The sequence below is a fragment of the Phaseolus vulgaris genome, chromosome 4 (assembly GCF_051622355.1).
Source record: "Phaseolus vulgaris cultivar YP4 chromosome 4, ASM5162235v1, whole genome shotgun sequence".
Lineage (NCBI taxonomy): Eukaryota > Viridiplantae > Streptophyta > Magnoliopsida > Fabales > Fabaceae > Phaseolus > Phaseolus vulgaris.
In genome coordinates, this window is record NC_143501.1 from 2771292 (window position 1) to 2843380 (window position 72089).

Consider the following 72089-nt stretch of genomic DNA (forward strand, 5'->3'; position numbering starts at 1 on the left):
ATGCGTCTCACCTAGCCACTTGTCTTTCCAAAAACTTTTTTTTTATTTCTCATTGTTTAAATTGTGTCTTCATCAAACCACTCATTGTCATTAGTAAGCCTACATACCTCTTTTATATGCTTCCACCATCTAAATTTTTTCCTATTAATCATATCACTCATGTTTCTCCAGTTGTCATATTTGGATTCAATCACCTCTTTCCATAACCCCTTTGTTTCTTAACTTAATCTTGATTTCCACTTAGATAACAATGTCATATTGAATAATTTTAAGTTTTTTACCCTAAGGCCTCCCACTTCTTTATTTTTATAGATATCATCCCACTTGACTCACACTGTGTTTCTTGTATCACTCTCCCAACCTCACATAAAATTTTTGGTTTGTTCTTAATTGTTTTCCCACATTTGTTGGGATCTTAAAGAATTATAGGTAGAAGAGAGATAAAATAGTTAATATAAATTTGAGCACACATACCTTTTCCAAAAAAGATAGATGTTTCTCTTTCCATGTTGACATTTTCTCCCTAAACTTATCCACAACATGTTGCAAAAATCACACCCTTTTTGGATCCCCCCTCCCATTCATCTGCTCCAATGCCACCAATTTTTGGTTTTGTAGAGGTTAATCCTTAGTGCAATCAATTCAAAACATCTAAGAATACTTTTAATGGTTATAACATTTTTTATATATGCTTCACATAAGAATAATATATCATTCACGATTTGTAAGAAGTTATTATTTACCCCTTTGCTTTTCACTTTAATCCCTAAAAAAAATTCCTTGAACATCGTCTCTCTTACTACTCCAACTAGTCTTTCTATCACTATTAAAAAAAAGCAGGGTGTCAATGGATTTCCAGTCTTAGTCCTTCGAAGGATTTCAACTCCTTTGTAGAACTACCATTTACCAAAATAATTAATAATAAAATTTATAATTATACCAGAAAATTAGATTAAACTAATCTTATTCTTAATATTTATGGGATGTTATTCTAATTTGTAAATTTTACCAATTAAAAGTTTAGATCAAATAAAAATATAGGTTAATGTGATTTCCCCATCCTCAAATTAGCACTCTTTCTACATATATCAATATCAATGTACATATATTAATCATTAACTTACATTAGTTAATATAACCGATACTTAAATTCTTAATAAAACATTTCCGATTTAACTTAATTAATAATATAAAGAACTGTTTAAGGTATTATTAGTTAAACATCGCCCTTCATAATATATTAAAAATTAAAAGTAGGTTATAAAAATAATTTGCATGTAATTACTTGATTTTTATCAAATACTAACCATATTATATATTAAAAAACAATTTTAATTAAGATATTTTTTATTATTTTCACTACAAGATAATCTATTAAATAGAAATTAATTTTAGATTAAAAATAATAATTAGTTACTATATTAACTAATTAATTAGATTTTAAAGTTGGTAGCTAAAGTCTTGATAGCAGTGAATACAGTGACTAACTATTTTTAGTTTCTAAAATTTGTTTCTATTTAATAATTTTGTGTGTAAAAAAATTAAAAATTAGGTAATACTTATAAAATGTTACTTAGTAATTTGAAAATAACAATTATTTTAAAGAATGTAATAAAACAAAAGATATTTATAGAACTTCAACACATATTTAACCTCCTATCATACTTACTTTTTTCTTGCACTTGGTCTCTCTCTATATTTCAAATAGGTCTATAAATAATTTTTCATACTTTAAAGGAGGTGAAGGTTACCTTCTTCCATTATCCAAGAAGACTTGTGATACTTGAAGTACATGTTTCAATTCCTTTCCTCTTTTGAAAAAATGTACAACACACACACACCACATGCTTTCTATGCATATGCTTTTGTATCTAATTACTCTCTAATAACTTACACTTTAATCATCTCACAAAAAAAAATTAAAAAAATAGCCATGCTTTCAAAATAAAACATTAATTTTCTTATCAGATAATATATATATTAATTAACTTATTATATTGTGATATTCATGCATGCATGGTGATGTGATGAACATAGTTAGGCCGTGAAAACCTAGTGTTATTACAAACGACAATGCATTATATTGTAATAAATAATCTTATATTTAATTATCCTCTATTTAAACCCTCCAACACTCATTATGATTTCCACGTCTTCTTCTTCTTCTTCTTCTTTTTCTTCTTCTTCTTTCTCTCTCTCTCTTATGTTCATATGTACAAAATAATGGACAAAAAACCATGCAACTCATCATCATCTCATGATCCTGAAGTGAGAAAGGGACCATGGACCATGGAAGAAGACTTGATCTTGATCAACTATATTGCCAACCATGGTGAAGGTGTTTGGAACTCTCTAGCAAAAGCTTCTGGTAATAAAAACATGTTAATTAATTAATTATTATTATTATTTTTTGCATAAACCCTAGCTATAGTGTGATACTCATTGGTTATTGTATTCATCATCTTGATGTGTAAAAAATATTTGTTTAGGTCTTAAACGAACTGGGAAAAGTTGTCGACTTCGTTGGCTAAACTATCTTCGTCCTGATGTTAGAAGAGGGAACATTACAACTGAAGAACAGCTTTTGATCTTTGAGCTTCATGCAAAGTGGGGCAATAGGTGAATATATATATACACATATACAATAAAGTGCTTATTCTCAAGCTTTCTATATATAAATCTTAAGAAAGGTATGCTATTTTGATTCCAAAAATTAAATTTTATTCTCCACCTTTCAACTCCTACAATTAAAAGATAGAAGAATTTGTTGACGATTATATTCAAAATGTTATAAAAACTTTCAGGTTAAATATTATTATACAACTTGAAATATCGGTTATACTAATATATAAGGATTGTTCTATAAATAAAAAGTAAAACCTAGATGATTTTCAAGCACTTGAAAGTGTTCTTAGCATTTTTTTTTCTATAATATGAAAATAATATATAGTTTTTAAAAGCATGTAAGAGGAAGAAGCCAAGAAAAAATGGCAACACATGGGGAGTTTTGTGAAACTTAGGGTAAAAAATATTGTAAATGGGTTCTCATAAAGTTTTTCGAATCCTCAAAATGAGATTTTAGTCATATGTGAAAGAAAATAGTTTTTTTTTTCTTTAAAGATGCATTTTTTTTATATATATACACCATGACCCACATGCATGCATATGTTTGGGAGGTGAGGGGATTTTTGAGATCTTGAAGAAGAAGAGAATGAAGTTTTTACTTCAAAAAGTAATTTAAGTAAAAGTTATTGTTTATCATTATTTTTTTACTTCTTAATTTAACTTTCAAAGATATATTACTCATTACAATTATTAAAGTTCCTCTTCCTTTTTACCTTTGATTTTCATTTCATCTTTAGTATAACTTATAAAAAATTTAAGAATAAGAAGTATAAGGAATTTGATGTTAAGACTGCAATAGTTAAGATATATGTAGGAATGAATAAAAATGACGAACTCCTAAATAAATTTATTATATGCAATTTTAAAAATAAAACAAAAAAGTGAAACAACTTTAGAAGGAGAAGAAGTATAAGGAATAAATGACACAGTACGCTAAAAAAACCTGTTACTGTTCTTAAACAAAAATATACAAACAGGGATAGATGGGGTGCCTCAATAAAATATAATTTAGGTTTAATTATTCATGTAATTTATGAAAAAACTTTACCTTTTAGGTATAATAAAAGTATATATTTTAATTCTTTACACTTTTTTTTTCCATTTCTACGAATCTATACCATAAAGACTAAAAAGATATTAAAAATATATTGGTGAAAAAAAGTAAAAGTTAAAAGTGTTTGATTGAAAAAAAAATGAAGAAAAATTAATAAAAATATATAGAAAACCATTAGAGTAAACACTATCATTTTTACTTTGTTTTTCTTCTTCACATCAAATCATTTTCAAGGATCCTTCTTCCTATATATATATATATATATTACACAGGGTGAGTTCATGGAAGTTGGGCACATGCAATAGTACTGTAGAGGACATAAGACAAAAAAAATTAAATGAATTTTGTACCTTATAAAATTTTTGTAGGTTTCTCTTTATTCTAAAACAATAAACATTTGCATAAAAAATATATTTTAAAATATTTATTGTAAAATAAAAGAGTGAGTGAAAATTTTTAGAAAATATAGAGAAAAAATAACCTAAAAAACTTGGATAATGCACAACTAAACCCATCCAAGAAATAAAAAAACCTAAACTATTTGAGAAAGAAAAGACATAAATGTTATCCCTTGTAGCTGGGATAACAAAGAAGCCACAGATTTTGGACACGTGGCTTTTCTTGAGCAAAGAAATATGAAGAAATATAAGTTTTTAGATAAAAATACGAAAAGGTTTACACCAAATCTTAGGTAGCAGTACTTTTTGTTTGGTAGGAAAAGACAACTAGAATTGATTAATAACTGGTTAATGAAAATATAGGAGAAATACAGAAAAATTTTCAAAAGTTTTTTTATTGAAAAAAAATAAAAATTAATGAAAAAGTGGTAATTAAATCTACCCTTTTTTATTTTATTTTTCATTTAACCATACTGCCACCATGATTTATATTTTCTTTCTACTGAAGAGGGTATTAGAGGGAAAAAATAAAAAAATGAAAGTGTCACAAATGATATATATAATATAATAGAAAGAAATAATGGAGTTTTTTTATTATACATGAATGAATATCATGAATAGGCAAAACAGAAGAAAAGAAGGAAATTTATGAGGTGAATGTGGGAAAAAAAATACGTAGAAAATTAGTATTGGCATAAAACACAGTAGAAAAAGCTTTTTATACTATACTAGAAACTATATACAAAAAAAATATGAGAAATTTTGAAATGTTTGAATGAAAGCACAGTTTTTTACCTGGGACTTGCACTGAGAAATTTGATTTTGGTGTTCTTTGATCCCATGATGTTTCAAAGCAAATGCATGATTCCAAAGAGTGATTGAGGAACTTATAGCCAAACTCTTTTATAAGTGAGACTCAAAGTTCTTCATCACTTTTATTCTCAACCAAGGAACATGGTCTCAAATTTAGACATGTGATAATTGCAAAACAAAATAGACATGTGGCATTTATTTTATATTGGTGCATTTTTGTTTTCTTATTCATCACACATTAAATGTGGCAACCATTAACAACTTTTCATTAGTGTAAGTGTAGCTTAAATGAATATGAGTTGGATAATTTTATTATAATATTTTTTTTATTATAAATTTTAGTTTTTTTCTCACTCTCTCAAATTTTAATTAATTGATTTGAATTTTTTAAGGTGGTCCAAAATTGCAAAGCATCTTCCTGGAAGAACTGACAATGAGATTAAGAACTTTTGGAGAACCAGGATTCAGAAACACATGAAGCAAGCTGAGAATTCACAACAACAGGGTAATAATAGTAATATATCAGAGACAAATGATCATCATCATCATCATCATCAAGCAAGCTCTAGCACAAGCCTAGTATCCAACATGGCACTGCAAATTGAGACTTACTCTGCACCCTCATATCAAGAAAATTTGGAGTCATTTCCAACACAGTTTCCTACAATCACTGATCAATCAAGTTCATGTACCAATCACAACATCAACAGCAACCATAACTATTGGAACATAGAGGATTTCTGGCCCATGCAATTGCTCAATGGGGATTGAACCTACATGCATGCATACATAAATAATACATATATATAATAATGATATATATACACCTAAGTTGTCATTGTGTTATCAGGCTTAACTAATAACATCATTAGGCACATTTATATGAATAGTTAAGTTTGGTGTTACCATGCCTTTGATGTGATGAGTCCAGGATTGAGTTACTTATATATGGATTAATATATTTATATGTAGGAAATTATATATATAATATGTCCATTATTGTATGATTATCGTAACTAATATGGTAGGTGTACCATATAAGATATGTTTTTTTTATCAGCAATATAAAATATGTTTGAGAATTACACATTTTAAATAATATAGCATGCTCGTGTTGTAGTAAATCCTAGTATGAATTATTTTATTTGTCTCGAATTTATGTAGTGTCTCGATTTGTCTCAAGCTCAACCTAATCAATAGTCATATATTTGACATTGACTGGTATTAGAAGTAGTCTCTAGTTTTGATCATTCATATAAATGGAAAGACAATGAGGCTAACATGGACATGAACTTGCATTTCCATTTTAGAAAAATAAATTGTTATTATAACATTGCCTAATTGAAACTAAAAGATATCTAACACCTTGTCAAATCACAACCACTAACTCATTACGATCGATTTTATGGTGACAATTTTCGATGATGTAGATGAAGTTTTCAATTCTAGTTTCAAGTTTGTTATATATATACACGTGTATGTATATCACGACTATCCAACACATTGGACTTCGACGTAAACCTAATTCTCGACAAGGAGTGCATGGTTGAAAAGTCTTCACATGTCCCTCTTAAATCATCCACTTCTTCAAATAATATTGATGACAACTAATTATTGAATTAATCTACATCTTTTATAAAAAAAAATGTAGAAATAAGGGAAGACAAACATTGGATATCACTTTAAAAAAGTAAAACAAATTTTTAATATAACTTATTTAAGTATTTTTTTAAGGTGTGCTTTCTTTATTAAAGATTATACATTAACTAGATATAAAACCAATTTACAATATATAAGTAGAGACAATCATCACCTTACAAGTCATTTGTATGAAGATGAGTTAGACTTAAACCCACTTTTTAATATAATACTATCATAGCAAGGTTTGTTGCACCTATCGCATCACATGTTATCATACTGCTATCAAATCATCAACAAATATTTAGTTTCACACATGAAATATTTATGCCTCAATGCGAGAGAGATGCGTTAGAGATCCCACATCAATTAGAAATAAAACCAATTTATAGTACATAAGTGGAGGCAATCTTCATCTCACAACTCGATTTTATGATAATGAATTAGACTTAAATTCATTTCTTAACATTCTTCTCCCTAAAAATATAATTTAACCATTTTTAAAAATACTTTTTATGGTAAGACTTTTGAAAAGTGATATTTTTTATTTATCTAACATTCTTAAATGAGGTACAAATTTATCTTTTTAATAATCTCATAAGTTGTATCCTTTTGTGTAGATCAATATCCTTAATAATTAAGAAAGATAAACCAAATATATGATTGTAATATATTTTTATAGATTTAATTTAATATTATACTAATGTTATTAGAAATTAATATTTAAATGATTAGTTGTCATACACATCTAACACTATTCCTCATAGATCTTGAAATTGGATAAAAAGGGATGTAGTTTACTTGTCATTTGTGAGGACCAAGTTAGGCAAATGACAACATTAGAATAAGGTATTTAGAATTGATGTAATGGCATACTTTAATTTTGCTTAGCTTCCAACGTATATATTGAGACAAAGGGAAAAAGAAGGTCACTAGAAACTATCTTTTAAAGGAAACAATTAGGACAAGTTACTTGTGGGTTTGGCTTGTGTTTTTTGTGCAAAAAACCCTTTTTCTCCATATTCAAGGGAAAACTCACATGTCAAAGATAAAGATCATTCACATTGGGGTCGGCCACTTCAAAACAAAAGTCATCACCAATTTAATATGAGATAAATGCAATATTAAATTCTATAATTAAGATATATTTGGTAGATATTAGTGAAAATATTAGAGAAAAGCTTAAAAAAATATTGATTTTGGAGTATTTATTGATTTTTCCTATGACTAAATTTTTGTTGAGAACTTTTATTGGTTAATTAATTACTTTTAGTGGAGTTTCTTCTCTTGAATGCAATTTTTTTTTCATCTACAAAATTGAAACTCAACGTGGGGAAAATTGAATCTAGTATCCCTCAAATCAATAATTTCTAGGTCTTTTTAATTATATTATAGATATTAAGTTAATTTTTAGATTTTTTTTACTTATTGAAAAACATTTTTTTAATAGTTTGTAGTTTTTTAGACGACCCTTTAAGTAATGTTTTGTGAAATGCTAGTTTGTAACTTTTAACCTTTCATATTCATTTTTTTTTTGTTTATCAAACTAGTGTTTCACCTTTTTCGAAGAAATTCTTGTTTTAACTTAATGTACTAATATTCAACATAATGAAAATATGACGTTTATATAAGTATGGTGTTTTCATGCTAAACATGACTAAAATAATTTAAGATACTATATATGTAATTAATAATGAAATAACGCCATATAGGAATATTATTTTATTAAAAATAAATAATAGAATTACATATTCAATTTATGAATAAGAATAAAAAATTAAATTAATTTTAAAAATTATAAATACCTTAAATTATCTTTTTCATAAATTAAATTTGATGTTAAGTTAAGTTTTTTTTAGTCTGGGCTCATTCGGCTGGTTCAGTATTTTTATAATTTGCCACCTGTTTTCTCATATCTGCACCATGTTTTCTTATGAAAAAGCCTGGACCTATTCGGCTGGCCCAGCATTTTAACTAGTTCCCACCCTTTTTTATTTATATACCCCTCAACTTTCATTTACTCTCAAAACTTTGGGTCCTTTGGCCCAATTTTTCTACTATTTAGCAAATATTTTGTACATACACAACAACCAACATTTGTTAAATCTAAGGCAACATAAAGATTGAAAAATCATTTAACAAAAAGAGAAATAGAATTCTCTTGTTTTTGTTGAAACCCACAACCTAGATTTAAGCTTATAAGTTTTATGATCTAATAGAAAACTTCAGTTCAAAATATTGTTTTATTTTGTTGAAAATTGTTAAAAATGGAATACAAACACACATGAAGATTTGATTAAGAGAAACATGTAACTTATAATATAACAATTAATGTGTTATTTTTCTCACCTAATCTTAAAATGGGAGTTGCCCTTATATATGTTCTCATGTAACATTTGGATGTCTTGTAATAATTGGTTATGTATGTGCTACACAAGGAGAGTACCATACACTCTCTTCAAGATAGTCATCTTCTCAAAGAAAAAAAAATAGTCAAAGTTGTTTAGTGGTATGGTTTGTTATAATATTATATTCATAGCGACATAGAAATAATGTCACTTTCAAACAACATGATTTAAATTGTCATAGGATAATAAAACTTATTAAGCATAAATCTTGGATGTGGATTTCAACAAAAAATAATGAAATTTTTTCCCTTTTATTAAATGATCTTTCAATCCTTAACTACCTTAGATTTAACTTATCTTTTTTTTTTTTTTATAAAAATACTCTTTGTATTTATGTTATATTCAAGTACTTTTTGTTGGCTAATTGAGAGGAAAAAAAACATATATATATATATATATATATATATCCTCACTTGTTATTTTTTAATTGTAGGCCTATTAAAATAATATGGAGTTGAATTCATGATGTATTCTTATGTTTAATGTTACGCAAAGTCAAACTTTACAATTTTTTTCAGGTCTCTCTACCTTCTTTTAAGGCATACAAAATATTGAAGAAAAAAAAGTTATTTGAAGTCTCCTTAATATAGGATTTGTTAAAGTTAATATGGATGGATTGTTACTGGTACAGGTGTCTTCTGGAGAGATGATGAGTTCATTGGTGAATTGTGACTGTTATTCTTACTACTACAGTATTTCAAATCAAAAGTGTAAAAATCTTATTACAGGTCACCTAATTAGCTTGATGGTTGGATTAATCCTTATCAATTCAAAGTAGTTGGGTTCAAAACCTGTACAAAGAGAAAGTGAGTTCAAAAACACAAAGAGGTATTTCAAAATACCTTACCTTTTTATTAAATAATATTTAAAATATCTTTTTTCATAGTAATTCCAAAAAAATATAATTTGATATTTTAAAATACCTCATTATCTTCTTAACTATCTTTCTTACATCTGTAACGTTGAAACCTATAGTAAGGAGTTTACAATACTTAAAACAATTTTATCTTATATATTATATATCAAATTAATTGAAATATGATTCAATGACTGGATTATATTGGAAAAAATAATTATGTCTAAAAAAATCGATATTCTTTTACACTTTTAAGATTTTTAACTCACTTCTAGAAATCTTGAACTGAAAATGCTTAGATTGATAATGAGTCATCCAAATCATTAAACTACTTAGCTGGCCTTTAATAGAAAAGTCTCTACTGCATTAATGATTTTCTTACTCTTAATTATATATAATATTAAAAAAATTATAATTTTAAGATTACTAAATAAAAAGGTATTTTGAAATACCTTTATGTGGATTTTGGAGCTCTCTTTTATGTGTCTACAGGTTCGAACCTAAGTGTTTAAATTAGTAAGAAGTAATTCATACCATCAAACTACTAAGGTAACCTGTACTAATAATTTTACAATATATCAAATAATTTTATCTTATTTTTAATAATATAAACTCAATAATTTTTAAAATCTATTTAGAAATTAAATTTATACAAAAATCTAATTACTTTTTATAATCTAACATGTTAATTAACCTTCTTAATTATACTACTTTTATTTTATTTTATTTTATATTATTACTTATATTAAAAGATATGTGATTCTAGTATTCAGATCCTACTAGCCAGATATGTTTATTACACAATCTGATTAAAATATTTAAGACTGTAATTTGTTTTTTCTACAAAATTGAAACTCAAAAACGTGGGAAAAAATGAATATAGTATCCCTCAAATAAATAACTTCTCGGAATTTTTAATTATATTATATATATTAAGTTGATTTTTAATTTTTTTTTAAATTGTTGAAAAACATTTTAAGTTGTAAACAATGTTTAATAAACATTTCTTTAATAGTTTGCAGTTTTTTAGACACCTTTAAGTAATGTTTTGTAAAATGCTACTTCGTAACTTTTAAGCTTTCATATTCATTTATTTTTCTTTATCAAACTAGTGTTTCACCTTTTTCAAATAAGTTCTTGTTACAACTTAAAATACTAAATTCAACATAGTGAAAATATGACGTTGATTTAAGTATGGTGTTTTCATTCTAAACATGACTAAAATATTTAAGATACTATATATGTAATTAATGATGAAATAATGCCATATAAAAATGTTATTTTATTAAAATTATAGGATTAAATAATCAATTTATGAATAAAAATAAAAAAATTAAATTAATTTTAAAAATTATAAATAGCTTAAATTATATTTTTTAAAAATTAAATTTGATGTTAAGTTATACTTAAGTGTACTCATTTTTATTATTTTGTATTTATTAGTCACTTCAACACATGATTTTATCAAACTCTTTTATTTAATAAGTTAGCTAACACTTATTAGTTTTTAAGTAGTTGTTTAGCTTGCAACTAGTTTTTTCAAACAATGTTGTCACACTTATGGTCTCCTCTTATTAGGGTGAATAGATGAAGTTGAATTAATTATTTAAATAAAAAAAATACTATTTTGGAGGAGACCATCTTAATTTAGTTGAACCAATTAAAAACTTGATAACTCAATTGATTTAGTATAAGTTAATATTTTATTAATATATATATATATATATATATATAACTTAAATTTATGTTTTTCACTTTTTTAATGGTATTGTTATTAAGAATCTTATTATATATATATATATATATATATATATATATCATTGTGAAAGACAAACATCTTAACAAAATTATTACATTACAAACATAAAAACATTGAAATTTGAAAAAAAAAAATATATTAGAAAATTAGGTAAATACTTATGTAAAAATTATCAAGAAAACTTAAATCCATAAACCACAATATCTCACATTGAATTTGGAATAACATCAAACAAAACAAAAGAAGTTATGTCTACCAACATAACAAAAGTTAAAACATATATTTATATCTTTATATGTATTATCCTTTCTAAAAATACGAGAAATTTATAGAAAAAAATGAAAAATGAAGGTGTTTTTATAGGGCCTATGAAACAACTAGCTTATTCTTACCTTCTCGGTATCTTTGTCTCCAACTGCTATTTTGGGTTTTCGGCTACACGGTCCACTGAATTGGGTTTGGTCTGGTTCTCAGCTACTGGATATGAGCTTTCACTTTTCTGCTAGGTCGATATCAACTCTCAATTTTTGGGCTCAAGATTGCTCTTGGGTGGATGTGTGTACCTCCAATTCAACGATAAAGTTATAATCAATTTATTTAGTTATCAGATAAAAATCACTCTACTTACCTCTTGAACATATCACCTATTTAGTGGGCTTTCAGCTACTGGATATGGACTTTCACTTTTCTGCTAGGTCAATATCAACTCTCAATTTCTGAGCTCAGGATTGCTTGGGTGGATGTGTGTACCTCCAAGGGACTTCGACGATAAAGTCATAATCAATTTGTTTAGTTATCAGATAAAAATCACTCTACTTACCTCTTGAGCATATCACCTATTTATAGTGTTCATTTGTTGGGCTTTTCTTCTTTGCACCTTGCAATTATTAAATATACTCTGAACATTTTGGGCCTATTTATTGGGCTTTAGTACAGTCTTTTCTTATTCTATTTATTTTAGTTTAACATTTGTCATGTTGACGACCTCTCGGTCATTCGGCCACTCAGTCCAGCCAGTACAAAAAGCATTTAATTTATCTATTATAGATATACTAATTGTATTACATACTTCAAAGCAATAAATAACAATATAGAATTACTTTCTAGTTATAATTTGATGTCATCTTCTTTAATACATTTGTTCATTCAAAACAATGATAATAATCATAACTTTGATTTGAAATGTTGTAGTAATACAAATCCACCAATGAATTTATTATATCCTTAAAAGATAATTGTGGTGGTAAAAATTTGTTCATATTATTAAATTTAACAAATCTTATATTAAGAGAATTTTAAATAACTTTTTGTAGTATTTTTTATGTGTTAGAAGAAGGTAGAGGAACATGCAAAAGTTTTCAAGATTTACTTTTCATGAAGTTAAACATAACATCATGAATTCAATTTCTTATTATTCCAATGGTCCCAATAAAAGAATAACAAGTGAAGAGATCTATACTTTTTCAATTAGCCAATAAAATAAAACTTCAATATAACTTAAATAAAATGAGTAGTGTAACTTCCATTTTAAGATTAGGTGACAAAAGGAACACACTGTAAGTTGTATGTTTATCTTGAAATCTTTTTGTATTTGTATTCCATTTTTTAACACTTTCCAACAAAACAAGACATATGTGTAATGGTTTGGATAATATTGTTTTATTTTGTTAGAAATTGTTAAAAAATAGGATACAAACACATGAAGATTTGATGAAGACAAACATACAACTTACAATATAACAATCAATGTATTACTTTTTTCACCTAGTCTTAAAATGGGAGTTACACTTATATATGTTCTCATGTAACATTTGGATGTCTTGTACTAATTGGTTGTGTATTTGTTGTGTTACACCAGAAGAATACAATACACTCCCTTCAAGATAGTTGTCTTCTCAAAGAGAAAAATAGTTAAAGTTGTTCAGTGATATGGTTTGCTATAATATTATATTTATGGCGGCATAGAAATAATGTCACTTTCAAACAACATAATTTAAATTGTCATGGGATTGTAAAACTTATTAAGCATAAGTCTTGGATGTGGATCTCAACAAAAAATAATATGAAGTTGAATTCATGATGTATTCTTATGTTTAATTTTACACAGAGTCAAACTTTACAAGTTTTTAGGTCTCTCTACCTTCTTTTAAGCCATACAAAATAATGCAAAAAAGATATTTGAAATCTCTTTAATATAGGATTTGTTAAAGTTAATATGAATGGATTGTTATTGGTACAGGTGTCTTCTGGGGAGAAGATAAGTTCATTGGTGAATTGTGACTGTTATTCTTATTACTACAGTATTTCAAATTAAACTTGTAAAATTCTTATTACAGGTCACCTAATTAGCTTGATGGTTGGATTACTCCTTATCAATTTAAAGCAGTTGGGTTCAAAACCTGTACAAAGAGAAAGTGAGTTCAAAAACACATAGAGGTATTTCAAAATACCTTTTTATTAAATAATATTTAAAATATCTTTTTTTTATAGTTATAGTAATTCAAAAAATATATAATTTTTTAAAGCACATATTTAATTAATCCAATACACTTGAATTATTTGTTAATATATATTATCAAAATATAATTTGATATTTTAAAATACCTCATTATCTTCTTAACTCTCTTCCTTTCATCTGTACTCTTGAAACCTATAGTAAGGAGTTTACAATACTTAAACCAATTTTATCTTATATATTATATATCAAATTAATAGAATTATTATTCAATGACTGAATTATGTTATATTTAAGTTTTTTGTTAGCTATTAAAAAAACATATATATCCTCCCTTATTATTCTTTAATTAGGGAACTATTAAAGTAATATGGAATTGGATTCATGATGTGTTCTTTATATTTAACTTTATGTTATGTTTAACTTTATGGAGGGTCAAACTTTAAAAAAATTTAATGTCTTTTTACCTTTTTACAAAGCATACAAAATACTGAAAATAAAAATAAAAAAATTCACGTATTAGAAGTTAATACAACATTCCAAGTCAAAATTATAAATTTCTTATTTCAGATCACCTAAATAGCTTCATGGTTTGGATTACTCTTTAAAAAAAATTAAAACACTTAGGTTTAAAATCTATAAAAAGAGAAAGAGAGTTAAAAAAAAAATAATGAGATATTTCAAAATACCGTATATAGAATAATATTAAGAAGATAACTTAAAAGAAGATAATGAGATATTTTAAAGTAATCTAAAAATATAATTCTTTAAAAATACATATTCAATTAATCTAATATACTTGACTCATTTGATAATATAAATTATCAGAATATAATTTGATATTTTAAAATTTCATTATCTTCTTAATTCTTTTTCTCTTATCTATTAAATTAATATAAGTATATTATAAAATTACTGAACTATAATGCACAGATTAATTGTGTTTTAAAAATATATTTTTGACATTATTATAAGATATTTTAAAATACTTTTTTTTAAGATATTTGAATTAATGATATCTTGAATTAAGTGCTTAAATTGATAATGAATAATCTAAATCATTTCAACTTCTTAGGTAACTTTTAATAAGAAGTTTACATTACATAAATTTTTTTCTTACTCTTAATTATCTATATATAATATTAAAAAGTCAATTTTAAGATAAAAAAGTATTTTAAAATGTTTTTTTATGATTTTATGTGTCTTATTTTTGTTTATGGATTTAGATTGAGTGATAAAAAACTTAAAAAAAACTAAAAAAGATATTTGATCTTAAAATAACATGTCGTTAAAAATGTTTGAACAAAGAGATTACACAACAAAGAAAGAAAACTAATATTTAATGTATTTTTTTAACTTTGAATATAAGTTTTGAACTTTTAAGTGTTTAAATATTTTTTGGAGAGATGAGTTGATTGGTGAATTGTGATTCTTATTCATATTACTACAATATTCTAAGTTAAAATTGTAAACTTCTTATTACAGGTTACCTAAGTAGCTTGATGGTTTGGATTACTCCTTATCCGTTTAAAACACATAGGTTCGAAACATGTAGAAAGAGAAAGTGAGTCCAAAAAGCATAATGAGGTATTTCAAAATATCTTATATTAAATAATTATGTTAAAAAAATTATAATTTTAAGATTACTAAAAAAAGGTATTTTGAAACCTCTTTATGGTTTTTTAAGCTCTCATAATTTTGTATACGGGTTTCGAACCTAAGTGTTTAAATTGGTTAATAGTAATTTAAACCATCAAACTACCAAGGTGACCCGTACTAATAAGTTTACAATATATAAAATCCTTTTATCTTATTCTTAATAATAAAAAATCAACTATTTATAATACATGAACCATTACATTACATGTCAAAATTATAATTGTTGATTTTTTTTTTGTTATAATAGATTTTGTAATAGTCCATAAATATATCTAACTATTACAAGTCTATAGTTTTTCAAAAATATATCTAATAGATTAATAGAACTTATATAAATACAAATAATTACATTGCAAAACTCAAAATAGTTTCTCTTTCCACCTTCATAGTTTCTCTTTCTATCTCCATACTTTTTTCTAATCTCAATAATACTCTTTTAAATATGGTGAAAAGTGTGGTGTTTTCTACTTTCATTTTCAAGGGGTGGTTAATAGTAAACATTTGTGATTAAGATAAGTTTTGTGGTGTCTTTATTAGTGGTAGTTGTGTTTTTGAAAGTCACAAAATAAAAAAAAGCACAGTGAGATACAAAAATGAAGTACAAAACTCTAAGAAAATTATCTTTGCACTAGTGAATGTTGAATATAATGAATCTTCTCGTCAATCCTCTCACACATACTCAAATGATAACACTACTCCCTCAAACACGGTGTCCAGAGAAAAATGAAAGTGTTGCGTCCGGAAGGAAGGTGTGGGATACATGATGCAACAAGTTATTTTAAAAAGTGAGATCATACTTCATTTAATGTTATTTAAATTTTTTTTAAAAATTAAAATCAACTTTTCATGAGAAGGGAAAAATATAGAGGTGAATGTGGAAATTGTTATTTATAGAGAATTTGATATTATTGAAATATAAATAATATTTTTCTCAATAGAATAAATCTCTCTCCAGCATATTCACACGCATCAATAAATATAAATAATTTATTTAATTTTAAATTTTTGACCAATATATCAAATTAACCTTAATTATCAGCAATTTAAAAATATAATTTAAATAATATAACAATTTTAAACATATATATAATTTAATTGATTAAATCACATGAATATTAAATCTCACTATTAAATGTGTATAGTATAAATAATGTATACATTTAAAAATACATATATATATAATGTATAATATAATATGAAATCATATAAATATTAAACTGGGCATTTGGTCTAGTGGTATGATTCTCGCTTTGGGTGCGAGAGGTCCCGAGTTCGATTCTCGGAATGCCCCAAATTTTTTAATTTTTTTATTTAATTTTTTCAATTTGCATTTATTTTGTTTTTTGTAATTTTCAATTTGCATTTACTTTGCAATTTTCATTTTTTTTGTAATTTTCAATTTGCATTTATTTTGCAAGTTTCATTTTTTGTTGCATTGAGTTGTTTTTCTTTGAAAGTTTAAGAGTTGGTAGGACTTTGAGGAGCATTCTAGGGTTGAATTCAGTGTTCAATTTAATGTGATTTAATTGAGTATCAACAACTTCATCACTCTTTCTTCTTTTACCACATAATAAGGGGAATTCAAACTACTCAATAAACAATATAAATTAAAAGAATTATAATAAAAAAACACAAACTTTGCTAATCCAAGTTTTTTGCCCTAATGATTTTCTATTTTTTGTTCTCATAACTTTTTTGTTTATATATTGATCCTATTAATTTGAGGTGGAGATGTGTTGTTTATTTAAAATTTCAAAATTAATTTTAAAAAATCTCTTTAACTAAAGGGTCAAGCTTTAATGTTTTAAGAAAGTTTGTTTAATATTGAAGGCACTTGTTTATCTATAAATTTTTTAAATAAAGCATATTAATAATAAATTTATTCAAAATCCAAAAATTTATTAATAAAGCATACTAATAAAATAAATCAATGATATTTTTGTCTTGTAATTAAATTTCACTCATTTTCAAATTGGAAAGAAAATTTGTTTTCATGGGATCCATTAAAACTTTTTTTTTCTTCCTTATTTATCACTTTAATTGGTAACGGATAAATAAGATGAAAATGGAGAAAAAAACATATTTAAATAAATATTGTTGACTAATGATGAAATTGGAAAGAATAAAATTTTAATAAATAATAAATAAATTGACAAAATATATAAAGAGTGAAATTAGGGTATTAAGTTACTACCAAATTAATCTTTTCTTCACACTTTTTGTTTTTCTTTCTGCCGCTGAGTTCCTCTCATTTTTTCTCACGCTATTTGCTGCGGAAACAGGTAAATACGAATTATTTGCTAATCTTATCTCTAATTATTGATTAGTGTCATAATATTTTATATGTATCTTCTTTTTTATTTTTTCTTAATTGATTTTCATGAACCCTAAATCGATTCTCTTCATTTGCTAATTGGTTATTGGTTTCAATTCTACATATGATAATTGATTGTTTTTCTCAAATAGTTTGTTCTCTTTCCAACAATTTTATATAATCATTTGCTTAAATTTTGGATGTTTGAGGAATCAATTTTCATGGGGTAATGTAGTATTGTTAACCCTTGTCCTTTTTTTACTATGTTTTTTCTTAATGAATTAAACAATCTTAGAATAATTTTTAATATTTTTATCTTAATTTCTCCTTGATAATTAAGCAACTTACAAAATTATTTTATATTTTTTCTTTATTTCTCTCTTGGGTTTGTTAAAATTGAATTAGTTGAGAAATTAAAATGAGAGCATGCAAATCGAGTATATATATGAAAAAGAAAATTTGTTTGCTTAAGATGAAATCATGACTAGGGAAAAAAAAATATTTTTTCAATTATATAATGTGTGATGTTGTGGAAATTTTATTGTGATTTGGTTTTGATCCCATTAGTCAATAGTTGTGGTACATCGGTGACTAGATATAAAATAGATATAAAATGTGATAAACTTTTTACACAAAGATAAAATAATATTTTTTATTTATAATAGATTTCTTCTTCTATCTTTCTATCAAAATAAACAACAACATAATAATAATAATAATAATAATATTATTATTATTATTTAATTTTCTTTTCTTTCAAACAAAACATTCCAACATTTTAACTTTTTTTTTTTTATTCTCTTGTGTTTTATTTCTTTATTCAATATCAAATTGAATAATTGTTCACAAGTCTATTTCATTTATTCTTTCCAAATAAATAAAAGAAAACACAAAAAAAATCAAATAGAGTGGAACACTTTATTTCCTTCTTATTTTATTTTTTATTTTGAGGTTGCAACCTAACATAACATCAATTCTTTAAGTAATTATGTACTAAATTTGAATAATTGTTATTGAAACAATTATCACTTCCAATTTTGTGATATAATTGTTTTTGGTAAATTTTATAAGAATGGACAAAAACTAAAGTAGTCATCTCTTAAAGTTAGGTTATAATTTGACTAAAAAATCAGTAACACATTATCTTCCATAAAGTATGAATAAGTTGTTCTATTTAATTCTCCTTCGACAAACCTTGTATTTATGTAGTAGTAGTACCATAATGGTGTCAATCCTTTAGAAGTTATGACATTATATATATAATGTTAAAAAAGTGAAATATATATTTCATATTGCAACTTCTACAAAATCTTTCAAAAGACCTTTCTTTTGAATCATTTTATGTTGTAAATACAACCTCAAGTAGTTTGTAAAGTCGATTTTTGTGATATTACTAATCTTATAAGAGTTATTATATCAGTTATGCATAGTAAGTCGTATAAGTTATGATAAACATAATCCGATGTTTGTATTGATTATTGAATGACATGTTTATCATAACTTATATGATTTACTATCTTCAAAATACATAAGTCATCTTATCAAGATTGTATTAAATATATATAAACAATTCTAACTAGGTTTTTTAGATTTACTAACATCTTCTCTGTAATAAAACGCTTACTTATTTATCTAATAATTAAACAATAATTATATCTATAGATAGTATTTTTAATGTTTCCATCTAGTAATGACAAAAATATTTATAGATAAAATCTACAACAAATACTAAATAAATATCTTTAATAAAATATTGACGGATAATGTGTATGAATATTTTAATTACATACTTGTCATAATATCTTCTAATTATTATTTAAGTATTTTTTTTAAAAACTTAAGTGACAAAAGAGAAATTTATTATTGAAAGAAATATTAATAATTGAATTATTTATAATTTAATTTTATATATTAATATTTTTTATTTAGATTTATGAAATTGAAGTTGTTTGTATTTTTTAAAAAACTTATAGTACAACTCATTTAAATTTAGTTTTAAAAAAGACTAAATTTATTTCTATTAATATTTATTTATATAGTTTTATTTTAAATATACATTAAAATGATCTGTTTTCCGAATTTATATTTTAAAGTTCTACATATATCTATGAATAGTATAAAAAATCTCACAAACACTTTTTCAGACAACACAGGTAAAGGGTAAATACTCATGCTTGCACCACCTTATTTTCATCAATAAAACAACTTAATAAGAATATGATCCATATTCTTCATTAATTTATCTTTAAACGATCTTGAATAGAATGACAAAATAATTAGTACCTTTAATATATATGTAGTTAATTAGTACTAGCATTTTAATATTGAAAGATACACATAATTACTTATTAGTAGTGATTTTAATTACTAGTGATTTTCATCTGAATGTTTCTATTTTTTTTCAAGAGAAACAATAATAATTGTAAATTGTTTAGAATATAACCTTATAACTTTAAATTTATGAAATCAAAATTATTTTTAAGAAGGTTAATTTTTTATTTAAATTTATATTTCACAGTAAAATTTATTTAAATTTACTTTTTAAGAAAAAACTATTTACCTTAATAATTTAAATGCAAATTTATTTATACTTTAAAATCATTTGCTTCTTAAACTGATAAAAAAGATCTCTGTTTAGTGAGGAAAACACTGAGATTAAAAATAATAAAAACACAAAATAAATCTTTTAAAAAGACAAAACATGAAACAAGTTTTAGTAAAGTAAAAACCAGAAAACAAATTTCATCTTACAAAATAACTATTTTTTCACATTCCCTTTGTGTGAGGACAAAGATGGCGTGAAAATAAAGCGTGTAGTGTTTGGTTATGTACTCTCTCTCTCTCTTTCTCTCTTTCTATCTTTCTCTTTCTCTCTCAACACAACATGAAAAATGTTAAAATATCATTCTGGTTCTGTGAGAAATACAATTTGATCCCTCACTCATGCTGTAATATTTCGTTGAGTCTTGTGCAGCAATAATGAAAATCAACAGTACCAAGAAAGAAAGAAGAAAAAATGCCAATGAACTTAGCCTGTCACCATCTCGAGAATCCTCGATATTTTCAAACACATTCCATAACTAGAAAATTTCCCTCTCTACACTTTCTCTCTCACTCTACTTAATAATGTAGCTTTCATTGCAGTACCAGTACTTTTTTCAATTACTTTGGTTATTTCTATTTGTTAAAAGGATAAAGTTTCAATATTTATATATGTATTTTTTCAATTTATAATACCCCACAATTTCATTCTTCTTTCTCAGGTCAATACGGGGTATTGAGGATTCTTTCTGGTTGAGGGCAGAGGTAAAAAGCATGCTACACTAACTAAACTACCCTTTTCATTCTTCAGGTATTCTCGTCTCTTTATATTTATTATCCCTTCTTTTGATCATATAAAAAAAATACTATACTAAAGGTTTTACTGTTTTTTTTGTTTGTCTTTTCCTTTTGTTGTTTGGTAATAATTTATTGTTGTTTTCCTTTAGTGGGTGTTGTTCTTGCTTCTATGTTCTGAATCCCCATTTTGAGTTATTTTCATTCTTTCATTTCGTGTAACCTAAAGCCCTAGAAATGTGAGTGTGTAGAAATGTGGACAGTGATGATTGTGTTTGTTTTTTTAACATGTCTTTTGGTGTTCTTTTTATCAGAGTAGGTTGATTTTTGTCGAGAAAAATTTGATCTTTTTCAAATGGGCGCCGATGAAAGCGACAGCATGGCACAAGGATCATCTCCTATGCCAGAAAGCGAGAGCGTGGTTCGAGGTTCGGAGCAGGGGAAGGAGCTTAGGGAAGTTGTTGGGGGTTTGGGAAGTGAGGAGGGGTGTGGTGGGGTTGCTGTTAATGAGGATGGGTTTTCTGGCATTGAAAACCGAGGTTTGGGTGATGACGGTGTTGTTAATAACAGTAATGTCTTGGAGGCCAAGGTTTCAGTTGTGAGTGGAAATGATTGTCAAGTTTTGACTGATTCTGAGGTGAATGGGATGTCCTCTTGGTTAGGAATGCAAGAAAGTGATATGAGCACGGTGTTTTCTAGTGATGGAGCTGAAAAGCTAGACTATGATTATGCATCTGAGAAGATGGACTATATGTTTGCTTCTGAGATGGAAGAGGCTGCTGTTTTGAGTTTGGATGGATCGGTAGGGGATGGTGGAGAACATGGTAGTGATGGAGGCAGGAGCAGCGAGGAAGAAAAATATGAAGATTGTGTTGCCGATAATGTCACTGTTGCTTCGGAGAGTAAAGTAGCAGAAGTTGCTGTTTTGAGTTTGGATGGATCGGTAGGGGATGGTGGAGAACATGGAAGTGATGGAGACAGGAGCAGCGAGGAAGAAAAATATGAAGATTGTGATGCCGATAATGTCACTATTGCTTCGGAGAGTAAAGTAGCAGAAGTTTCTGTTTTGAATGGGGATAGTTTGGTAGGGGTTGGTTCTGAACACACAATAGATGGGAAGGAAAGAGAAGACTGTGATGGTTATGACAGAAGAGAAGAGGATATGAGGGAAGAGGAAGATAAAGATCCTGATGGGCACATTGTGGTTGGGGTTGATGGGCAAGGCAGAAGTGAAGAGGGAGGTAAAGATGAAGACTGTGATGGAAATGATGTGACTATTACTTCTGACAGTAGGCCAGCTGAAGCTTCTGTTTTGATTGCGGATAGGTCGGTAGGAGTTGGCAAGGAAGATGGAAGAGAAGAAGATATCAATGAAGAGGAAGTTGGAGATGAAAACTGTGATGGGAATGTTGTGACCATTACTTCTGCGAGTAGGATAGCAGAAGCTGCTGTTTCGAGCGTGGATACTCTTGGCAGGGAAGAAAGAAGAGAAGAGGATATCAGTGAGGAGGAAGGTGGAGGGGAAGACCGTGATGGGAATGTTGTGACTATTACTTCTGACAGTAGAGTAGCAGAAACTGCTGTTTTGAGTCTGGATAGTTTTGCAGGAATTGGAGGGCAAGACAGAAAAGAAGAGGGTATACACCAAGAGGAAGGCAAGGATGAAGAGTGTGATGCAGACATTGTTGCTGTTGCTTCTGAGAGTAAAGTTGCAGAAGCCGCTGCTTTGGGTGTGGATAGTTTGATAAATGTTGGTGGGGAAGATACAGCAGGTGAAGACTGTGATGAGAACATTGTGACTCTTGCTTCTCAGAGTAAAGTTGCGGAAGCTACTGATTTTGGTGTGGATAGTTTAGTAGGTCCTGGTGCGTATGACAAAATAGCGGAGGAGGAATGTGAATACAGAGGAAAGAACGAAGAATGTGGTGGGAACATTGTGACTATTACTTCTGAGAATAGACTAGCAGATGCGTCTGTTTTGAGTGTGGATGGTTCAGAAGTGGTTGGTGTTGAGGAAACAAAAGATGGGGGAGGAAGTGAAGAGGTAGAAAAAGACAAAGATTGTTCTGGCAACATTGTGACTATAGAAGTTCCAAGTGCAGAGACAAGTGAGAAGATGGATGTGGAAGTGGAGGACTTGAGTGATGAAGGGTATGGTTTCTCTGTTGGTGATTTTGTTTGGGGTCAAGGCGAGAGTCAACTTTGGTGGCCCGGCCGGATTTATGACCCATCTGATGCATCTGACGTTGCATTGAAGCTGAAACAAAAGAACAGACTTCTGGTTGCCTACTTTGGGCATGGAGCCTTTGCGTGGTGTCATCCATCGCAGTTAAAGTCTTTTGAGGATAACTTTGATGATATGCTTAAACAGAGTAGCTGCATTGATTTTGTCAATGCTGTGCAAGAAGCTGCAAGAGAGGTCGGAAGGCTTCTGTCTATGAAGCTGAGTCGTTTAGTTCTTGACAAGAAAACAGGTTCTGAATCTACTCTCCTGTTGGGGAAAAATTCTGGAATCAAGGAAGGAGTTCTTGTGCCAGAAACTGGCATAGAGAGACTTTTATACAGTCAATTTGAGCCAGTAGAATTACTTTCTCATATGAATCAAATTGCGCGAATTGTTGATAGTGGTAGTAGTATTATGGAGCTGGAGATCTTAAAGGCTCGACTTGCGGCATATTATCTGTCAAAAGGGCATAAATTACCTAATTTTATGGATACCCAGTTGGCTCCTGGAGGTGAAGATAGTCTAACGGATGAAACAGTTGCTGTAGAGAACAGTAGAAGTACTGTGGAAGCCCCGACCCAAGGACCATTTGATGAACTGGGTCATTCTCCAGGGCTCCCAGGGAACATATCAAACCATGTTAGAAAGCAGAAAAGCATTGCTGAAATTATGAGGGAGGACAAAGATGTTCATACAGCAAGTAGGGAGGTGGAGGCAACTGGCTCAAATGGTAGAAGGAAGAGAAAAGGTAGTGAGGCTGGTGTGAGATCTAAACCTGTTCAAAAGAAAAAAGAGTTGCTTCTGGACACTGATGAAGATGTGTCAAGTGCTGAACATTGTGCCGAGGAAAACAGTGGCAGCATTGGCTCATGGCTGCAGTCAAAGGAGAAGAAAGAAGTTTTGGATGAAGGGAGGAAGGGTAGTTTGTCTAGAGAAAGGAAGAAAAGTAAGTACTTGTCCCCTCCTTTCACTACTCCAATCAGGGGACAAAGGGAGGAAAGTATTGAAGCAGAATCCCTTGAAGTATCCAGAAAAGTTAAAGCATCACATACAAGCTCAGTGGCTGCTGTTCTGCAATATCCTCCAGTTTATATGGGGAGGCTTTTTGACAGCTCAAATTACCAAACCGAGGAAGATGATGGGAAAAAGGTTATTGATCCAAAGAAAATCCAGGCTCCTGTGGAGGAAGTTCTGTTCCAAGTCCTTAATGCAGCTATTAGTCCACAAATTCGCAGGGAAGGCACTTCCCTTGATCAATTTGTTGACTTCACTTTTGCCTTTAGAAGTTCATTATATTCTGAAGGATCGTTACGCGATCTATACGAGAAGAATCAGCCTGGAAGGAAAAGAAAGAGGCCAGAATCTGAGGAAGAAGATGGAATGTTGAAAGATGCTCAAATATCATCACAGAAACAAAATTCTGGGTCAAAGAAGAAAAGAAAGGAAACTGCTTCAGGTAAGAAGGGGGGTGATGAAAATGCTCAAGGTGCGGTTCTTGTTGTTTCATTTTGGCAAGGAACATCCACGCCTTCAAGATCTGAGCTTATCTCAGTGTATAGTAAGTTTGGAGCTCTGAATGAAGCAGAAACAGATGTGTTCAACAATAACTACACAGCTAGAGTGTCCTTCCTGAGAACTTCTGATGCTGAAAATGCATTGAACCATTCTAAAAACAATAACCCTTTTGGATCTGCTGATGCCACTTTTCAGCTCCAGTATCACTCTGAGGGATCAAAGTCTGAAGAGCATGGTGAAAGATCAAAGAACAAACCTTTGGTAGCAGCTACATCACCATCGGTTTCAGTCTCACAGGGTGGTGAAGCATCAAGATTGATCTTTATCCAGAAGAAGCTTCAAGGTCTGACTTTGATACTTGAAGCATCAGGTGACAAATCTCCCGATTTGATGGCTGAACTGCAGAGGGAGGTGAAGGCTCTTCTGGAGGATGTCAACCAAATGGTTGAAGCTTCTCTGTTTTAGTCATTATTTAGCAATGATTAGGGTAGGTTTTGTGACAATATGCCCTTCTTTTTGGTTTTGTCGTTGTCTGATGCCCTTTTTGGTTGACCTTGGCCTGGCATTATTTGACATAAAGTTAGTTGGTATCGTTTGATGCGGGTCATGGCATTTGGTATTAATTTTATGGACATCGACATCATTAGACTTTTCATTGTCATGGTAGTAATATTCAAACAGCTTTTTCCCATAAAAATGTTATTCTATTCCATCATTATTTTCGTTTTAAATAATATCTATGGTTCCACACTTTTTATGAAGTGTGTTGCCAATTTACAGAAGCTTGGAATGTTCTGATGCAAAATTTTCATCAGATTGTTAACCTGTTATCATCATATTTAACAATATTAAGAAGTCGAGACACGTGAAGTGCGATATTTACTTTAACACCATCCATTGAAGAAATAGAATATGGCTTTGGTAAAACAATGCCTGCAACACATTGAACAGCAATATAACAGCATCTTACAGAATTACAAACACTTATGAACATATAGAAGGTAAAAGGAACAAAGGCAAAGAAGCACCGAAAGTTGGATTTTCTGCTGTTGTTCCAACATTAAAAATCTCCACTACTAATCTTGATTGATATTCATTTTTTTTTTTAAATTTTTAACCAAATACGCATAGGTAATCTATCTTCAATGTCTGGTGCATCACAAAATATCAGTCATCAACAGGGTCCTGGGGAGTTTCATCAGCTTTGCGTTTGATAGTAATCACAGGGCATTCAGCATGCTTCCAACAAAATTCACTCACAGTGCCAACAAAAACCCTGCAGAAAACGTTAAACACAATTCCTCAACAACACATCTCAAAATAAATTAAATTCTAGGAACTTTAATGCACTTAAAATCTCAATAATTCTAAGAAATTAAGCAATTGGGACATACTTTTGAAAAGGGCCAAGACCTCGGCTACCCACAACCAGAAGATCTGGACTTAGTCGTTTCACTTCATGACATATTACTTCTTTGGGATCACCCTGCATTATCCATGCTTGGCAGACCACCTATAAATACATCAGCATTTAGCTTGCGGAGAAGAGTATTATAAATAGATCTAGTAAATAATCAATTTCATCCCTGAAGTTTGTAATCTCTTTCATAAATTATCCCTAAAGTAAAATAAATTCAAGTCATAATAAAAGTACTAAAAATCATGCTAAGTATTGGTTGTTAAACCCTAAAATACATTGACTAAGGGACTAAAGTGATGAACAACATTCAGTGCTTTAGGGATTACTTAAATAATTTTAATACCATAGCAATTACTGAAGAAAAAGAGTAATAATTCAAAGACAAAATTGATAGTTTATTCTTTATCATACAATACACACAGTCACTGAATAAAATAAATTTGCGTAATATCAAATCAGATTTGATCATTTAGGTCATCGATATTCATTATTGGATGCTTGCCTAAACATATTTTACAGTGATAATTTAAAATCAATTTCACCTAACATTTAATCTTAAGAAAGAAGACAAGGACTAGAGCATGCGGGAGTTCAATAGAAAAACCATTACCCCAATTTCATGACACCTACTGACAAAGTATTCCAGCAGATGAACCCCTCTAATTCTGTCTCTCTGCTTCAAGTTCCTAAAATCTTCAGGTGATGCATAAATACTGTCTGTCTCATCAAAACCTAGCAAAAAAAGAGAACAAAAACAGCACCACCATCAGATTACACGCTCCTTTCACTTCTCCTAGTACAACAAAACATAAATGCCTCACTTCATTAGCTGCAAATTCAAACAAAAAGGATCAAACAAATCACAAAACATCACCACCAATTATCATCACAACGTTCTCAAACTCAATCTATACTCAGTAAATAAGGGCACAATCTTTTTTCTTTTCACATCACACAACAAATTTGAACTAAAAAAGCAAAATTTGATGAATTAACATCTATTTCCCTTTTCTTTTGCATATCACACATACAAAATTTATCAGAACTAAAAATCAACAATTTGATGAATTAACATCTTCCCTCTTAATATATCCCGCACAAGAAATAATCACGCTCAAGTCGGGTAGAACGATTATGCTTTCTTTTTCTGAATAATTAACATGCCTACATCCAACCCTCACATACTCAAGACTCCACTTTGAAACCACTGGTCAAACTAAAACAACCTTGTGCCAACTTGGTGGTAACTAAACATCTACTGAACTAACAAATTTCACCAATCTTGTACTCATTGATATTTGAATTCACATTAGATGGACCCAGAATCACATTAAGGCCATCTTTGGTTTTCTGTTGAGCCAAACTCAATTTGGAGAGTAAATTAAATTTCACAACATCTTTTCAAAACTGGTTCGGAGTTTCCAACGTCTTTGACAATGACTAAATTCCATAACATGTTCGATTTCCCTAAAAAATCCCATTACACATTAATTTTGTTGTTGTTGGAAACTCAGTTTCTTAGAAGACTTGAGTTACTTTTTGGAAACTCAAGTTTCACCCAGACTAACGTTTACAAATCTTTATCCAAACATACACTAAAACTACAACTAGAATGTTTTTAACTAAATTTTCACATGACTGGTTCTAAGTTGAAGAATTGATTTTTAGTTAAAAACACTTTTAAGTAACTTTCACATTCAAACAAGAACTTTATATTGAGTTTTACTACTAACTTAAAATTAAAACAATCAAACACTCAAAAATCAATCACACTCAAAAATCAAATTAGCAAAGGTTCAATTTCACCAATCCTAGGAATCAATTAAAACGAACCACCACTGACATAACAATCTTCACACAATCAGCAAAGAACAATTAAAAAATAGAGAGAGTGAGAGAGAGAACCATCTTCATCAGGAACTTGAACGTGAAGAAAGAAAAGGTTGAAAGCAGAAACGTTGCTCCGAACAATCTTGTTGATGGTCCATTCAAAAGCTCCTCTGCTGCTGATCGAAGGGTGAGGGTAACCCTTCATGTTCGACTCGTTCACCGCCACCATCACCCGAGTCATCTCGTCACCCATCGCTGAGTCAACTCGCTTCGCTCTCTTCTTCTACTTTGACCTCGCGCTTATATTGAACGACCGCTGAGGCTCCAGCGTCATTAACCATCCCTGCGCAGTGTAGTCAATTTCCATCTGAGTTTGCTAAAATGCGCGTGGACCCCTACTTCAAACCCGGTGCGTCGTTTTCTTGTGTGAATGATAGTGGGCCCTGGGCCCTGGGCCACGAGTTCTGCTGTCCTTTCTTTTATTCCTGGGCCGGGGCCCGAAACGTCGAGAACAGAGCAAAACGACAACGTTCACAAAATCACATGCAAGAGTTAAAAGGACAAAACTTAGAGGTAAATAAATTTTACATATTTTTTACTAAAATATCTCCTTTTAATTTTTAAAACTTAAATGAAGTAATATAACTATTTATTAATAGTTATTTTTTTTATAAATTATTTATAGTTTTAATTGATAAATATTTGAAAGAAAAATAACATATTCAACGTAAATATTTAAAATATTTTCTTTGACGAAAAAAAAGTTTAACACGTTTACGTAAACCATCGTTGAGCATATCCACGTAACATAGTTTGATGATGCATGTTGTATTATAATAACAAAATACTTTGCGTATAAGAGTGAAATTAATAATTGTAAGAATTTAATTAAAGCACTATTGTTTATATTATCATATAATCATTGTATTATATACAATAAACTACGAGTTTATAATACTTATTTTGAAAATTGTATCTAAAATAATTTATAGTCATGTAAAATGTAAAGTTTGTATTAATATAGTTAAACTTTATTCTTATTACTTAAACTATTTATACACACATCTAAGAAAAGACTTTTCCTATAAAACTAGCATTTATTGATTAATGACCAAAATTAATATAACCATATATTTTTATGAATTAGATAAAAGGAAAATTTGATGATCATTTGATAATTATAAAATTTTAATAAGTTGATTATCATACTATATAAAGTAAAAATTACAAAAAAATGATTATTTTATTGATAGGTTTGATAAAAGTATATACCTATTGTTCTTACTTTAATTACTAAAATTAGGTATACTTTTAAGAATTAAATAATTAACAACTTTTCTGTGACAAAATGTTGGAGAGATCATTGTACTGCAAACTGTGTTGAAAGGAATCCAATGGACAATAGAGCTGAACTTGAAGTATTTATATTTGAAATTGTACTACAAACTAGGGTTCATGTTCTTTTAATAGGGTTCTTTTAAATATGGTGTCATCATTTTCACTTCAAAGCCGAGTTTGATACCAAACAAATATTAGAGTGCTTTTTTTTAAAAAGGAAAAAAACACTTTTGAAACTATCTATAAGAATTTGATAAAATTAGGATGAGTTGAAGAAAGATTATTGTTGTAAAACTTTGAAAACAAGTGAAAACATTGTTATTATATAAAATTCATCACAAACGCATATGATATATTCGTCGTTTTGAAATTTGCAAGATTTTGTCCTTAAAAGTATTTTGATAGATTAAGAAAAGAAAATATATATAAACTATCCTTACCCTAATTCCTTAGCGATGTGAGATTAGTGGGTATACTGAAGTAATTAACAATCCATTTTTTTTCTCCACTCATCCTACAACTTCTAATACTATTATTTTAATCATTTTCACATTATTTAATGAAAAATGATACATTGACAACTTTACCCCACTATACAATCATCTTTCTTTGTCTAAAATTTTAATTTTTGTTTGAAATGACAAAATTACCGTTTTCTTATATCATAAAATAGAAGTTGTATAATGGAGCAAGTTGTCAATATATCATTCCTCTTATTTAATTACAAATTTACTCTTGAGTGTCGATACATTGACAACCATACACCAGATTACAACTGGAAAGAGAAACAACTTTTTGCTGAAATGAAGCAATTTTGAAATTGTATTGATCAAATCACAATTGTAAACTGGTGTCTTTCAATTTGCAGTTGTCAGGGTAACATTTTCCTTTACACTTTATGATATTTTTTTTGTGTTAAAATTTTGGGTGTTCAAATACAATTTTTCTTGTTCTTGACATTATTGTAGAGTGTGAAAGAACAAGTGGAGGAGAATGGAGGATGTGGCATGGGGCCAATAGAGAACATAAGTTTAGGGTTGTGTTGTTAAGGACCAAACATTGTTCTGACTTGTACATCACTTGTCTTTGACAAGGTGCCTCCTTGACTCAAAATCTGGGACATCCTAATTTCCATTTTGAGTGCTGGACATGCCCTCTTCAAAAAAATGCCAGTACATTACCTTATTTTCTTACTCTTTTTTACTATGTTGCCCCCAATAATTTAATGCATTACTGTGTCATCTTCTCAGTAAGAGACAGCTACAGAATCCCTTTCTCCTTCCAAATTAACTTTCTCAAGACCAAAAATAAATGAATCTCACTTTACTCTTCTCATTTCTTCACTTCTTGTCCCTATATCCTTCTCTCTTCTCATTCCATAATTTAATTTTTTAGTATTAACTTTTCTCAAATCATTGAGAACAAAGTTTCCATAACCACACACCCTCTCTTCCACATCTTCAATCAATACAAATTCATGCTAAAATAATGAGATTTGTTATTGCTTTTGGGGTGTTTCAAACTCTAACTTCAAGTTTCTTCACACCAAGTTTGGTTATTTTGAAAAATTTGTCTACAAAGTTATGTTGAATCAAGATTTGGGTTGCTTTTGCAAATTTACTAGATTATAGGTGTGAGTAGTTGGTTTTTTGGTATGATGACAGATAACATATAATAGAGTTGGAGTATATCATTTATTAATTCTTTACTGGCTGATAAGTGAAAACTAGACACAAAGTTAAGTTTGATAAAAAAAAATTGAAAAGAGAAGCTAAATTAGATTTAACACTAGACTAGATTTATCGTATTGTTAGGGGACTATGTGTTTTTTCTTTTGTTGTGTATAAGAGTTGGATTATCTCTAAAGTGGTTCATATTTATTTAATTTTTCTTCTGATTAAAAAAACACAAAGTTAAGTTTATAAATGTTATCTAAACATGCACTAAAAAGGGTATATTAGAAGGTAAACACTACTACCATTTATAGATAAAGAATAGCATGAGAGAAAAAATATGTCAAATTTTTTGCAATGAGTGAATAGAGAAGGTTAAACTAGCAGAAAGAGTAAATATATAACCTCTAAGTTGTCCTAGCACATGGAACATGCAACAGTTGACTTGACAGTCTAACTCCAAATTTGATTGGATCTCATCTCAAACACAATCTCAATTAGACTGCAAAACAAATGTGTCAAAAAGACCTAATTGTACTACTTACAAAATGTTACATCGCCCTTTTGCTCTAAAGATCCCATGCACAAAACCAAGACAACAATGTATAGACAAAGGTCACGGATCAAAGTTAAAAAGACCTGTCTTCAATACAATCCCTAATAATTCACTCAGTGTGATATTGAATCAAGGAGCTGTGGTGGGAGACATGTACATTATCAAATATTGCAAATCAAAAAATGTAGTAGAAATGGTGTTTGGTTTATCAGGTTACCCATATATTCATCAGTAGATGTAATATGCAGGATTGAAACATTTCTAAAAGGTGTTTCTTTTAATTGTTTTAATTCTTTATGGATAAAAAAAACATTTTTCAACATTTTCAACCTCCCAAGAATTAGGGCAAAAACAACCTTTTAGTTTCCTTTAGAGACATGAAACAACAATATTCACTTTTAGTTCTTCAAAACAAAATCATCTCTTTCAACTCTTGTAGCTCCTTTTCACATGATCTATAAATCCTTATTTTATAAATGATGAACTAAAAAGAGGTACACTTTTTTTGTGAAAAACAAGAAAAAAAAAACACCTAACATGTTTTGAGAGATGACAATATGATATTTTGAGAGACTAAAAACAATTTTTTTGATATTTATATATATAAAAAGATGGAAATTATATGTTTAATCCAAAATCATCCTAAAACTGAAATTTTTACCAGATGAGATATATATCAGCAAGAGCAATCTTTGATGAGTGTGGATTTGAGTCACCCCAGAAAGTGTTTGAGTGAATGCTAATGAATAACTAATCATCATGTGATGAAGAAACCCTCCCAAAATCCAAATGGCCTATCTGATAAAGCTCCCTCCAAACTTTCTCTGCATCAAAGCCATCAACAACATCAGAACCAGAACCAGAAACACCACCAACACCAACTTCAACTTCATCATCATCATCATCATATTCATGATGACCCTTTTTCTTGTTCTTCTTCTGATTCTTGTTCTTCTTCTTTCCCAGCCTCAAACACTTTCTCCCCACAAGAAAAGGGCCTTTGACAAGAGCAAGAACACAGCAATGCAGAACAGCACAGGGACAGCAACACACTGCCACACAGTCAGCTACGTAGCCGCCACAGCATGACCCACAGTGCTTCCCCGAACACTTGATCGTTTCCCCACCACCTTCCTCCTCCACGAACCTGCCACGTGGCTTCTTCTCCACACCATCATTCTTCTTCTTCTTCATTCTTATTCTCCCTGCAATGCAATGCAAGAAACCCCTTTTATGTGTTACTCCAATAACTCACTCACTCACTCAATACTTCATAGTATTATTCTCAGTGTATTACCATCACCATCTTTCTTCTCTCTGTCTCATTATTTATATATATATATATATATATATATATATATGTGTGTGTGTGTGTGTGTACGAATTGCATACATGAGTTAGCTACATTGACCTTCTTCATGCATTTAATATATTATTTGCTTAAATTTCCAAAAAAATGTAAAGTTCTTGGTAGAATTTGTTAGTGAACACTGTGGTTTCATTTAATTTGGGGATTTAAAATAGAATACACTTTGACACTGTGATCCACTCACATATTTACCATTTGTTGACTTATATATATATATATATATATGACTACTTGAAAATTATACCAACAATTTTTAAAGTGTTTGTAAATAGTTATTATTAAACTCTAATAAAAACAGGTAAAAAAATGATAAATGTTAAGAATACATAGTTTTCTTCATTCTTTTTTCATATTGATTATTTTTTATTGGATTATTAGAAAACAATTAAAAAGAATTCGTTCGTGTTCATGTTTAATAAGGCTGTCTCTTGATTTTATTTTTTTATTATTAAAAGTTAAGTAATGGTATAAAGAATATAAAAAAAATGCGTTGCTGCCAAACATATTAAAATTGTTAATATGGGCGTGCTTAGGAAAATGTCTTCATTATCAATTTTAGAAAATAAAATTAAATATCTTTTTTCAGAAACTGTAATTAACTAATTTGTAGAAATCTTCTCATGCTAGTTTTTATAAAAAATTTAGATTTCAACTCTATACAAAAAAAAATATTTCATTTTTTTCTTCATCTAAAAATGCTTATAAAATTATATTCAATTGAATATTACTCTTAGTAACATGTGTCTCTTACTAGAAAATAGAGGAAAATTGACTTTTGAATGATAAAATTATATGAATATATATGTGAATATGAAAATGAGAAGCTGAAATAGGAGAGAAAACATGAAATACACAATAGAAACAATGGTACAAAAGTATATTGAGAAGGTTTATAGGAGAAAAAAGTTTGAAAATTTGGAAAAGTAAAGAGAAATAGAGTAGATGAACAACAACAATAATAAAGAAGAAATAAAATGAAAGTTAAAGGTATATAATAAAAGATAAATAAAAATAAAATCAAACAATTTATCAATAATACAAACTAATTTAGATATTAAAATTTTTTCTAATTTTTAAACTATATTAATTTAGTCTATATAACTACTAATTATGTTTTTATCTTTAAAATTATTTTTTATTTAATAATTTTCTAGTATTATAGGTAACAAATAGATAAAAAAAAAGTAATTTGATTCCATAGAAAGAAATGATAAATGAGAGGGAGAGGTTGGTAGTGCCATATTTAGTCAAACATGCAGAGATGGTGGGAAGTTGAGTAGTGGTCTTGGTTTAAGGTTACACTCACTTGGTACTTGTGTTTCTCTCAATCTCTGTTCCACACTTCCTTTCAACACTTCCCTCATTCACCACTTTTAATATTTAAAAAAAAAACACATTTTATTCTTTTTCATAATAAAATAATTACAATCCCATAAAATTTAAAATAAATATTAAATAAAATAATAAATGCATATATAAATTAATGATAACACCTATATGTATAGTTGATAAAAAAATAGTTAATATGATATTAAATTTTCCTAAAAGGAAAATACACTTTAATACTTTTTTGACAAATTTTATTAATTTGCAATAATTAATGTTAGAGGACCACTCCTAGGAAGATTTTCTAACACAAGATTTTAGTGTCAATGGAGAATTCATCTATATAGAGCATGAGAGTTAGAATACTTTTTAAAAGTTTCTACATGGGTATTTACTTCTTGTGGTGGTGTCAAATAATGTAGAAGAAAAAAAACACTTTACAAAGTTAATTACTTAAAATCACTATCAAAAAGCACTTTTTTTCTTAAACTCTTCATTAGAGTTTGGTATCAATACTAATAAAAAATATTATTGAAGTAAAATTAACTTATATAAGATAATTTTAACTCAAAGAATTTTTTTTATTCTAAGAATACAATAATTTTTATTGTATAAAATGTTAATTACAAAATCTTCTAAACCACTTGATTCAATACACATTTTCCCATTCAGAATATTATAACACCACTCAAGTGCCTTAATTAATGTATCCAATTAAATGGAGTAAAAACTACTACTTCCAAAGTTAACTCAGTTAGACCAACACAATTTTTTTTTTCATACAAAATATTAAAAAATGAGATTTTACTTGAAAATATTAGTCAAACTCAATATTCAATATAAAAAGATTTTATGAAAATCATTTACTGTATAAAAATGTAAAGAATATTCTTTTTAAAACAACTAAAAAAAGTGCATGAAATGAGAACTTTAGCTTTATGGTGGTGAGTGAAACTTTTTGCTCTAGGTTAAAAAAAAAGGAACTTCACCTCTGTTATGCACTTCTTATAGCCATTGCAGGTACAGAAAGAAAATGGAATCAATTCTTTAACTATGAGGGTACAGTGATTATGAGATAAAACAATGGCGGATTACTCTTTTTTCTACACAATAATAAATACACTACTTGTTGAAATAATTTTAATAAAATAATTTCGTTCTCTCAAGGCATAATTATTTTTATTTGCTACAAATATAAATAAATTAGAAAAAAAACTCATTTAAAACTAGAGAATTAGTCAATTTTAAAAAATACCTAAAACTGTAATTATTTAAGAATGTGGGAAATAGTGGAGAAGGGTAAAGTGGGAAAATCACTGTGCTCATAACATGTTTTACCTAAAATAAAAAAGTTAGACTTTATGTGATTGTGATGAAACAGAACAATTAATTCATCCTTTATTCCTATTTTGGTTTGAGTTTGAACTCCTACTCTTGTCTATATGCACTGTGCAGACTCCTTTTTCCTGCACACTTTTTTTTTATAATAAAACATAATAAATTATTCTCAAGTAATGATAGATTCATCGTAATTTTTAGTTGGTGTAAGATCTTCAACACACTATACTATTCTCATGTTGAGACTACTAACTAATTCGTACATATGACTATATGTTATGGATAGTATAATAACAACTCGATAGTAAGTGATCTGGTAAGATTAAGACACACTCGTTAGAATAAATTCTAAAAAATTCTAATATCATATTATGGATGGTCCAATAACAATCTGATAGCAGATAATCTAATAAGACCAACACACACTCATTAGAATAGACTCTAATACTATATTAAGTAGTGAAATTTAAACCTAATTCAACTTTAAGTAGTGAAATGTGTTATATATAAGAAGATCTTCGACAAATAGAATCATTATTTTTTAGTATTAGAGTTTTTTTTTATATTTAAATAAATTATTATAAAAAACTTTATTGTTAGTCATATGATATGAAAGTGAGAAAAAAAATTGAATTATTCATGAGCAATTGCAACTTAGTGTGAATGGAAATGGCAGAGAAAAAGGTAAAATCCCATCAATTGCCTAATTCTTGAAAGGTCACTTCATTTCTTTTTGCTTTGAGATTGAAATCAGAAGGAAAAACAAGAAACCCTAGTCAACACATATGACATATATGTGATACAAAAATTGAATTTGGAAATAAAGTATTTGAAAGAAACAAAGGATCATGTTATGTGAAAAAAAAAATGTATTCAACAAAAGAAGAAGAAAGAGATTTGTACATAAATTAAGACTATGTTTCTCAGAAGACAAAAACACTTTAACTGGCACAAAGATTCTCATTCACGTGGATTCTTGATCTAGAACATTATCATAAACATATAAGAAAGCAAAGTGATGACCCTTACTAATACTATATTTAATAAATTTAATGTAAAAAATAAATATTTGAAATAAGAAAAATGTTCCCTTTTGCATTACTTTTTGGTAGCATTGATGAGTATAAGTTATCAAAGATTTTTCTTTAGATGTTCTAAAGCTAATAATTGTTATTAGGTGTAGGTTGTGTATTTTAATTTTTCTTTTAATTAATTAGATATAAATTTAATTTTTTTTATTAATAATAGAAATTACTTTAAATATTAATTATATTTAATTTATTCATTATAATGATTAATTAAAAATTAAAAAAAATAAACCATAGAGAAAGAGAGAACAGATCTACTATAATTCTAGCCATATTAATTCTAATATTCTACTATAATTAAATTAAAGATTTACATTTTTTATGTATTTAAGAACAACTTTTCTGTTTTTAATTTCTGAAATTCAAAATTAATCCAGTTTTAGTTCCTTAAATTAAAAAATAATTTAATCTTTTAATTTTACAATAGCTCAAAATTCTTATTTAGAAATTGAAAATGGTTTTTGAAAAAATATTAAATCTCTAAATCGCTTATTAAAGATAGAAGTGTATTTTTCAATAAAAAATTGAATTTAGTTCAAATTTTAGAAGTTAAAGCATAATTAAACTTTGACTCTGTCATTTTAAAACAATTGTTAATATAATAGGATTAAATGTATGTTCTATTGTTATCTGACCAACCAGAATAATAGAAATGGCCTTTAATAATTTTAATAATTATTAAATTAAAATTAATAAAAAAATTAAACCTAGAAGAATTAAAAAAAAATATTTATATATAAAAAAATAACATTGGCCCAAATTCTACACTGTATTAAGTAACATATTGGACAATAACAGTAAGTTGAGTGTGACATGCTACCCACTGCTGCTAAACCAACAGTGTTATAATTTTCCCTTTCAGAAAAAGTTATAATTGTTTACACAAGTGGGTGTGTTTATATATATATATATATATATATATATATATATATATATATATATAATAAATATTTTTATTTTTTATCTTTCTTCTTATCATAACATTATTTATTATATTTTTTTTCTCTCTCTATTCTCTCTCTCTTTCTAAATGTTAAACAACACAGCATCTTGAGCACAGTTCTTTTACCATAAATTAAAAGTATTTACAATACATAATTACCTAAATAGATTATTTATCTTAAACTTGTGAGTCTTAATTAAAATTTCATATAAATTTAATATTTTATAACAAAAATTTGGTAGAATGTTGCTTAAACTATTTTCTATTGATTTTTGGATTGTAAATTACCTTTATGTATAAAAAATCAAATATATGTAATTTGTATTAATATAAAAATGCTATATAAAATATTTTAACTGCACTTTTGTTAAACAACACAAATTATTTTTAAACAACTCATATCAAAACCAATCATATTGTAAATACTCTACTTAATTTAATTGAAATGAACAATATCGTGCGAAAAAAATGTTAAATTTGTAAAAGCATATTTAGATCATCATTTTCTTGATAAGAAGTTGTAGAGAGAAAAATGATAAAAGAAAATAAAACTAATTTGTAGAAATTGTTTTATATATATTTTTTCAAATTCTTTTCTTAACTTATGCATGATTTATTTAAATTTATGAAATATATATATATATTATATTTCTTATAATTCTAAAAGCATATTCTATTTGAAATAGTGTGCCATGATGTAAGTTGTGTTTGAAATTTTGAGTGGCCCCATATCTTGACACAACAAATTTATTCAAACAAAACCAAATGATCAAATTTTCCCAAAACCACAAAAAACACAGACTCTATCAGAATGTAGACCATATGTCACCACTTTATTTGTGTATGTTTTCTGAAGATAAAATTTCAGTTTTATAAGATTTAAATAGAAGTTTTATAAATTTATTTAATATTTAAATTAAATAGTAAAATATAATAGAGAGAAAAAAAAGTTTTCAAACAGTTCATAAGTAAACATCATGACAAATCTATGACTTTTAATTAAATTAAATATATAAAAATCAACAAATTATTATACTCTTTTACACTCACATCACATATATTAAATATATATAATAAGTAGTATTAATGTAGTATTTAATCAAACACATGTTGCAATCCATTCTCTCCCAAACCTAAGCCAAAACCAAAACCAGAACTCTTTCTTGAAACTCTAATGATAGATTCATTGTCAAGAAGCAAGATTGATGAACATAGAGGAATTAAATTACACATGCAAAGCAATGCAGTGAAGATCCAAAATGCAGATAAAAGGTATATTGATGCATGTAGATCTACTTTCAAATTTTATCAAGCAGATTTCAACTCAAAACATCACAAACAAGGTTTGCATGTATGTTTTGAGCTCAAGAACTTGAAGCTCTAATCAAAGCAGCAGATAAAACAAAAATGCAGCAGTGAAGAACAGTGAAATTGAACTAAAAAAACACTGATATGATTAACAGAAGGAAGAGGTGAAGAAAGTTGTAGCAGTTACCTCAGAGAAAGAGTTCAATAATGCTTCACTATGAGATTGACCTCTTCAGCATTCAGATGCAGGAAGAACTCCAAGTGAAGCTGCAAAACTGGTTCTGAATCTTGTGATGATAAAATGATGAATCTCTTTGTGGTATTGGAAACAGCAGAAGCTTGATCTGAAGATATATAAGAAAAACCACCCATTTGATGCAGAAAGAAACCAAGTTTATTATCTCAGAGAGGAATCTCCTTCTTTCTCTCTCTCTCTGATGCTATGCTAGTTTATAATTTTTTTTTATTGTAGTCTGAAACACTTTGTTTAATTAAAGGGTAACCCTATTTTATAATCATCAAAGCTCAGATGAACAGTGCATACATATAACTCTGTAGAAAAACTGTCTCAGAGAAACACAGTTTGATGAAGAGTTCCAATGAGAGTGAGTTTGGGAAAATGAATATATATATATATATATATATGTATGTATATATTATATATATATATTGAGTGAGTCTGATACATATCATATAGTTTGATTTTCTTACCACTCATCTGACCAATACTGAGGCACGTGAGAGGCAGAAGGCACGTGCCCCCACATTGTCTGCTTTTGTTTTGCTTCTTTTTTTGGTTTTCTATGTATTCTCTTTTTAAGACAAGTCTATCTGAGGCATTAAATTGGACAATTCTTTGAAGGGAGATTCAAATTTTGTTCACTGTGTTATGATTGAGTTTCTCTGTGGTGACAGATTTTTGTTTGAATTTATGAATTTGGTTTGAATGATGCAAAAACTTTACTTGTTTGCTTAAAGTGATAACTTTATATATATAATATTCAAAGTGTTGAAGGAAAAAGCTTTGCTTAGATCATCACTTTGTAAGAGCTTAATACTTGATTAAACTAAGATTTTGATTCTATGTTTTAGGTTTACTTGATCAAGTAAAAAGTATATATAAATCCATTTTTATCTCATGGTTCTGAATTATGGAATGCACAAATGAATAATATGTCAAATGTCAAATGCATATATAACATCTAGATTTTATATTGTTTGATGTAGTATTTATTATTTGGACCAACTTTTTGAAAACTTTATTACCTAGGTAAAAAAAAATATATATAAAGGAAAAATAAATATCTTTTAAAGTTCTGAAGTTACAAGTGTTTGATATCAATTTATAATTAAAGTTGTTATTTTTATATAAAGAGTTAATTTTTTTAATGTAAATTTAAGTAAAATTGTTTTTTTTATAATCTAAATTTAGACTTGATACTTGTAGTATTAAAAATTATTAGAATGTTATAATATTATAATATAATAATAATAATTCATTTTAATAGTTTTTTTTATTCATTTCAATAGTAATAATGTGTTATATATTTAATTTAATATAAATTAATTTTTTTTAACAAGTTAATGATGATTCAAAAGTTTACTAATTTGGAAATGAAAATGAATTATATTATTTTTTTATATTATCTTTTATAACAACTGTAATAATAATCAGCAAATAATGAAGAATAGTTTTTTTAAATTATTAAAAAAATAATAAAAGAAAATAATGCTGTAATGTGGGAAAAAGAAAAGACATTGGTAGATCTCCACATTCAAATTACTAATATCTTACATAATGTTTTGTAAACTTACTTCACAGACAATGATCGATTTATACTTTGTAATTATTATACTTAAATATTTTATTTACAAAATAAAAAAGTGTTATTATTTATATAATGGAGACTATATAAGAAAATTTTTATATTTATCGAAATAGAAGAAAAGGGTCATCATTATCTTCACAATTTATATTATATAAAAGAAAAATTTGTCATTTAAGCAAATATTTCTAACAATTGTTCTCTCTTTATAATGCAAGGGTCTCCATTTTATTTTTGTTGTAGTAAATGTCAAATAATCAAATATGGATCACAAATATCTTTATTTTTACAAAAAAATTTAGAGTCGAATTTCAAATTGTTATATGTTGTTAAACTCTTTGACCATCTTTCTAATTTGGTCAAACATTAAGAGCATTCAATGCTTAAATTTCTCCTGTGTCTTTATTTTCTACTTCATCATTACATTTATGTAAACCTTGATTAATCATGACAGAAAATACATTATATACACCTTCTAAGGATGAAACTTTTGTACTAACAATGTACATTATATAGAACGTTGATCAATGTACAAACAATGTCATTATGTATCTTATCCGTACAAAGTCCATATCAATTATCATATAAGAAATTTTGTTGTTCATCAATATCTTACCATCATCTAATTCATCAATTTCTTTATGAACTCAAATAAAAGAATTATCCAAATTTTAGCATCCATCTATTAGATACTTGTATTGAAACAAATATCAATGACTATCATCATTATGACTCCTCTTTTTGAATTGTAAGTGTTACCTAGTCATATTTATGCAATTTGAAACAATCTCTCCTCAATTATCTCAACTATTACTTGTAGTAATTGAATTTTTTAGCATCCTTATTTAACTTTTCTACTTATTACGTTCTAGAAATGAATAAAAAATTTATTTCCAACCTTGTGGGACTTATCTGGGGTTCAAATATTAGCCAAAACTCATTAGACTCAGTCACGAACGTATACCCAAGGAGTAAGGCGTAATAAGTCCCAGATCGAGAGTGAACAAAACTGTTTTCCCTAGCTTCTCTTCCTTGTATCTTCTTCTTTTTTGATTTGTTTATGGACGTGCCTCCTTACCTAGGTGCAAACAACATATGAAAGTAGCTGTGTGAATTTTTTCAGCGCAATACACACCCGGAAAAAAATTGCAGAAAGTAGGGCGAAATTTCACAAGTTTTGCTAGAGGATAGCCTTGGTTTGCACAAAATTTCTGAAAAATACACCCGAAATGGTTTTTTCCAGAAATTCCGCGTAAGAATCTCCACTGAATTTGGGACAAAACGCGACAGATTTCGGGTCAAACGGAAGAGTATTCACCCAGGAAAAAAACCAAACAGTTTCACACACAAACGAACCTTCCTTTCAGCCCGGGCGGTGATGAGTAAAAAATTTATTGCGAATCTTGTGGGACGAGTCTGGGGCTCAAATCTCAGCCAAAACTCAATAGACACAATGACGAATGTCTGGTAAAAATTTCAGACCAAAATACCCAAGGAGTAAGTCGCAGTAAGTCCCAGACCGAGACTGAACAAAACCGATTTTCCGAAAACAAAACGTCCTGGCTTTTCTTCCCCGTATCTTCTTTCTGTGATTTGTTTATGGACGTGCCTCCTTACCTGGGTGCAAAAAACATACGAAAGTACTTGTGTGAATTTTTTCAGCGCAATACGGGTCCGGAAAGAAATTGCAGAAAGTAGGGCGAAATTTTCCAAGTTTTGCTAGAGGATAGCCTTGGTTTGTACAATATTTCTGAAAAATTCTCCCGAAATGGTTTTTTCCTGAAATTCCGCGTAAGAATCTCCACTGAATTTGGGACAAAAAGCGACTTATTTCAAGTCAAACGGAAGAGTATTCACCCAGGAAAAAAACCAAACAGTTTCACACACAAACGAACCTTCCTTTCAGCCCGGGCGGTGATGAGTAAAAAATTTATTGCGAATCTTGTGGGACGAGTCTGGGGCTGAAATCTCAGCCAAAACTCAATAGACACAATGAAGAATGTCTGGTAAAAATTTCAGACCAAAATAGCCAAGGAGTAAGGCGCAGTAAGTCCCAGACCGAGAGTGAACAAAACCGGTTTTCCGAAAGCAAAACGTCCTGGCTTTTCTTCCCCGTATCTTCTTCCAGCGATTGGTTGATGAACGTGCCTCCTTACCTGGGTGCAAACAACATACGAAAGTACTTGTGTGAATTTTTTCAGCGCAATACGGGCCCGGAAAAAAATTGCAGAAAGTAGGGCGAAATTTCACAAGTTTTGCTAGAGGATAGCCTTGGTTTGCACAAAATTTCTGAAAAATTCTCCCGAAATGGTTTTTTCCTGAAAATCCGCGTAAGAATCTTCACTGAATGTCGGACAAAAGGCGACAGATTTCAGGTCAAACGGATGAGTATTCACCGAGGAAAAATACCAAACAGTTTCACAAACAAACGAACCTTCCTTTCAGCCCGGGCAGTGATGAGTAAAAAATTTATTGCGAATCTAGTGGGACGATTCTAGGGCTCAAATCTCAGCCAAAACACAATAGACACAATGACGAATGTCTGGTAAAAATTTCAGACCAAAATACCCAAGGAGTAAGGTGCAGTAAGTCCCAGACCGAGAGTGAACAAAACCGGTTTTCCGAAAACAAAACGTCCTGGCTTTTCTTCCCCGTATCTTCTTTCTGCGATTTGTTTATGGACGTGCCTCCTTACCTGGGTGCAAAAAACATACGAGAGTACTTGTGTGAATTTTTTCAGCGCAATACGGGCCCGGAAAAAAATTGCAGAAAGTAGGGCGAAATTTCACACGTTTTGCTAGAGGATAGCCTTGGTTTGCACAAAATTTCTGAAAAATTCTCCCGAAATGGTTTTTTCCTGAAATTCCGCGCAAGAATCTCCACTGAATTTGGGACGAAACGCGACAGATTTCAGGTCAAACGGATGAGTATTCAGCCCGGTAAAAAACCAAACAGTTTCACACACAAACGAACCTTCCTTTCAGCCCGGGCAGTGATGAGTAAAAAATTTATTGCGAATCTTGTGGGACGTTTCTGGGGCTCAAATCTCAGCCAAAACTCAATAGACACAATGACGAATGTCTGGTAAAAATTTCAGACAAAAATACCCAAGGAGTAAGGTGCAGTAAGTCCCAGACCGAGAGTGAACAAAACCGGTTTTCCGAGAACAAAACGTCCTGGCTTTTCTTCCCCGTATCTTCTTTCTGCGATTTGTTTATGGACGTGCCTCCTTACCTGGGTGCAAACAACATACGAGATTACTTGTGTGAATTTTTTCAGCGCAATACGGGCCCGAAAAAAAATTGCAGAAAGTAGGGCGAAATTTCACAAGTTTTGCGCTAGGGGATAGTCTTGGTTTGCACAAAATTTCTGAAAAATTCTCCCGAAATAGTTTTTTCCTGAAATTCCGCGCAAGAATCTCCACTGAATTTAGGACAAAACGCGTCAGATTTCAGGTCAAACGGATGAGTATATACCAAGGAAAAAAACCAAACAGTTTCACACACAAACGAACCTTCCTTTCAGCCCGGGCAGTGATGAGTAAAAAATTTATTGCGAATCTTGTGGGACGAGTCTGGGGCTAAAATCTCAGCCAAAACACAATAGACACAATGATGAATGTCTGGTAAAAATTTCAGACCAAAATACCCAAGGAGTAAGGTGCAGTAAGTCTCAGACCGTGAGTGAACAAAACCGGTTTTCCGAAAACAAAACGTCCTGGCTTTTCTTCCCCGTATCTTCTTTCTGCGATTTGTTTATGGACGTGCCTCTTTACCTGGGTGCAAACAACATACGAGAGTACTTGTGTGAATTTTTTCAGCGAAATACGGGCCCGGAAAAAAATTGCAGAAAGTAGGGCGAAATTTCACAAGTTTTGCTAGGGGATAGTCTTGGTTTGCACAAAATTTCTGAAAAATTCTCCCGAAATGGTTTTTTCCTGAAATTCCGCGCAAGAATCTCCACTGAATTTGGGACAAAACGCGAGTGATTTCAGGTCAAACGGATGAGTATTCACCCAGGAAAAAAACCAAACAGTTTCACACATAAACGAACCATCCTTTCAGCCCGGGCAGTGATGAGTAAAACATTTATTGCGAATCTTGTGGGACGAGTCTGGGGCTGAAATCTCAGCCAAAACTCAATAGACACAATGACGAATGTCTGGTAAAAATTTTAGACCAAAATACCCAAGGAGTAAGGTGCAGTTAGTCCCAGACCGAGAGTGAACAAAACCAGTTTTCCGAGAACAAAACGTCCTGACTTTTCTTCCCCGTATCTTCTTTCTGCGATTTGTTTATGGGCGTGCTTCCTTATCTGGGTGCAAACAACATACGAGAGTACTTGTGTGAATTTTTTCAGCGCAATACGGGCCCGGAAAAAAATTGCAGAAAGTAAGGCGAAATTTCACAAGTTTTGCTAGAGGATAGCCTTGGTTTGCACAAAATTTCTAAAAAATTCTCCCGAAATGGTTTTTTCCTGAAATTCCGTGCAAGAATCTCCACTGAATTTGGGACAAAACGCGACAGATTTCAGGTCAAACGGATGAGTATTCACCCAGGAAATAAACCAAACAGTTTCACACACAAACGAACCTTCCTTTCAGCCCGGGCAGGGATGAGTAAAAAATTTATTGCGAATCTTGGGGGACGAGTCTGGGGCTTAAATCTCAGCCAAAACTCAATAGACACAATGACGAATGTCTGGTAAAAATATCAGACCAAAATACCCAAGGAGTAAGGCAAAGTAAGTCCCAGACCGAGAGTGAACAAAACCGGTTTTCCGAGAACAAAACGTCCTGGCTTTTCTTCCCCGTATCTTCTTTCTGCGATTTGTTTATGGGCGTGCCTCCTTACCTGGGTGCAAACAACATACGAGATTACTTGTGTGAATTTTTTCAGCGCAATACGGGCCCGGAAAAAAATTGCAGAAAGTAGGGCGAAATTTCACAAGTTTTGCTAGAGAATAGGCTTGATTTGCACAAAATTTCTGAAAAATTCTCCCGAAATGGTTTTTTCCTGAAATTCCGCGCAAGAACCTCCACTGAATTTGGGACAAGAGGCGACAGATTTCAGGTCAAACGGATGAGTATTCACCCAGGAAAAAAACCAAACAGTTTCACACACAAACGAACCTTCCTTTCAGCCCGGGCAGTGATGAGTAAAAAATTTATTGCGAATCTTGTGGGACGATTCTGGGGCTTAAATCTCAGCCAAAACTCAATAGACACAATGACGAATGTCTGGTAAAAATATCAGACCAAAATACCCAAGGAGTAAGGCAAAGTAAGTCCCAGACCGAGAGTGAACAAAACCGGTTTTCCGAGAACAAAACGTCCTGGCTTTTCTTCCCCGTATCTTCTTTCTGCGATTTGTTTATGGGCGTGCCTCCTTACCTGGGTGCAAACAACATACGAGAGTACTTGTGTGAATTTTTTCAGCGCAATACGGGCCCGGAAAAAAATTGCAGAAAGTAGGGCGAAATTTCACAAGTTTTGCTAGAGAATAGGCTTGATTTGCACAAAATTTCTGAAAAATTCTCCCGAAATGGTTTTTTCCTGAAATTCCGCGCAAGAACCTCCACTGAATTTGGGACAAGAGGCGACAGATTTCAGGTCAAACGGATGAGTATTCACCCAGGAAAAAAACCAAACAGTTTCACACACAAACGAACCTTCCTTTCAGCCCGGGCAGTGATGAGTAAAAAATTTATTGCGAATCTTGTGGGACGATTCTGGGGCTCAAATTTCGGCCAAAACTCAATAGAGAGAATGACGAATGTCTGGTAAAAATTTCAGACCAAAATACCCAAGGAGTAAGGTGCAGTAAGTCCCAGACCGAGAGTGAACAAAACCGGTTTTCCGAGAACAAAACGTCCTGGCTTTTCTTCCCCGTATCTTCTTTCTGTGATTTGTTTATGGGCGTGCCTCCTTACCTGGGTGCAAACAACATACGAGAGTACTTGTGTGAATTTTTTCAGCGCAATACGGGCCCGGAAAAAAATTGCAGAAAGTAGGGCGAAATTTCACAAGTTTTGCTAGAGGATAGCCTTGGTTTGCACAAAATTTATGAAATATTCTTCCGAAATGGTTTTTTCCTGAAATTCCGCGCAAGAATCTCCACTGAATTTGGGAGAAAACGCGACAGATTTCAGGTCAAACGGATGAGTATTAGGCCAGGAAAAAAACCAAACAGTTTCATACACAAACGAACCTTCCTTTTAGCCCGGGCAGTGATGAGTAAAAAATTTCTTGCGAATCTTGTGGGATGAGTCTGGGGCTAAAATCTTAGCCAAAACTCAATAGACACAATGACGAATGTCTGGTAAAAATTTCAGACCAAAATACCCAAGGAGTAAGGCGCAGTAAGTCCCAGACCGAGAGTGAAAAAAACCGGTTTTCCGAAAACAAAACGTCCTGGTTTTCTTCCCCGAATCTTCCTTTTGCGATTTTTTTATGGACGTGCCTCCTTACCTGGGTGCAAAGAACATATGAGTGTACTTGTGTGAATTTTTTCAGCGCAATACGGGCCCGGAAAAGAATTGCAGAAAGGAGGGCGAAATTTCACAAGTTTTGCTTGGGGATAGACTTGGTTTGCACAAAATTTCTGAAAAATTCTCCCGAAATGGTTTTTTCCTGAAATTCCGCGCAAAGAATCTCCACTGAATTTGGGACAAAACGCGACAGATTTCAGGTCAAACGGGTGAGTATTCACCCAGGAAAAAAACGAAACAGTTTCACACACAAACGAACCTTCCTTTCAGCCCGGGCAGTGATGAGTAAAAAATTTATTGCGAATCTTGTGGGACGAGCCTGGGGCTCAAATCTCAAACAAACTCAATAGACACAATGACGAATGTCTGGTAAAAATTTCAGACCAAAATACCCAAGGAGTAAGGCGAAGTAAGTCCCAGACCGAGAGTGAACAAAACCGGTTTTCCGAGAACAAAATGTCTTGGCTTTTCTTCCCCGTATCTTCTTTCTGGGATTTGTTTATGGGCGTGCCTCCTTACCTGGGTGCAAACAACATACGAGAGTACTTGTGTGAATTTTTTCAGCGCAATTCGGGCCCGGAAAAAAATTGCAGAAAGTAGGGCGAAATTTCACAAGTTTTGCTAGAGGATAGCCTTGGTTTGCACAAAATTTCTGAAAAATTCTCCCGAAATGGTTTTTTCCTGAAATTCCGCACAAGAATCTCCACTGAATTTGGGACAAAACGCGACAGATTTCAGGTCAAAGGGATGAGTATTCACCCAGAAAAAAAACCCAACAGTTTCACACACAAACGAACCTTCCTTTCAGCCCGGGCAATGATGAGTAAAAAATTTATTGCGAATCTTGTGAGACGAGTCTGGGGCTCAAATCTCAGCCATAACTCAATAGAGACAATGACGAATGTCTGGTAAAAATTTCAGACCAAATACCCAAGGAGTAAGGCGCAGTAAGTCCCAGACCGAGAGTGAACAAAACCGGTTTTCCGAGAACAAAATCTCCTGACTTTTCTTCCCCGTATCATCTTTCTGCGATTTGTTTATGGGCGTGCCTCCTTACCTGGGTGCAAACAACATACGAGAGTACTTGTGTGAATTTTTTCAGCGCAATACGGGCCCGGAAAAAAATTGCAGAAAGTAGGGCGAAATTTCACAAGTTTTGCTAGAGGATATAGCCTTGGTTTGCACAAAATTTCTGAAAAATTCTCCCGAAATGGTTTTTACCTGAAATTCCGCGCAAGAATCTCCACTGAATTTGGGAGAAAACGCGATAGATTTCAGGTCAAACGGATGAGTATTCAGCCAGGAAAAAAACCAAACAGTTTCACACACAAACGAACCTTCCTTTCAGCCCGGGCAGTGATGAGTAAAAAATTTATTGCGAATCTTGTGGGACGAGTCTGGGGCTCAAATCTGAGCCAAAACTCAATAGACACAATGACGAATGTCTGGTAAAAATTTCAGACCAAAATACCCAAGGAGTAAGGCGCAGTAAGTCCCAGACCGAGAGCGAACAAAACCGCTTTTCCGAGAACAAAACGTCCTGGCTTTTCTTCCCCGTATCTTCTTTATGCAATTTGTTTATGGGCGTGCCTCCTTACCTGGGTGCAAACAACATACGAGAGTACTTGTGTGAATTTTTTCAGCGCAATACGGGCCCGGAAAAAAATTGCAGAAAGTAGGGCGAAACTTCACAAGTTTTGGTAGAGGATAGCCTTGGTTTGCACAAAATTTCTGAAAAATTCTCCCGAAATGGTTTTTTCCTGAAATTCCGCGCAAGAATCTCCACTGAATTTGGGACAAAAAGCGACAGATTTTAGGTCAAAAGGATGAGTATTCACCCAGGAAAAAAACCAAACAGTTTCACACACAACCGAACCTTCCTTTCAGCCCGGGCAGTGATGAGTAAAAAATTTATTGCGAATCTTGTGGGACGATTCTGGGGCTCAAATCTCAGCCAAAACTCAATAGACACAATGAGGAATGTCTGGTAAAAATTTCAGACCAAAATACCCAAGGAATAAGGCGTATTAAGTCCCAGACCGAGAGTGAACAAAACCGATTTTCCGAGAACAAAACGTCCTGGCTTTTCTTCCCCGTATCATCTTTCTGCGATTTGTTTATGGGTGTGCCTCCTTACCTGTGTGCAAACAACATACGAGAGTACTTGTGTGAATTTTTTCAGCGCAATACGGACCCGGAAAAAAATTGCAGAAAGTAGGGCGAAATTTCACAAGTTTTGCTAGAGGATAGCCTTGGTTTGCACAAAATTTCTGAAAAATTCTCCCGAAATGGTTTTTTCCTGAAATTCCGCGCAAGAATCTCCACTGAATTTGGGACGAAACGCGACAGATTTCAGGTCAAACGGATGAGTATTCACCCAGGAAAAAAACCAAACAGTTTCACACACAAACGAACCTTCCTTTCAGCCCTGGCAGGGATGAGTAACAAATTTATTGCGAAACTTGTGGGACGTTTCTGGGGCTCAAATCTCAGCCAAAACTCAATAGACACAATGACGAATGTCTGGTAAAAATTTCAGACCAAAATACCCAAGGAGTAAGGCGCAGTAGGTCCCAGACCGAGAGTGAACAAAACCGATTTTCCGAGAACAAAACGTCCTGGCTTTTCTTCCCCGTATCATCTTTCTGCGATTTGTTTATGGGCGTGCCTCCTTACCTGGGTGCAAACAACATACGAGAGTACTTGTGTGAATTTTTTCAGCGCAATTCGGGCCCGGAAAAAAATTGCAGAAAGTAAGGCGAAATTTCACAAGTTTTGCTAGAGGATAGCCTTGGTTTGCACAAAATTTCTGAAAAATTCTCCCGAAATGGTTTTTTACTGAAATTCCGCGCAAGAATCTCCCTTGAATTTGGGAGAAAACACGACTGATTTCAGGTCAAAGGGATGAGTATTCACCCAAGAAAAAAACCAAACAGTTTCACACACAAACGAACCTTCCTTTCAGCCCGGGCAGTGATGAGTAAAAAATTTATTGCGAATCTTGTGGGACGAGTCTGGGGCTCAAATCTCAGCCATAACTCAATAGAGACAATGACGAATGTCTGGTAAAAATTTCAGACCAAATACCCAAGGAGTAAGGCGCAGTAAGTCCCAGACCGAGAGTGAACAAAACCGGTTTTCCGAGAACAAAATCTCCTGACTTTTCTTCCCCGTATCATCTTTCTGCGATTTGTTTATGGGCGTGCCTCCTTACCTGGGTGCAAACAACATACGAGAGTACTTGTGTGAATTTTTTCAGCGCAATACGGGCCCGGAAAAAAATTGCAGAAAGTAGGGCGAAATTTCACAAGTTTTGCTAGAGGATAGCCTTGGTTTGCAAAAAATTTCTGAAAAATTCTCCCGAAATGGTTTTTTCCTGAAATTCCGCACAAGAATTTCCACTGAATTTGGGACGAAACGCGATAGATTTCAGGTCAAACGGATGAGTATTCACCCAGGAAAAAAACCAAACAGTTTCACACACAAACGAACCTTCCTTTCAGACCGGGCAGGGATGAGTAAAAAATTTATTGCGAAACTTGTGGGACGAGTCTTGATGTGATTCGAATAGCCTCATAGAGAAAGGTTCTTGACCTTCTTAGGAATCACCTTGAGTTGGACATTATAGAGCACTTTTCTTAGAGTTGGATCATTGTTCTAAGACAAGAACTCACCAAAAACTAGTACCAAATCCCAAACTCATTTGGATGTTCAAATTATAGTCAAATTGAACCGATTAAAGTGGAAGACAATGCAATTGCACCGAACATATTACTTAAGGAATGAATTGAACCGAACAAATGAGCTAGAAAAACAAAAGAACAAGATGAATGGACAAAATTATAAAACTGCCGAACCAAAAAACTCTTAAAAATAGCAAGAACACCAAACCAAAACTCAAGAACACAAGCTAACAAAAGCAATTGAAAGAGGAGAAAGGAAGGAGAGAAGAATTGCTCATGAAGATGGAAGGATGATGGATGATCTCGCCACCAAAAGTGTGGAATGCTCCTAGATGAGAGTGCTGCCGCCACTTGAGGACTCCATGGATCCATCAAGATAAGACTAGAGAAGAAGGCTCAAAAGCTCTCTAATGATCACTCAAAATTTGAGTAGAGTTTTCTTAGATTAATTCCAATCTGAATTTTACAAAGGGAGCACCTCTATTTATAGCCTAAGGTGCTGAAATGTAAGCTACACAAATTCAAAAACTCCCTCCCAAAAAGCTTCTAGAATTGGCGCCTAAAACAAAGCATGAGGAAGGTGTGACTTCTTCCTTCACTTTGGCACCTCCTATTCTACTCCTACACCTATCTACTAACACCCCCCCCCCCCCCCCCCTAAGACTCCTAACTAAAGATTAAAAGATGCTTTAACAATAGAGGTTTCTAATGTTTCCCTCTAAGCACCTTCAACAATATTCTTTATTATTTAATACTTGGCCTTGCCCTTCATAGGATGGACTTGGGCTTGGGCTTTGGGCTTGGGCCTCTCTTTATTTTATGTCTTCTTTTAATTTTGAGAAGACTAGAAGGAAGAACTTCAAGTGTGATGGTGAATTGCCTCTTCCTTCATTAATAAAAACCTCCTTTACTTGACTCTCATCATACTCCCCGAGTTGGAGAGAATTCGTCCACGAGTTCTGAATCCCTGCATATAACAAAGTCAGTTTACTTTTACAATCAAAAGTGTAAGAAAAAGGAAGACATGACTTAGCAGATGGAACCAAAGGGATTGCAGAAAAGGATGTCCTATAAATCGACCAAGTTGGAAAAATTTGTTTGGGAATGTTGATGTCTTTTGGAAAAAGATCTCTTAAATGGTGAAACCCATTAGGAGGTATGAAAAAATCATCCCTAACATATTTTAACCAAGGTGGTGTTGAAATAGGAACCTTGGGTAATGAAAAAGATAAAGAAGAAGAAGACCTTGGAGAGTCCATTTGAGGTATAGCACGAGTCAACATGATGGATTTAGAGGAGAAAATGGTGTGACTCGGTGTAGTACTTACTTCTTTTTCTTTCTCATTTTCTCTTTTAGTTTTCATTTTTATTTGGTCCTCATGAACCTCTTTGAGAGAGAGGGGTTTTAATATAACCTTGCACCCTAGGAAGGAAAAAGACATTGTATTGGATGGGCCATCATGTAAAACATGTCTATCATATTGCCAAGGCCTTCCTAAAAGAAGATGAGATGCTTCCATGGGCACAACATCACATAAAACCTCATCTTTATACTTTCCTATTGCAAAGTTAATGAGGACTTGTTTATTCACAATGATTTCACCTACTTCACTAAGCCATTGTAATTTGTAGGGCTTGGTATGAGAGATAGTGGGTAAGGCTAACTTTTCCACAACTCTTGTACTAGCCACATTAGTGCAACTTCCCCCATCAATAATCAAGGAACATAACTTGTTGTTGATAAGACATCGGGTGTGAAAAATATTTTCTCTTTGAGTATCATTCAAAGATTTTGGAATTGTGCCCAACATACGTCTTACCATCAATAAGTCACCTTCACAAGGACTTTCACTCTCATTTTCAATTGATGGTCTAGAAGGTGAAGAAAGTCCCAGACCGAGAGTGAACAAAATCGGTTTTCCGAGAACAAAACGTCCTGGCTTTTCTTCCCCGTATCATCTTTCTGCGATTTGTTTATGGGCGTGCCTCCTTACCTGGGTGCAAACAACATACGAGAGTACTTGTGTGAATTTTTTCAGCGCAATTCGGGCCCGGAAAAAAATTGCAGAAAGTAGGGCGAAATTTCACAAGTTTTGCTAGAGGATAGCCTTGGTTTGCACAAAATTTCTGAAAAATTCTCCCGAAATGGTTTTTTCCTGAAATTCCGCACAAGAATCTCCACTGAATTTGGGAGAAAACACGACAGATTTCAGGTCAAAGGGATGAGTATTCACCCAGAAAAAAAACCCAACAGTTTCACACACAAACGAACCTTCCTTTCAGCCCGGGCAATGATGAGTAAAAAATTTATTGCGAATCTTGTGAGACGAGTCTGGGGCTCAAATCTCAGCCATAACTCAATAGAGACAATGACGAATGTCTGGTAAAAATTTCAGACCAAATACCCAAGGAGTAAGGCGCAGTAAGTCCCAGACCGAGAGTGAACAAAACCGGTTTTCCGAGAACAAAATCTCCTGACTTTTCTTCCCCGTATCATCTTTCTGCGATTTGTTTATGGGCGTGCCTCCTTACCTGGGTGCAAACAACATACGAGAGTACTTGTGTGAATTTTTTCAGCGCAATACGGGCCCGGAAAAAAATTGCAGAAAGTAGGGCGAAATTTCACAAGTTTTGCTAGAGGATAGCCTTGGTTTGCACAAAATTTCTGAAAAATTCTCCCGAAATGGTTTTTACCTGAAATTCCGCGCAAGAATCTCCACTGAATTTGGGAGAAAACGCGATAGATTTCAGGTCAAACGGATGAGTATTCAGCCAGGAAAAAAACCAAACAGTTTCACACACAAACGAACCTTCCTTTCAACCCGGGCAGTGATGAGTAAAAAATTTATTGCGAATCATGTGGGAGGAGTCTGGGGCTCAAATCTGAGCCAAAACTCAATAGACACAATGACGAATGTCTGGTACAAATTTCAGACCAAAATACCCAAGGAGTAAGGCGCAGTAAGTCCCAGACCGAGAGCGAACAAAACCGCTTTTCCGAGAACAAAACGTCCTGGCTTTTCTTCCCCGTATCTTCTTTATGCAATTTGTTTATGGGCGTGCCTCCTTACCTGGGTGCAAACAACATACGAGAGTACTTGTGTGAATTTTTTCAGCGCAATACGGGCCCGGAAAAAAATTGCAGAAAGTAGGGCGAAACTTCACAAGTTTTGGTAGAGGATAGCCTTGGTTTGCACAAAATTTCTGAAAAATTCTCCCGAAATGGTTTTTTCCTGAAATTCCGCGCAAGAATCTCCACTGAATTTGGGACAAAAAGCGACAGATTTTAGGTCAAAAGGATGAGTATTCACCCAGGAAAAAAACCAAACAGTTTCACACACAACCGAACCTTCCTTTCAGCCCGGGCAGTGATGAGTAAAAAATTTATTGCGAATCTTGTGGGACGATTCTGGGGCTCAAATCTCAGCCAAAACTCAATAGACACAATGAGGAATGTCTGGTAAAAATTTCAGACCAAAATACCCAAGGAATAAGGCGTAGTAAGTCCCAGACCGAGAGTGAACAAAACCGATTTTCCGAGAACAAAACGTCCTGGCTTTTCTTCCCCGTATCATCTTTCTGCGATTTGTTTATGGGCGTGCCTCCTTACCTGTGTGCAAACAACATACGAGAGTACTTGTGTGAATTTTTTCAGCGCAATACGGACCCGGAAAAAAATTGCAGAAAGTAGGGCGAAATTTCACAAGTTTTGCTAGAGGATAGCCTTGGTTTGCACAAAATTTCTGAAAAATTCTCCCGAAATGGTTTTTTCCTGAAATTCCGCGCAAGAATCTCCACTGAATTTGGGACGAAACGCGACAGATTTCAGGTCAAACGGATGAGTATTCACCCAGGAAAAAAACCAAACAGTTTCACACACAAACGAACCTTCCTTTCAGCCCTGGCAGGGATGAGTAACAAATTTATTGCGAAACTTGTGGGACGTTTCTGGGGCTCAAATCTCAGCCAAAACTCAATAGACACAATGACGAATGTCTGGTAAAAATTTCAGACCAAAATACCCAAGGAGTAAGGCGCAGTAGGTCCCAGACCGAGAGTGAACAAAACCGATTTTCCGAGAACAAAACGTCCTGGCTTTTCTTCCCCGTATCATCTTTCTGCGATTTGTTTATGGGCGTGCCTCCTTACCTGGGTGCAAACAACATACGAGAGTACTTGTGTGAATTTTTTCAGCGCAATTCGGGCCCGGAAAAAAATTGCAGAAAGTAAGGCGAAATTTCACAAGTTTTGCTAGAGGATAGCCTTGGTTTGCACAAAATTTCTGAAAAATTCTCCCGAAATGGTTTTTTACTGAAATTCCGCGCAAGAATCTCCCTTGAATTTGGGAGAAAACACGACTGATTTCAGGTCAAAGGGATGAGTATTCACCCAAGAAAAAAACCAAACAGTTTCACACACAAACGAACCTTCCTTTCAGCCCGGGCAGTGATGAGTAAAAAATTTATTGCGAATCTTGTGGGACGAGTCTGGGGCTCAAATCTCAGCCATAACTCAATAGAGACAATGACGAATGTCTTGTAAAAATTTCAGACCAAATACCCAAGGAGTAAGGCGCAGTAAGTCCCAGACCAAGAGTGAACAAAACCGGTTTTCCGAGAACAAAATCTCCTGACTTTTCTTCCCCGTATCATCTTTCTGCGATTTGTTTATGGGCGTGCCTCCTTACCTGGGTGCAAACAACATACGAGAGTACTTGTGTGAAATTTTTCAGCGCAATACGGGCCCGGAAAAAAATTGCAGAAAGTAGGGCGAAATTTCACAAGTTTTGCTAGAGGATAGCCTTGGTTTGCAAAAAATTTCTGAAAAATTCTCCCGAAATGGTTTTTTCCTGAAATTCCGCGCAAGAATTTCCACTGAATTTGGGACGAAACGCGATAGATTTCAGGTCAAACGGATGAGTATTCACCCAGGAAAAAAACCAAACAGTTTCACACACAAACGAACCTTCCTTTCAGCCCGGGCAGGGATGAGTAAAAAATTTATTGCGAAACTTGTGGGACGTTTCTGGGGCTCAAATCTCAGCAAAAACTCAATAGACACAATGACGAATGTCTGGTAAAAATGTCAGACCAAAATACCCAAGGAGTAAGGCGCAGTAAGTCCCAAACCGAGAGTGAACAAAACCGATTTTCCGAGAACAAAACGTCCTGGCTTTTCTTCCCCGTATCATATTTCTGCGATTTGTTTATGGGCGTGCCTCCTTACCTGGGTGCAAACAACATACGAGAGTACTTGTGTGAAATTTTTCAGCGCAATTCGGGCCCGGAAAAAAATTGCAGAAAGTAGGGCGAAATTTCACAAGTTTTGCTAGAGGATAGCCTTGGTTTGCACAAAATTTCTGAAAAATTCTCCCGAAATGGTTTTTTTCTGAAATTTCGCGCAAGAATCTCCACTGAATTTGGGAGAAAACACGACAGATTTCAGGTCAAAAGGATGAGTATTCACCCAGAAAAAAAACCCAACAGTTTCACACACAAACGAACCTTCCTTTCAGCCCGGGCAGTGATGAGTAAAAAATTTATTGCGAATCTTGTGAGACGAGTCTGGGGCTCAAATCTCAGCCAAAACTCAATAGACACAATGACGAATGTCTGGTAAAAATTTCAGACCAAAATACCCAAGGAGTAAGGCGCAGTAAGTCCTAGTCCGAGAGTGAACAAAACCGGTTTTCCGAGAACAAAACGTCCTGGCTTTTCTTCCCCGTATCTTCTTTCTGTGATTTGTTTATGGGAGTGCCTCCTTACCTAGGTGCAAACAACATAAGAGAGTACTTGTGTGAATTTTTTCAGCGCAATACGGGCTCGGAAAAAAATTGCAGAAAGTAGGGCGAAATTTCACAAGTTTTGCTAGAGGATAGCCTTGGTTTGCACAAAATTTCTGAAAAATTCTCCCGAAATGGTTTTTTCCTGAAATTCCGCGCAAGAATCTCCACTGAATTTGGGAGAAAATGCGATAGATTTCAGGTCAAACGGATGAGTATTCAGCCAGGAAAAAAACCAAACAGTTTCACACACAAACGAACCTTCCTTTCAGCCCGGGCAGTGATGAGTAAAAAATTTATTGCGAATCTTGTGGGACGAGTCTAGGGCTCAAATCTCAGCCAAAACTCAATAGACACAATGACGAATGTCTGGTAAAAATTTCAGACCAAAATACCCAAGGAGTAAGGCGCAGTAAGTCCCAGACCGAGAGCGAACAAAACCGCTTTTCCGAGAACAAAACGTCCTGGCTTTTCTTCCCCGTATCTTCTTTATGCAATTTTTTTATGGGCGTGCCTCCTTACCTGGGTGAAAACAACATACGAGAGTACTTGTGTGAATTTTTTCAGCGCAATACGGGCCCGGAAAAAAATTGCAGAAAGTAGGGCGAAACTTCACAAGTTTTGCTAGAGGATAGCCTTGGTTTGCACAAAATTTCTGAAAAATTCTCCCGAAATGGTTTTTTCCTGAAATTCCACGCAAGAATCTCCACTGAATTTGGGACAAAAAGCGACAGATTTCAGGTCAAAAGGATGAGTATTCACCCAGGAAAAAAACCAAACAGTTTCACACACAACCGAACCTTCCTTTCAGCCCGGGCAGTGATGAGTAAAAAATTTATTGCGAATCTTGTGGGACGATTCTGGGGCTCAAATCTCAGCCAAAACTCAATAGACACAATGACGAATGTCTGGTAAAAATTTCAGACCAAAATACCCAAGGAGTAAGGCGTAGTAAGTCCCAGACCGAGAGTGAACAAAACCGCTTTTCCGAGAACAAAACGTCCTGGCTTTTCTTCCCCGTATCATCTTTCTGCGATTTGTTTATGGGCGTGCCTCCTTACTTGTGTGCAAACAACATACGAGAGTACTTGTGTGAATTTTTTCAGCGCAATACGGACCCGGAAAAAAATTGCAGAAAGTAGGGCGAAATTTCACAAGTTTTGCTAGAGGATAGCCTTGGTTTGCACAAAATTTCTGAAAAATTCTCCCGAAATGGTTTTTTCCTGAAATTCCGCGCAAGAATCTCCACTGAATTTGGGACGAAACGCGACAGATTTCAGGTCAAACGGATGAGTATTCACCCAGAAAAAAAACCAAACAGTTTCACACACAAACGAACCTTCCTGTCAGCCCTGGCAGGGATGAGTAACAAATTTATTGCGAAACTTGTGGGACGTTTCTGGGGCTCAAATCTCAGCCAAAACTCAATAGACACAATGACGAATGTCTGGTAAAAATTTCAGACCAAAATACCCAAGGAGTAAGGCGCAGTAGGTCCCAGACCGAGAGTGAACAAAACCGATTTTCCGAGAACAAAACGTCCTGGCTTTTCTTCCCCGTATCATCTTTCTGCGATTTGTTTATGGGCGTGCCTCCTTACCTGGGTGCAAACAACATACGAGAGTACTTGTGTGAATTTTTCAGCGCAATTCGGGCCCGGAAAAAAATTGCAGAAAGTAAGGCGAAATTTCACAAGTTTTGCTAGAGGATAGCCTTGGTTTGCACAAAATTTCTGAAAAATTCTCCCGAAATGGTTTTTTACTGAAATTCCGCGCAAGAATCTCCACTGAATTTGGGAGAAAACACGACTGATTTCAGGTCAAAGGGATGAGTATTCACCCAGGAAAAAAACCAAACAGTTTCACACACAAACGAACCTTCCTTTCAGCCCGGGCAGTGATGAGTAAAAAATTTATTGCGAATCTTGTGGGACGAGTCTGGGGCTCAAATCTCAGCCAAAACTCAATAGACACAATGACGAATGTCTGGTAAAAATTTCAGACCAAAATGCCAAAGGAGTGAGGCGCAGTAAGTCCCAGACCGAGAGTGAACAAAACCGGTTTTCCGAGAACAAAATGTCCTGGCTTTTCTTCCCCGTATCATCTTTCTGCGATTTGTTTATGGGCGTGCCTCCTTACCTGGGTGCAAACAACATACGAGAGTACTTGTGTGAAATTTTTCAGCGCAATACGGGCCCGGAAAAAAATTGCAGAAAGTAGGGCGAAATTTCACAAGTTTTGCTAGAGGATAGCCTTGGTTTGCAAAAAATTTCTGAAAAATTCTCCCGAAATGGTTTTTTCCTGAAATTCCGCGCAAGAATCTCCACTGAATTTGGGACAAAAAGCGACAGATTTCAGGTCAAAAGGATGAGTATTCACCCAGGAAAAAAACCAAACAGTTTCACACACAACCGAACCTTCCTTTCAGCCCGGGCAGTGATGAGTAAAAAATTTATTGCGAATCTTGTGGGACGATTCTGGGGCTCAAATCTCAGCCAAAACTCAATAGACACAATGACGAATGTCTGGTAAAAATTTCAGACCAAAATACCCAAGGAGTAAGGCGTAGTAAGTCCCAGACCGAGAGTGAACAAAACCGCTTTTCCGAGAACAAAACGTCCTGGCTTTTCTTCCCCGTATCATCTTTCTGCGATTTGTTTATGGGCGTGCCTCCTTACTTGTGTGCAAACAACATACGAGAGTACTTGTGTGAATTTTTTCAGCGCAATACGGACCCGGAAAAAAATTGCAGAAAGTAGGGCGAAATTTCACAAGTTTTGCTAGAGGATAGCCTTGGTTTGCACAAAATTTCTGAAAAATTCTCCCGAAATGGTTTTTTCCTGAAATTCCGCGCAAGAATCTCCACTGAATTTGGGACGAAACGCGACAGATTTCAGGTCAAACGGATGAGTATTCACCCAGAAAAAAAACCAAACAGTTTCACACACAAACGAACCTTCCTGTCAGCCCTGGCAGGGATGAGTAACAAATTTATTGCGAAACTTGTGGGACGTTTCTGGGGCTCAAATCTCAGCCAAAACTCAATAGACACAATGACGAATGTCTGGTAAAAATTTCAGACCAAAATACCCAAGGAGTAAGGCGCAGTAGGTCCCAGACCGAGAGTGAACAAAACCGATTTTCCGAGAACAAAACGTCCTGGCTTTTCTTCCCCGTATCATCTTTCTGCGATTTGTTTATGGGCGTGCCTCCTTACCTGGGTGCAAACAACATACGAGAGTACTTGTGTGAATTTTTCAGCGCAATTCGGGCCCGGAAAAAAATTGCAGAAAGTAAGGCGAAATTTCACAAGTTTTGCTAGAGGATAGCCTTGGTTTGCACAAAATTTCTGAAAAATTCTCCCGAAATGGTTTTTTACTGAAATTCCGCGCAAGAATCTCCACTGAATTTGGGAGAAAACACGACTGATTTCAGGTCAAAGGGATGAGTATTCACCCAGGAAAAAAACCAAACAGTTTCACACACAAACGAACCTTCCTTTCAGCCCGGGCAGTGATGAGTAAAAAATTTATTGCGAATCTTGTGGGACGAGTCTGGGGCTCAAATCTCAGCCAAAACTCAATAGACACAATGACGAATGTCTGGTAAAAATTTCAGACCAAAATGCCAAAGGAGTGAGGCGCAGTAAGTCCCAGACCGAGAGTGAACAAAACCGGTTTTCCGAGAACAAAATGTCCTGGCTTTTCTTCCCCGTATCATCTTTCTGCGATTTGTTTATGGGCGTGCCTCCTTACCTGGGTGCAAACAACATACGAGAGTACTTGTGTGAAATTTTTCAGCGCAATACGGGCCCGGAAAAAAATTGCAGAAAGTAGGGCGAAATTTCACAAGTTTTGCTAGAGGATAGCCTTGGTTTGCAAAAAATTTCTGAAAAATTCTCCCGAAATGGTTTTTTCCTGAAATTCCGCGCAAGAATCTCCACTGAATTTGGGACAAAAAGCGACAGATTTCAGGTCAAAAGGATGAGTATTCACCCAGGAAAAAAACCAAACAGTTTCACACACAACCGAACCTTCCTTTCAGCCCGGGCAGTGATGAGTAAAAAATTTATTGCGAATCTTGTGGGACGATTCTGGGGCTCAAATCTCAGCCAAAACTCAATAGACACAATGACGAATGTCTGGTAAAAATTTCAGACCAAAATACCCAAGGAGTAAGGCGTAGTAAGTCCCAGACCGAGAGTGAACAAAACCGCTTTTCCGAGAACAAAACGTCCTGGCTTTTCTTCCCCGTATCATCTTTCTGCGATTTGTTTATGGGCGTGCCTCCTTACTTGTGTGCAAACAACATACGAGAGTACTTGTGTGAATTTTTTCAGCGCAATACGGACCCGGAAAAAAATTGCAGAAAGTAGGGCGAAATTTCACAAGTTTTGCTAGAGGATAGCCTTGGTTTGCACAAAATTTCTGAAAAATTCTCCCGAAATGGTTTTTTCCTGAAATTCCGCGCAAGAATCTCCACTGAATTTGGGACGAAACGCGACAGATTTCAGGTCAAACGGATGAGTATTCACCCAGAAAAAAAACCAAACAGTTTCACACACAAACGAACCTTCCTGTCAGCCCTGGCAGGGATGAGTAACAAATTTATTGCGAAACTTGTGGGACGTTTCTGGGGCTCAAATCTCAGCCAAAACTCAATAGACACAATGACGAATGTCTGGTAAAAATTTCAGACCAAAATACCCAAGGAGTAAGGCGCAGTAGGTCCCAGACCGAGAGTGAACAAAACCGATTTTCCGAGAACAAAACGTCCTGGCTTTTCTTCCCCGTATCATCTTTCTGCGATTTGTTTATGGGCGTGCCTCCTTACCTGGGTGCAAACAACATACGAGAGTACTTGTGTGAATTTTTTCAGCGCAATTCGGGCCCGGAAAAAAATTGCAGAAAGTAAGGCGAAATTTCACAAGTTTTGCTAGAGGATAGCCTTGGTTTGCACAAAATTTCTGAAAAATTCTCCCGAAATGGTTTTTTACTGAAATTCCGCGCAAGAATCTCCACTGAATTTGGGAGACAACACGACTGATTTCAGGTCAAAGGGATGAGTATTCACCCAAGAAAAAAACCAAACAGTTTCACACACAAACGAACCTTCCTTTCAGCCCGGGCAGTGATGAGTAAAAAATTTATTGCGAATCTTGTGGGACGAGTCTGGGGCTCAAATCTCATCCAAAACTCAATAGACACAATGACGAATGTCTGGTAAAAATTTCAGACCAAAATGCCCAAGGAGTGAGGCGCAGTAAGTCCCAGACCGAGAGTGAACAAAACCGGTTTTCCGAGAACAAAATGTCCTGGCTTTTCTTCCCCGTATCATCTTTCTGCGATTTGTTTATGGGCGTGCCTCCTTACCTGGGTGCAAACAACATACGAGAGTACTTGTGTGAAATTTTTCAGCGCAATACGGGCCCGGAAAAAAATTGCAGAAAGTAGGGCGAAAGTTCACAAGTTTTGGTAGAGGATAGCCTTGGTTTGCACAAAATTTCTGAAAAATTCTCCCGAAATGGTTTTTTCCTGAAATTCCGCGCAAGAATCTCCACTGAATTGGGACAAAACGCGACAGATTTCAGGTCAAACAAATGAGTATTCACCCAGGAAAAAAACCAAACAGTTTCACACACAACCGAACCTTCCTTTTAGCCCGGGCAGTGATGAGTAAAAAACTTATTGCGAATCATGTGGGACGAGTCTGGGGCTCAAATCTCAGCCAAAACTCAATAGACACAATGACGAATGTCTGGTAAAAATTTCAGACCAAAATACCCAAGGAGTAAGGCGCAGTAAGTCCCAGACCGAGAGTGAACAAAACCGGTTTTCCGAGAACAAAACGTCCTGGCTTTTCTTCCCCGTATCTTCTGTCTGCGATTTGTTTATGGGCGTGCCTCCTTACCTGGGTGCAAACAACATACGAGAGTACTTGTGTGAATTTTTTCAGCGCAATACGGGCCCGGAAAAAAATTGCAGAAAGTAGGGCGAAAGTTCACAAGTTTTGGTAGAGGATAGCCTTGGTTTGCACAAAATTTCTGAAAAATTCTCCCGAAATGGTTTTTCCCTGAAATTCCGCGCAAGAATCTCCACTGAATTTGGGACAAAACGCGACAGATTTCAGGTCAAACGGATGAGTATTCACCCAGGAAAAAAACCAAACAGTTTCACACACAAACGAACCTTCCTTTCAGCCCTGGCAGGGATGAGTAACAAACCTATTGCGAATCATGTGGGACGAGTCTGGGGCTCAAATCTCAGCCAAAACTCAATAGACACAATGACGAATGTCTGGTAAAAATTTCAGACCAAAATACCCAAGGAGTAAGGCGCAGTAAGTCCCAGACCGAGAGTGAACAAAACGTCCTGGCTTTTCTTCCCCATATCCTCTTTCTGCGATATGTTTATGGGCGTGCCTCCTTACCTGGGTGCAAACAACATACGAGAGTACTTGTGTGAATTTTTTCAGCGCATTACGGGCCCGGAAAAAAATTGCAGAAAGTAGGGCGAAATTTCACAAGTTTTGCTAGAGGATAGCCTTGGTTTGCACAAAATTTCTGAAAAATTCTCCCGAAATTGTTTTTTCCTAAAATTCCGCGCAAGAATCTCCACTGAATTTGAGACAAAACGCGACAGATTTCGGTCAAACGGATGAGTATTCACCCATGAAAAAAACCAAACAGTTTCACAGACAAACGAACCTTCCTTTCAGCCCAGGCAGTGATGAGTAAAAAATTTATTGCGAATCTTGTGGGACGAGTCTGGGGCTCAAATCTCAGCCAAAACTCAATAGACACAATGACGAATGTCTGGTAAAAATTTCAGACCAAAATACCCAAGGAGTAAGGCGCAGTAAGTCCCAGACCGAGAGTGAACAAAACATCCTGGCTTTTCTTCCCCGTATCCTCTTTCTGCGATTTGTTTATGGGCGTGCCTCCTTACCTGGGTGCAAACAACATACGGGAGTACTTGTGTGAATTTTTTCAACGCAATACGGGCCCGGAAAAAAATTGCAGAAAGTAGGGCGAAATTTCACAAGTTTTGCTAGAGGATAGCCTTGGTTTGCACAAAATTTCTGAAAAATTCTCCCGAAATGGTTTTTTCCTGAAATTCCGCGCGGGAATCTCCACTGAATTTGGGACAAAACGCGACAGATTTCAGGTCAAACGCATGAGTATTCACCCAGGAAAAAAACCAAACAGTTTCACACACAAACGAACCTTCCTTTCAGCCCGGGCAGTGATGAGTAAAAAACTTATTGCGAATCTTGTGGGACGAGGCTGGGGCTCAAATCTCAGCCAAAACTCAATAGACACAATGACGAATGTCTGGTAAAATTTTCAGACCAAAATACCCAAGGAGTAAGGCACAGTAAGTCCCAGACCGAGAGTGAACAAAACCGGTTTTCCGAAACAAAACGTCCTGGCTTTTCTTCCCCGTATCCTCTTTCTGCGATTTGTTTATGGGCGTGCCTCCTTACCTGGGTGCAAACAACATACGAGAGTACTTGTGTGAATTTTTTCAGCGCAATACGGGCCCGGTAAAAAATTGCAGAAAGTAGGGCAAAATTTCACAAGTTTTGCTAGAGGATAGCCTTGGTTTGCACAAAATTTCTGAAAAATTCTCCCGAAATGGTTTTTTCCTGAAATTCCGCGCAAGAATCTAAACTGAATTTGGGACAAAACGCGACAGATTTCGGTGAAACGGATGAGTATTCACCCGGGAAAAAAACCAAACAGTTTCACACACAAACGAACCTTCCTTTCAGCCCGGGCAGTGATGAGTAAAAAACTTATTGTGAATCTTGTGGGACGAGGCTGGGGCTCAAATCTCAGCCAAAACTCAATAGACACAATGTCGAGTGTCTGGTAAAAATTTCAGACCAAAATAGCCAAGGAGTAAGGCGCAGTAAGTCCCACTCCGAGAGTGAACAAAACCGGTTTTCCGAGAACAAAACGTCCTAGCTTTTCTTCCCCGTATCCTCTTTCTGCGATTTGTTTATGGGCGTGCCTCCTTACCTGGGTGCAAACAACATACGAGAGTACTTTCGTCAATTTTTTCAGCGCAATACGGGCCCGGAAAAAAATTGCAGAAAGTAGGGCGAAATTTCACAAGTTTTGCTAGAGGATAGCCTTGGTTTGCACAAAATTTCAGAAAAATTCTCCCGAAATGGTTTTTTCCTGAAATTCCGCGCAAGAATCTCCACTGACTTTGGGAAAAAACGCGACAGATTTCAGGTCAAACGGATGAGTATTCACCCAGGAAAAAAACCAAACAGTTTCACACACAAACGAACCTTCCTTTCAGTCCGGGCAGTGATGAGTAAAAAATTTATTGCGAATCTTGTGGGACGATTCTGGGGCTCAAATCTCAGCAAAAACTCAATAGACACAATGACTAATCTCTGGTATGAATTTCAGACCAAAATACCCAAGGAGTAAGGCGCAGTAAGTCCCAGACCGAGAGTGAGCCAAACCGGTTTTCCGAAAACAAAACGTCCTGGCTTTTCTTCCCAGTATCTTCTTTCTGCGATTTGTTTATGGGCGTGCCTCCTTACCTGGGTGCAAACAACATTCGAGAGTACAAGTGTGAATTTTTTCAGCGCAATATGCGCCCGGAAAAAATTTGCAGAAAGTAGGGCGAAATTTCACAAGTTTTGCTTGAGGATACCATTGGTTTGCACAAAATTTCTGAAAAAATTCTCCCGAAATGGTTTTTTCCTGAAATTGCGCGCACGAATCTCCACTGAATTTGGGACAAAACGCGACTGATTTCAGGTCAAACGGATCTGTATTCACCCAGGAAAAAAACCAAACAGTTTCACACACAAACGAACCTTCCTTTCAGCCCGGGCAATGATGAGTAAAAAATTTATTGCGAATCTTGTGGGACGATTCTGGGGCTCAAATCTCAGCCAAAACTCAATAGACACAATGACGAATGTCTGGTAAAAATTTCAGACCAAAATACCCAAGGAGTAAGGCGCAGTAAGTCCCAGACCGAGAGTGAACAAAACCGGTTTTCCGAGAACAAAACGTCCTAGCTTTTCTTCCCCGTATCCTCTTTCTGCGATTCGTTTATGGGCGTGCGTCCTTACCTGGGTGCAAACAACATACGAGAGTACTTGTGTGAATTTTTTCAGCGCAATACGGGCCCGGAAAAAAATTGCAGAAAGTAGGGCGAAATTTCAAAAGTTTTGCTAGAGGATAGCCTTGGTTTGCACAAAATTTCTGAAAAATTTTCCCGAAATGGTTTTTTCCTGAAATTCCGCGCAACAATCTCCATTGAATTTGGGACAAAACGCGACATATTTCAGGTCAAACGGATGAGTATTCACCCAGGAAAAAAACCAAACAGTTTCACACACAAACGAAACTTCCTTTCAGCCCGAGCAGTGATGAGTAAAAAATTTATTGCGAATCTTGTGGGACGAGTATGGGGCTCAAATCTCAGCCAAAAGTCAATAGACACAATGACGAATGTCTGGTACAAATTTCAGACCAAAATACCCAAGTAGTAAGGCGCAGTAAGTCCCAGACCGAGAGTGAACAAAACTGGTTTTCCGAAAACAAAACGTCCTGACTTTTCTTCCCCGTATCCTCTTTCTGCGATTTGTTTATGGGCGTGCCTCCTTACTTGGGTGCAAACAACATACGAGAGTACTTGTGTGAATTTTTTCAGCGCAATACGGGCCCGGAAAAAAATTGCAGAAAGTAGGGCGAAATTTCACAAGTTTTGCTGGAGGATAGCCTTGGTTTGCACAAAATTTCTGAAAATTCTCCCGAAATGGTTTTTTCCTGAAATTCCGCGTAAGAATCTCCACCAAATTTGGGACAAAACGCGACAGATTTCAGGTCAAACAGATGAGTATTCACCCAGGAAAAAAACCAAACAGTTTCACACACAAACGAACCTTCCTTTCAGCCCGGGCAGTGATGAGTAAAAAATTTATTGCGAATCTTGTGGGACGATTCTGGGGCTCAAATCTCAGCCAAAACTCAATAGACACAATGACTAATCTCTGGTATGAATTTCAGACCAAAATACCCAAGGAGTAAGGCGCAGTAAGTCCCAGACCGAGAGTGAGCCAAACCGGTTTTCCGAAAACAAAACGTCCTGGCTTTTCTTCCCAGTATCTTCTTTCTGCGATTTGTTTATCGGCGTGCCTCCTTACCTGGGTGCAAACAACATTCGAGAGTACAAGTGTGAATTTTTTCAGCGCAATATGCGCCCGGAAAAAATTTGCAGAAAGTAGGGCGAAATTTCACAAGTTTTGCTTGAGGATACCATTGGTTTGCACAAAATTTCTGAAAAAATTCTCCCGAAATGGTTTTTTCCTGAAATTGCGCGCACGAATCTCCACTGAATTTGGGACAAAACGCGACTGATTTCAGGTCAAACGGATCTGTATTCACCCAGGAAAAAAACCAAACAGTTTCACACACAAACGAACCTTCCTTTCAGCCCGGGCAATGATGAGTAAAAAATTTATTGCGAATCTTGTGGGACGAGTCTGGGGCTCAAATCTCAGCCAAAACTCAATAGACACAATGACGAATGTCTGGTAAAAATTTCAGACCAAAATACCCAAGGAGTAAGGCGCAGTAAGTCCCAGACCGAGAGTGAACAAAACCGGTTTTCCGAGAACAAAACGTCCTAGCTTTTCTTCCCCGTATCCTCTTTCTGCGATTCGTTTATGGGCGTGCGTCCTTACCTGGGTGCAAACAACATACGAGAGTACTTGTGTGAATTTTTTCAGCGCAATACGGGCCCGGAAAAAAATTGCAGAAAGTAGGGCGAAATTTCAAAAGTTTTGCTAGAGGATAGCCTTGGTTTGCACAAAATTTCTGAAAAATTTTCCCGAAATGGTTTTTTCCTGAAATTCCGCGCAACAATCTCCATTGAATTTGGGACAAAACGCGACATATTTCAGGTCAAACGGATGAGTATTCACCCAGGAAAAAAACCAAACAGTTTCACACACAAACGAACCTTCCTTTCAGCCCGGGCAGTGATGAGTAAAAAATTTATTGCGAATCTTGTGGGACGAGTATGGGGCTCAAATCTCAGCCAAAAGTCAATAGACACAGTGACGAATGTCTGGTAAAAATTTCAGACCAAAATACCCAAGTAGTAAGGCGCAGTAAGTCCCAGACCGAGAGTGAACAAAACTGGTTTTCCGAAAACAAAACGTCCTGACTTTTTTTCCCGTATCCTCTTTCTGCGATTTGTTTATGGGCGTGCCTCCTTACTTGGGTGCAAACAACATACGAGAGTAGTTGTGTGAATTTTTTCAGCGCAATACGGGCCCGGAAAAAAATTGCAGAAAGTAGGGCGAAATTTCACAAGTTTTGCTGGAGGATAGCCTTGGTTTGCACAAAATTTCTGAAAATTCTCCCGAAATGGTTTTTTCCTGAAATTCCGCGTAAGAATCTCCACCGAATTTGGGACAAAACGCGACAGATTTCAGGTCAAACGGATGAGTATTCACCCAGGAAAAAAACCAAACAGTTTCAACACAAACGAACCTTCCTTTCAGCCCGGGCAGTGATGAGCAAAAAATTAATTGCGAATTTTGTGGGACGAGTCTGGGGCTCAAATCTATCCCAAAACTCAAAAGACACAATGACGAATGTCTGGTAAAAATTTTAGACCAAAATACCCAAGGAGTAAGGCGCAGTAAGTCCCAGACCGAGAGTGAGCAAAATCGGTTTTCCGAAAACAAAACGTCCTGGCTTTTCTTCCCCGTATCTTCTTTCTGCGATTTGTTTATGGGCGTTCCTCCTTACCTGGGTGCAAACAACATACGAGAGTACTTGTGTGAATTTTTTCTGCACAATACGCGCCCGGAAAAAATTTGCAGAAAGTAGGGCGAAATTTCACAAGTTTTGCTTGAGGATAGCCTTGGTTTGCACAAAATTTCTGAAAAATTCTCCCGAAATGGTTTTTTCCTGAAATTCCGCGCAAGAATCTCCACTGAATTTGGGACAAAACGCGACAGATTTCGGTCAAACGGATGAGTATTCACCCAGGAAAAAAACCAAACAGTTTCACAGACAAACGAACCTTCCTTTCAGCCCGGGCAGTGATGAGTAAAAAACTTATTGCGAATCTTGTGGGACGAGGTTAGGGCTCAAATCTCAGCCAAAACTCAATAGACACAATGTCGAACGTCTGGTCAAAATTTCAAACCAAAATAGCCAAGGCGTAAGGCGCAGTAAGTCCCAGACCGAGAGTGAACAAAACCGGTTTTCCGAGAACAAAACGTCCTGGCTTTTCTTCCACGTATCTTCTTTCTGCGATTTGTTTATGGGCGTGCCTCCTTACCTGGGTGCAAACAACATACGAGAGTACTTGTGTGAATTTTTTCAGCGCAATACGGGCCCGGAAAAATATTGCAGAAAGTAGGGCGAAATTTCACAAGTTTTGCTAGAGGATAGCCTTGGTTTGCACAAAATTTCTGAAAATTCTCCCGAAATGGTTTTTTCCTGAAATTCCGTGCCAGAATCTACACTGAATCTGGGACAAAACCCGACAGATTTCAGGTCAAACGGATGAGTATTCACCCAGGAAAAAAACCAAACAGTTTCAACACAGACGAACCTTCCTTTCAGCCCGGCCAGTGATGAGCAAAAAATTTATTGCGAATCTTGTGGGACGAGTCTGGGGCACAAATCTCAGCCAAAACTCAATAGACACAATGACGAATGTCTGGTAAAAATTTCAGACCAAAATACCCAAGGAGTAAGGCGCAGTAAGTCCCAGACCGAGAGTGAACAAAATCGGTTTTCCAAAAACAAAACGTCCTGGCTTTTCTTCCCCGTATCCTCTTTCTGCGATTTGTTGATGGGCGTGCCTCCTTACCTGGGTGCAAACAACATACGAGAGTACTTGTGTGAATTTTTTCAGCGCAATACGGGCCCGGAAAAATATTGCAGAAAGTAGGGCGAAATTTCACAAGTTTTGCTAGAGGATAGCCTTGGTTTGCACAAAATTTCTGAAAAATTCTCCCGAAATGGTTTTTTCCTGAAATTCCGTGCCAGAATCTACACTGAATCTGGGACAAAACCCGACAGATTTCAGGTCAAACGGATGAGTATTCACCCAGGAAAAAAACCAAACAGTTTCAACACAGACGAACCTTCCTTTCAGCCCGGCCAGTGATGAGCAAAAAATTTATTGCGAATCTTGTGGGACGAGTCTGGGGCACAAATCTCAGCCAAAACTCAATAGACACAATGACGAATGTCTGGTAAAAATTTCAGACCAAAATACCCAAGGAGTAAGGCGCAGTAAGTCCCAGACCGAGAGTGAACAAAATCGGTTTTCCAAAAACAAAACGTCCTGGCTTTTCTTCCCCGTATCCTCTTTCTGCGATTTGTTGATGGGCGTGCCTCCTTACCTGGGTGCAAACAACATACGAGAGTACTTGTGTGAATTTTTTTCAGCGCAATACGGGCCTGGAAAAAAATTGCAGAAAGTAGGGCGAAATTTCACAAGTTTTGGTAGAGGATAGTCTTGGTTTGCACAAAATTTCTGAAAAATTCTCCCGAAATGGTTTTTTCCTGAAATTCCGCGTAAGAATCTTCACCGAATTTCAGACAAAACGCGACAGATTTCAGGTCAAACGGATGAGTATTCACCCAGGAAAAAAACCAAACAATTTCACACACAAACGAACCTTCCTTTCAGCCCGGGCAGTGATGAGTAAAAAATTTATTGCGAATCTTGTGGACCGAGTCTGGGGCTCAAATCTCAGCCAAAACTCAATAGACACAATGACGAATGTCTGGTAAAAATTTCAGACCAAAATACCCAAGGAGTTAGGCGCAGTAAGTCCCAGACCGAGAGTGAACAAAACCGTTTTTCCGAAAACAAAACGTCTTGGCTTTTCTTCCCCGTATCTTCTTTCTGCGATTTGTTTATGGGCGTGCCTCCTTAGCTGGGTGCAAACAACATACGAGAGTACTTGTGTGAATTTTCACAGCGCAATACGGGCCCGTAAAAAAATTGCAGAAAGTAGGGAGAAATTTCACAAGTTTTGCTAGAGGATAGCCTTGGTTTGCACAAAATTTCTGAAAAATTCTCCCGAAATGGTTTTTTCCTGAAATTCCGCGTAAGAATCTCCACTGAATTTGGGACAAAACGCGACAGATTTCAGGTCAAACGGATGAGTATTCACCCAGGAAAAAAACCAAACAGTTTCACACACAAACGAACCTTCCTTTCAGCTCGGGCAGTGATGAGTAAAAAATTTATTGCGAATCTTGTGAGACGAGTCTGGGGCTCAAATCTCAGCCAAAACTCAATAGACACAATGACGAATGTCTGGTAAAACTTTCAGACCAAAATACCCAAGGAGTAAGGCGCAGTAAGTCCCAGACCAAGAGTGAACAAAATCGGTTTTCCGAAAACAAATCGTCGTGGCTTTTCTTCCACATATCTTCTTTCTGCGATTTGTTTATGGACGTGCCTCCTTACCTGGGTGCAAACAACATACGAGAGTACTTGTGTGAATTTTTTCAGCGCAATACGGGCCCGGAAAAAAATTGCAGAAAGTAGGGCGAAATTTCACAAGTTTTTCTAGAGGATAGCCTTGGTTTGCACAAAATTTCTAAAAAATTCTCCCGAAATGGTTTTTTCCTGAAATTCCGCGTAAGAATCTCCACTGAATTTGGGACAAAACGCGACAGATTTCAGGTCAAACGGATGAGTATTCACCCAGGAAAAAAACCAAACAGTTTCACACACAAACGAACCTTCCTTTCAGCCCGGGCAGTGATGAGTAAAAAATTTATTGCGAATCTTGTGCGACGAGTCTGGGGCTCAAATCTCAGCCAAAACTCAATAGACACAATGACGAATGTCTGGTAAAAATTTCAGACCAAAATACCCAAGGAGTAAGGCGCAGTAAGTCCCAGACCGAGAGTGATCAAAATCGGTTTTCCGAAAACAAAACGTCCTGGCTTTTCCTCCCCGTATCTTCTTTCTGCGATTTGTTTATGGACGTGCCTCCTTACCTGGGTGCAAACAACATACGAGAGAACTTGTGTGAATTTTTT

General features: G+C 33.9%; 4 protein-coding genes, 1 long non-coding RNA gene and 1 other non-coding gene across 7 annotated transcripts; 3 read left to right on the forward strand and 3 right to left on the reverse strand.

Annotated features, from left to right (window-relative positions):
* Window positions 1–1736: 1736 nt before the first annotated feature.
* LOC137836779 (uncharacterized) lies at window positions 1737–4969 on the reverse strand. Its single transcript, XR_011085345.2, has 2 exons — window positions 4873–4969; window positions 1737–2365 (listed from the first exon to the last, which is right to left on the reverse strand). It is a non-coding gene; the product is annotated as an uncharacterized LOC137836779 (long non-coding RNA).
* Window positions 2074–5897, forward strand: LOC137836778 (MYB-like transcription factor EOBII). The gene is made up of 3 exons (XM_068645505.2): window positions 2074–2368; window positions 2490–2619; window positions 5283–5897. Exons 1-3 carry the CDS (start codon window positions 2074–2076, stop codon window positions 5659–5661), a joined length of 804 nt encoding a protein of 267 aa, XP_068501606.2. The 3' UTR covers window positions 5662–5897.
* Window positions 5898–16884: 10987 nt separating this feature from the next.
* Window positions 16885–16956, forward strand: TRNAP-UGG (transfer RNA proline (anticodon UGG)). Its single transcript has one exon. It is a non-coding gene; the product is annotated as a tRNA-Pro (tRNA).
* A 3981-nt stretch (window positions 16957–20937) lies between these two features.
* LOC137836784 (PWWP domain-containing protein 3) lies at window positions 20938–25709 on the forward strand. 2 transcript variants are annotated; one of them, XM_068645515.2, is made up of 3 exons: window positions 20938–21107; window positions 21243–21331; window positions 21630–25709. In XM_068645515.2, the coding sequence occupies exon 3, from the start codon at window positions 21671–21673 to the stop codon at window positions 25517–25519; it is 3849 nt and encodes a 1282-aa protein (XP_068501616.2). In that variant the 5' UTR covers window positions 20938–21107; window positions 21243–21331; window positions 21630–21670; the 3' UTR covers window positions 25520–25709. The 2 variants fall into 2 exon arrangements, with proteins under 2 accessions (XP_068501616.2, XP_068501615.2); XM_068645514.2 differs by lacking the exon at window positions 20938–21107 and having other exon boundaries at window positions 21193–21331.
* Window positions 25710–25951: 242 nt separating this feature from the next.
* On the reverse strand, window positions 25952–28755 carry LOC137836785 (universal stress protein A-like protein). Its single transcript, XM_068645516.2, has 4 exons — window positions 28380–28755; window positions 27085–27206; window positions 26449–26567; window positions 25952–26330 (listed from the first exon to the last, which is right to left on the reverse strand). The coding sequence occupies exons 1-4, from the start codon at window positions 28555–28557 to the stop codon at window positions 26222–26224; spliced, it is 528 nt and encodes a 175-aa protein (XP_068501617.1). The 5' UTR covers window positions 28558–28755; the 3' UTR covers window positions 25952–26221.
* A 3679-nt stretch (window positions 28756–32434) lies between these two features.
* LOC137836780 (uncharacterized) lies at window positions 32435–39844 on the reverse strand. The gene is made up of 2 exons (XM_068645506.2): window positions 39431–39844; window positions 32435–33076 (listed from the first exon to the last, which is right to left on the reverse strand). The coding sequence occupies exon 2, from the start codon at window positions 33063–33065 to the stop codon at window positions 32622–32624; it is 444 nt and encodes a 147-aa protein (XP_068501607.1). The 5' UTR covers window positions 33066–33076; window positions 39431–39844; the 3' UTR covers window positions 32435–32621.
* Window positions 39845–72089: the final 32245 nt, after the last annotated feature.

Coding starts and splice junctions, on each gene's coding strand:
- LOC137836778 (XM_068645505.2), top strand. CDS start 2,074: ATGCATTATATTGTAATAAATAATCTTATATTTAATTATCCTCTATTT. Junction 2,369..2,489: donor CTCTCTAGCAAAAGCTTCTG/GTAATAAAAACA, acceptor ATATTTGTTTAG/GTCTTAAACGAACTGGGAAA. Junction 2,620..5,282: donor CATGCAAAGTGGGGCAATAG/GTGAATATATAT, acceptor GAATTTTTTAAG/GTGGTCCAAAATTGCAAAGC.
- LOC137836784 (XM_068645515.2), top strand. CDS start 21,671: ATGGGCGCCGATGAAAGCGACAGCATGGCACAAGGATCATCTCCTATG.
- LOC137836785 (XM_068645516.2), bottom strand. CDS start 28,557: ATGGGTGACGAGATGACTCGGGTGATGGTGGCGGTGAACGAGTCGAAC. Junction 27,207..28,379: donor TCAAGTTCCTGATGAAGATG/GTTCTCTCTCTC, acceptor TTTTTTTGCTAG/GTTTTGATGAGACAGACAGT. Junction 26,568..27,084: donor GTAGGTGTCATGAAATTGGG/GTAATGGTTTTT, acceptor ATGTATTTATAG/GTGGTCTGCCAAGCATGGAT.
- LOC137836780 (XM_068645506.2), bottom strand. CDS start 33,065: ATGAAGAAGAAGAAGAATGATGGTGTGGAGAAGAAGCCACGTGGCAGG.